At 42.5% G+C, this 64,132-nt stretch overlaps 1 protein-coding gene across 2 annotated transcripts; it reads left to right on the plus strand.

The window, feature by feature from the left end:
- The first annotated feature begins 4,261 nt into the window (after positions 1 to 4,261).
- ITGB1 (integrin subunit beta 1) lies at positions 4,262 to 56,597 on the plus strand. 2 transcript variants are annotated; one of them, XM_015428986.1, is made up of 17 exons: positions 4,262 to 4,691; positions 22,597 to 22,669; positions 24,245 to 24,330; positions 29,961 to 30,183; positions 32,518 to 32,688; positions 35,212 to 35,450; positions 36,990 to 37,148; positions 37,855 to 37,950; positions 40,856 to 40,945; positions 41,490 to 41,630; positions 41,763 to 41,959; positions 43,584 to 43,822; positions 44,861 to 45,083; positions 49,354 to 49,583; positions 51,894 to 52,060; positions 52,623 to 52,703; positions 55,465 to 56,597. In XM_015428986.1, exons 1-16 carry the CDS (start codon positions 4,686 to 4,688, stop codon positions 52,695 to 52,697), a joined length of 2,415 nt encoding a protein of 804 aa, XP_015284472.1. In that variant the 5' UTR covers positions 4,262 to 4,685; the 3' UTR covers positions 52,698 to 52,703; positions 55,465 to 56,597. The 2 variants fall into 2 exon arrangements, with proteins under 2 accessions (XP_015284472.1, XP_015284473.1); XM_015428987.1 differs by lacking the exon at positions 52,623 to 52,703.
- Positions 56,598 to 64,132: the final 7,535 nt, after the last annotated feature.

Raw genomic sequence — 64,132 nt, forward strand, 5'->3', positions numbered from 1 at the left:
TTCAAAAGTTTGTTTTCATTCCTTTCTTGGAAGTAGAACTGAAGATTTGGCATTAGTACATACTAAAATACCAAAGATACCAAATCACCATACCTAAGTGTACACAGAATATGTCTGCTATCATAACATAATTGACCAAATGTTACCTAATTCTTCAGAATGGGTTGAAAACTTTTCTGTGTCAAGATTTATGCCAAACCAACTTTTATCTTTTTGTTTTTCCTAGTATTTGTAGCATTTGCTCAACACTGGTGGTTCCACCACAATATTTCAAAAAATTAACAGCTCAGAAGAACAACTGTAAATCAAATTCAGTTTCCATTCAGTCAAGCATTTTGGCAACAGATTAAAAAAATGTTTTCATTATAAGGAAAGGCTAGATCAGTATATGAGGAATTTCTGAGAAATGTCTGTTTCCGCACAACAGTAGTGACAGTTACAGGCTTTGGAATTCCAACACTGGTCTTCCATTCCCTGCAGCCTCCCCAAACGTTCGACATCAAATAGTAAAATTATGATTGTATTCTGTCCTGTTTTTCAAAGCAGCACAAAATACCACAGGACTTCAACGATGCTAAGAAGCACTTGATGATGGCCCTTTTTAAAATATTTATATTTTTATTGGTTTTTGTAAATAGTGATAACATTGATACAACAAATGGTTACATAACTGCTTAAAAGTGAATATAACGCAATGTGTAAGCTATATCATTACAGCTCTTGTACATACAATACATGTTTTCATTTTTCAGGGATGTTTTCAATCTGTCCAATGTAACATAAGCATCAGTGAGAAATTCTCTGAATTTGAGTGGAGGTAGTAGCAAACTCAATGGCTTTTCTTAGAACATCACTATGCATCACTCCACCAGGCAGTCTGAAGGTCAGGTCCAAAAGTATGACCCCATTTGACCTGGAAGCCCTGCCTCCCTTTGATCACATTATAGGCACAATCTTATTTTGTGCTTAATATGAATTGATTCTTGACACTGAAACTGGATTGTAGGCTTACATCCTCTCTTAAATTAAGCCTGGCCACCAGTACGCTCTCTTGTTTTAGGGAACATTTTATTTTTAACTCTGTATATTGCACATGCACACTGAATTACACTGTGGTTCTGTCCTGTTTCACCTTTCCCACAACCTCCTTGAAGAAGGATAGACAGAGTATCTTGATCTGCTCCTTCGTCTTGCCCACTAAAGGAGGGCATTCAGTCATTAGTTTGTTGTTGTTCAGTCGCACAGTTGAGTCCGACTCTTCGCGACCCCATGGACCACATCATGCCAGGCCCTCCTGTCTTCAGTGTTTACTGAGTGGTTATTTCAGCCTAGCTATCTCACAGGATAACTGTGAGCATGAACTGATACAAGGATTCATAAAAAGATGTGTTTTGACCTATCTGAGCACTTGTGAGTGTAAAAATAAAGAAGTATAAATAAAGTGCAATGGTGATCTTGGAACTGTAGATTTATCTTTAAATTTTAAAGTTAATAAATACCAAAGTTCAATAGTAAAAGTTTGCTGTTTCCAGTACTTCTAGAACACAGGATCATTTTCACAACATTTTCAGAAACAAATTAAGTAGGGCCCCGGTCACACGGGCTGGATATTGCGGGTGGGGAGGCGTGGCTAATTACCCCGGTGCAGTTTGATCCGCGATTACGCGATCAGCGGCACACCACGGGTCCTTCCCTCGGCGCCGGCAGGTAAATAAGGGACCGGAGGGGAATGCCGCGTGCCGGCGCGATCACACCACTGGCGTCTGGACGCAGCCCGTGGCAAACGTTTACTAGTACCTTGAAGGTACTAGTTTTTTAACGCGCATTCTCTGCGGTAAGCCATGGGTGCGCTCCACTTCCCAGATGGGTGCGCTCCACTTCCCAGATCCGCCCACCATCCGTGCCTCTCCCGCGGCAATTTTGCTGTGTGACCAGGGCCTAAGAATGTTTTTTTGGTCTACAGCATTGAGGAATTAATCTCTAGAGATCATTTATTGTGGCTATTAATGTGCTGCAGGTTCATTGTTATTATAATGCATTTCATTCTCTTCTACAAAGGAGTCTCTAGATCCCAAAGACAAGACCACACACTCTTAACTACATTTGATATGTGGCAAAACCACTTTGCCACTTGGCAGGATAAGAAAAACGGCCAAGCAACCCTGGAAGTAAATACTTTACCATGTGGAATTTATAGACAGCGTCAATGTTCCCTCTAAGCTGTGGGGTCTTGTGAGCAAAAATTCTACTTCATGAGCTACTGGCATTAAAGTTGTGAGCCAGCGATTTGGCTCCTGCATAAATTAGTTGGCTCTGGAGCCATTCTTCCTGAACTAAGACAAAAATCTGTGAGCCGGAAGCTAAAAACCTGTGAGCTGGCTCACACTAACTCAGCTTAGAGGGAACACTGGACAGCGTACGTGTTTTTTATCAGGAAAGTCCTGCATCAGGAAAATGTGCTGATCTCTACAGAAGTGAAGTAGGATATGTTCAATAATATGGGCTGCATGATATTGTTCTGTATACTTTTAGGCATGTGCAGAGTGCCTTTCCTTTATGAAAGAAATGTTTTTAAAATATCTCCTCAGAAGATACATCTGGGACACAAGCTCTTTTCTCCTCTGACAGCAAGCAGCTGTTTTTGTTTTGTTTGAAAGAAATCATTATAGACATAATCCTACAGTCTTCTCTTGTCCCACTGTGAATGTACCATTTATTACTTTTTTAAAGAATGTCTTATAGAAATGTCTTTTGGCCCTGATCTGATTCTGACATTTCTCTAGGAGAATGAAATTCTTACCAACCAGCAATGCAAATCGGTGTGTATTGCAGACATGTCTTCGTTTAAATGTGACTAAGCAATTAAATATGCTATAACGTGTATGACAATAATACATGAATTAAATTCAGTGTTTTCACTCTTGCAAAGGTTAATTCTGTATCTAAAGATTCTGCTGCTCTTAGCGTGATTGTTTCTGTCCAAATCATATTCTTTTTCAACATTTTTGTTTATTCATCTTACTCTTTACCTTTCTGATAGCAAAAACTAAGGTACACATGTTATGTGAGCATAGGCTGCAGTAATATTCATCTCTCTATCTAGTACTGTGTATATTTGCAATTTTGCTTTTACAAACCTAAGGTACTTATAGTTTTAAATTTCATGAATATCAATGTCATATGCTAAAACTTTCTGTTGTTAAAGTAATAAGACCATGTTTGGATCGATAATAAAGCATTGCATAGATTTCAAGTTTTCCCTAAATTTCTATTCTCCCCCCACTATTTTTTTCTCCATGGCTTCAACGTTTATGGACATATTAAACTACTTTTGATGGAATACTGGGGAGCCAGACAGCAATTCAAGAGAAGTTAAAACTAGATTTTAAGGGATTGGGAAAACTAACAGGACAAAAAACTATGAGCTTCTCTCAGGGCAGTAATGTTAGTAAGTTATGAGAAATTAATTAAATAACTATAGGCTCCAGTATAAGTAACCATAGTGCCCAAATAACCACCAATAGTAGAAACTCCCTACTGCATTTCTACATGGTGCCTTTGGGCCTTGCTCTTCTTTCAGCCATTGTGTGGCTGGATGGATGATTTTCTGTTTCTGCCTCTGAATGGATCATTCAATCACTCTCTGTGCAAAAACCAGCAAAATGGTACCCCGCTCGCAGGAGGCTGTTTGTCGCATCTCGTCTATGAGTCAGTGTTCTGGGTTTGCTTGTTCCTTTATCATGAGAAGACTTATGCAACAACACCAAAAAGACAGAAAAAAATACTAAGTAAGGAAGTTTCACTACGGACGGGTAATCCTCTTACATAGTTCAAAAGGAAAACTTTTTGGGGTGTAAGAGCCAGTGTTCCCTCTAACCTGAGTTCGTGTGAGCTAGTTTTTTAGTCTCCGGCTCACACATTTTTGTCTTCGCTCAGGAAGGATGGGTCCAGAGTCCAGAACAAGCTAATTTACGCAGCAGCCGAATCGCTGGCTCACCACTTTAATGCCAGTAGCTCACAAAGTAGAATTTCTGCTCACAAGACTCCACAGCTTAGAGGGAGCACTGGTAAGAGCCAAGTGTGTCCTTCCAGTTTTAATTCGGGAAGAGGGGGGGAAGCGTGCCTCAGTTAACGTGGAGGGCCACTTCCTCTTTCGTGAACTTGTTCCTCACAGGGACTGGTGGAGACCTGAGACGGCGTCCGTCTAAGACAAAGAGGGCTCCCCCGTGCCTACCTGGGCCCCCGCCACCCTCACACGGAGGGGAAGGCAAGGCTCAGCAGCCCGAGGAGGACGCGGGTCCGCGCCTTTCATGCTCCGCCCAGGCTGACGGCAGCCGGGAGGAATGCGCTTCCGGAGGCGATGAGGGAGCCGCGGCGGCGCTTGCAGGCCTGGACCTTCCCTCCGCTTGGCTCTGCAGATGGTGCGGTGGGAAGGAGCGGCTCTGCGAGGCGAGGCGGGCGGGACGGCGCAGCCCTCACCCCCACGGCGGCGGCGGAGGCGCTGCTCTGAGTAAGGCCCGGCCAGGCCAGGCCCGCCCCGGAACGCCGCGAGGGGGGAAGCGGCGGCGGCGGCAGCACTGAGGAGGCGTCTCGCGGCCAGGGAGGAAGAGAACGGGATCCCGCCCCGCCGCCAACGTCGCCGAGCCCTCGAGGGAAGGGGGGCCCTTTATAGCAGAGCCTCGGCCATGGCAAAAAAAAAGGGGGGGGGAGTCTGAGGCGAAGAAGGGAGGCCGCCGCCGCCGCCGCCCGCCCCCATCCCACAGCTGAGGGCCTTTGGGTCTCCTTTTCGAAAAGCTTCTAGCGAAGGCTTTCCTTATAAGGGTATTTTGTGGGGTGTGCTTCGTGGTGGGGAAGAGTTGAAGTTGTCCTCGTGGAGAAGACATTGCACCGTCTGGGAAGCGGATGCAAACAATCCCCCACCCCGCCCAAGTCTGAAACAACCCTTTTTCGCTGGAGCTCTTTCCACCTCCACCTCCTTTTTTTGCAGCCTGGTAAAGTTGATGTGCAGGGTTGAAAGTAGAATATAGAACAAGGATGGCACGAGGCTAATGCATTTGGGGAGCGTCCAAGCGGTGGCAGAGTTGGGTGAGCACAACAGCCCCTTTTGGCTACCATCCCTGGCCAGATAGGCGGAGTGGGCTATTCAGGCCTACTGGGTGGAAAGTGTCATCGCTTGCTGCTTGCTTGGTGGGAAGACATCTCCTTCTCCCCACATACACACACATGCACACTTAAAGTCACCTTGCAGGCTTTTAAGGCTTTCATTTTAAATTCGTTGTGAATCGGCTGTGATTGATGGCTCATTTGCTTTGATTCTTGACGTTATGCTACTCTGGTGTGGGGTGACAGACGGAGAGAGGCGCCCTTCTCTGTTAACCTACCTTGGCAGAAGGAGAATGGGAAAACCAAGTGTGCTGCCTAGTAAGGAGAGGAGCAGGAAATAGCAGTTGTGTCACTCACAGAAAGACTGTTATAAAGCTTCAGTGTGGTGCCTGTGTGTTCGAAAGCAAGTTTTGTGAGCTTCAGTGGAACTTATTTCCAACTGTGTCTAGTGACTGTTGCCTAATATCATGGATCCTAATCTTAAAACCTATTTCCGGCCCCGATCACACCACAAAGTTGCTGTGGGAGAGACACAGATGGTGGGCGGATTATCTGGGCGCGATCACACCCCAACATCTGGGAAGTGGAGCGCACCTGTGGCTTACTGCCGACAATGTGCGTAAAAAACTAGTACCTCCTGAAAAATACTGGGATGTAAAGAACAATTTGATTTGCTTTGATAGTTACTAAAAATTAAATGATAATAGAATAAGGATAAATATATAAGAATATTAGTTGATATATAAGTTACCTATAGATTGTGAATAGCGAGAAAGGGAGGTATAAAGAAAATCTAAGATATGGGCTGGAGGTTGGAGCACTGTGGGAAGCCGGAAGGGAGTGGGGTGTAGTAGAAAAGGATGTACGATAACTAATTTGTTATATGTTTAACTTTTTATTATGTCCTAATAAATTGTTTTGGGAAAAGAAAAAGAAAAACTAGTACCTCCAAGGTACTAGTAAACGTTTGCCATGGGCTGCCTCCAGATGGCCGTGGTGTGATCACGCCAGCGCGTGCCGGCGCTAAGGGAAGGACCCGTGGTGTGCTGCCGGCGTGTCTGATCGCATAATTGCGGATCAAACTGCGCCGGGGCAATTAGCTACGCCTCCCCCCCCCCCACAATATCCGGCCCATGTGACCGGGGCCTCCATTGAGTTTCACAGGTTTTTCTTCAGATGAATGTTTCAGTTTCAGTTGACAAACTTAATCATGGCTGTGGTCACACAGCCAGGAAAATGCGGAGGGGAAGCGTAGCTGTTTGCCCCGGGGGAAACGAAAGCGCGGTTGGGCGATCAGACCTCCCATGGAGGTCCCGTGGAGATTCCATGGAGGTCCCGTGGTTAGGGAGAGGTGCGGATCACACAGAAGTGGGGCCTTGGGGCAAAGAAGCGGGGGCCGCGCACGAGGGAAGGCAAGGAGGGGGCTGCCAGAGACAGCTGGCCAAGCGGCGCTGGGGAGAGGAGGGGCCAGCTGGCGACTGGGTGGTGTGGCATCGTGTCGGGCTCGGCGTTTTCCCCACCAGTGAGGCAGGCAGGGGGTGGGCAGTAGTTCTGGAAGGGCAACAGTCCGGGGAGCCGGCTGGTGGGGCGCGCGAAGAGGGCAAAGCAGCATGGCTCAGCCCCCTCCGCCCTGACCGCCCCTTCCCCAAGGAGACTTCCTAATCTGCCACCGCGCCCCCCTCTTCTGGGCTTCATCTCAGCCGCTGTATCGGCTGCCTTGTCCCCTTTCCCCCTATCTATTTGTCGCTCGCCTCAAGCCGTGCGCTCTTTGTGGCTTTCTTGAGGCTGCTCTCCTCTTCTCTGCACGACGTAAGTTGTGTGGGTTGTTTTTTTTATTAAACTAACGTTTGCGCATGCTCTGTTGATTGCTTTTGTGCATCCATGGAGACTTGGGGGGGAAAAAAACACCTTCTAGCTAGGGGACATGGGCGGGTGCCGGAACTACCTCCGGAAATGCGATCAGACGCCCGCCCTTTGCCCCGCTGTTTCCGGAAACTAGTACCTCCGAGGTACTAGTTTTTTACTCCGCTGTTTTGGCGTTTAGGCACGGGTTAGCGACGGGAGCTCTACACTTGCCAGATGTTGCCATGTGATCGCGCCAGGAAACTCCGCCTCTCTTCCGTCTCTCTAGCGTGGCTTATGCTCCGTGTGACCGCAGCCCATATTAATGTTTGCTTGAAATAAGTTTGCTTGTTTCTTCCTGTTGTTGCAGCCACAGGCAATGCATTTGTGTTTTTTGTCTTACCAGGTTTCATTTCCATGACACCTTATGTGGTCACAGTTTCTCTGTACTTGCATACATGTTTTGGATATAATTAATTGCATTTTGCACTAGTATGGTCATGCATGTTGTCATTTAACATGACCTTGTAGGGATTTTTGGTTGCATACTGTTCTTCCTCTTTCTTGCCTTCTCTGTCCCTCTCCTTCTGAGCAACACTTAAAGTTATGTTTTCACTCTTAATCATTTTTATGTGGTTTCTCCTGTTTGTCACCTTAAAGTACTTAGTGTGTCTATATTGCAACAGTGCAAAAACCTTCCTTGGAGCTCAAAGGTGTAGTTTATCTTCAAAACAAATCTGAAGTGGGTTAGGCTCACAAAAGGTGAGTTAACCATGGCCATGCAATGAGCTTTGTGGCTTAAGTAGGTATTTGAGCATGGGTTTCCAATGCTATAGCTTCTGAATCAGTGGAACTGTCAGATGCTTTGCAAATCTCTATAAAGTCCCTGTCATTTTTGCTGCTTTTTGGCTGGGACCTGCTGTTAGTATGCATGTATACAGAGCAAGGTTACCATGCCGCCTGGCTATTTTTGTATGCAAGCTGAGAGGGACAGCAGTAGAGCAAGGCGAAATCACTGAAGATAATTCCTTTGTAGCATAGGCTGGTCAAGGAACTTTGACTCCTCCTTTTTCTGTCATGTGACTTTTGGTCACATGAGCAGTGGGTTCCATAGTGCAACTTTGGGGTTAAGTTGGGTTCTGGGTCTGGACAGATTTGAAGACCATAGATCTGCACCATGCTGCTAATGTTCCTTGTGGATTTGCCTCAACCTTCACTCTTGACATATACACCTTTCCAGTGTTTGGTGTTAAACTTACTAATGTTTGAATTCTCTGGTACTTATCTCCAAGCAAACATCTATGGAATTTGGTACTTCTGAGTAATGCTAGAGTTCTTAGTAATACTGGAGCTAGACTTCTGAGTAATGCTAGAGTTTAGAGCCGCTACTTCTGTCTTCTTGTACCTCAGTAATTGGCTGTAGAACCCTTATCCACTGCCACATCTTTTGTACTTCTAGTTTTATCCACTTGAAATCCCACATTAACTGTAGTGTAATCTGGGTGATTTTGAATTGATCTGTTGTATATGATTTCCTTCAGATTGTTTCCTTAATCTGCTAACTGCACTTTAGTACCCTCCTTGAATTTTTATATTGAAACATGGGTTAAATATTTGTTAATAAAATAATGTTTACTAGCCAATATGAAAGCAAGAAGTCCTAAGTGCTGGAAAGCTGTATTTGTGCTCATGTGGTGGGTGATCAAAAGTGCAGCTGATTTATGGAGACCTTGTAGGGTTTTCAAGGCAAGAGATGTTCAGAGGTGGTTTGTCATTGCCCACCTTTGCATTGCAACCTTGAACTTCCCTGGTGGTCTCCCATCCATATTCTTACCAGGGTCAACCCTGCTTAACTTCCAAGATCTGATGAGATCAGGCTGGCCTGGGCTATCCAGGTCAGGCCATTTGTGTTTATGGGAAGTAATTAACTTGAGAGCAATGTTGAAGTGTCCATATAAAAGAGAAGCAAAATATCAACAGAAGGTAATATAGGAATGTAACTGAATGGAGAAGGTACACAAATGCTGTTCCTCTGAAACGGTATAAATTCTGCAGTTTAATAACTGAGTAGCTTCTGCTCTTATGAAAAAAGAGTTTTGTAAAGATTGCATGCACACACGAGTCCTTTTTAGACATTACAACTACTCCTACTGGGAACCTACCAACAAAGAGCGGTGCTGCATTCAATATCCCCAGTGTGTCTGGTGTGCTAGAGCAGTATGCACATAAAAAATCTTTGAGTTGCCCATTTCACATGAAATGTTGGCCACGTGTATCATGAGTACTCTCTGTTGCACACGTTCCCATTGGTAGGCTCCCAATGGGCGTGTTAGTGACATCTGAAAACGACTGCAGTTACTTCCTCTCCTAAATCAGGATTCAAAATTATCTAGATAGGCTGGAACAGTGGGCTGAGACAAATAAAATGAATTTCAATAGCGATAAGTACAAAGTCTTACGCTTAAGTACAAAAAAAAATCAAAGGCACAGATATAGAATGGGAGGGACTTGGCTTGACAGCAGCACATGTAAAAGGAATCTAGGTGTTCCGGTTCATCACAAGCTAAACATGAGCCTGCAGTGTGATGTGGCTGCGAAGAAAGCTAATGCGTGTCCAGAAGAGGGCAACCAGAATGGTGAGAGGGTTTGAATCCAAGTCTTATGAGGAAAGGCTGAAAGAGTTGGGTATGTTTAGCCTGGGAAAGAGAAGGCTTAGAGGGGACATGATTGCAGTCTTCAAATATTTGAAGGGCTGTAATGTAGAAGATGTAGCGGATCTATTCTCTCTTGTTCCGGATTGCAAGACTAGATCTAATGGGTGGAAATTACAAGGGAGTCGTTACCAGCTAAATATCAGGAGAAACTTCCTAACTCTTAAGAGTGGTTGAGCAGTGGAACAGACTGCCTCGGTAGGTGGTGGATGCGCCTTCGCTGGACGTTTTCAAGCGGAGGCTGGACAACCATCTTTCGGGTATGTTGTAGGGCTATCTTTTGGCTGTGGTCCTGCAGAGTGCAGAGGGTTGGACTAGATGACCTGCAAGGTCCCTTCCTAACATTCGATGGCCCCGGTCACACATAAGGGTTTGGGCCGGGAGAGGGCCGGATCGGGGGCGCAGCAAACGGGCGCAATCGCACCGCAACATCTGGGAAGTGGTGCGTACCTGTTCCCAGTCCAGCCCTTCAGGCCGAAAACCCACTGCAAAAAAGAACCACCCCTAGAGGTGGATTTATCAGAAAGGCCACGGCAAGCGCGGCCGTGGGATCACCGGCGCGTCCTTCTGCCGGCGCATCCGAGGCTCCTGGCTGAACTGCGCATGCTCACACATGTGCAGTTCGGCAGCCTCCCTCTCTGTTTCGTGGCTTTCTCCCCGGTCTCCCCGGCATCTGATCGTGCCGGGGAGCAAGTGTGCGGCGGCTCACGGGATCTGTGTTATCCCGCCGCCGCGTGCCTAATTTGGTGCGGCTTTCAAAAGCAGCACTTTGCCCACACATCCCCCCCCCGTGTGGCAGGGACCGATGATTCTATGAAATCTGTTGTGACAGTTTACCATGGGTTTCCTTGTTGGAATTAGTGTGATATCTCAAAATAGCCAGAATTTGTTGCTGTGACCTAGTACAGTCATATCAGAGTTTTTACCATTTAATTGTAGGGTCTTGCATGAGGTCAGTATCCAGGCCCTGTACATTTCTTCCATTTCCCCCCTTAAAACATACTTGAAGGGGAAGGAAATACCTGAGGTGGTCAGCGTAGAAAGCCAGCAGGACAGGCAGGAGTGGGGCACACATGTGCCTGAAGATATAGGAGTATGGTGGGGGTGGCATGCTTTCTGGGCAATGCCCATTAACGGCGTTTTTCAGATCTTCAAGTGCCAGATAACAAAGTTTTCATACTAGTTTGATTTTATGTTATTTCCCTCTACACTTGCTTTTAAGTGTCTCTCAGTGTTCTAAGTGGAAAGATGGAGACTCATGCTGTGGTCTGTCTCCCTCAACACATGCCATGAACATTTGCAGGCACTTCCATGAAGATGGAGGGCAGCCAGGTTTGTTAAAATAACTATTTGCCAATTAATTCAATGGGGCGTGGTGTGCATTCAAGATTTTTTTTACATTAGTCTTTAGCATACCTATTAGATTGTTAAACTCTAACAGAGGAAGAGGTGGGGGAGATTTTATACCCTGCTCTTCACTACCTGAAGGAATCTCGGAGTGGCTTACAATCACCTTCCCTTCCTCTCCCCACAACACACACCCTGTGAGGTAGGTGGGGCTGAGAGAGTTCTGAGAAAACTGTGACTGGCCCAAGTTCACCCAGCTGGTTTGATGTGGAGAAGTGGGGAATCAAACCCAGTTCTCCAGATTACAATCTGCCACTCTTAACCACTGCACCAAGCTGGCTCTCTCTATGACTGTATTAGAGTACTAAAGACATAAAAAATCTTTGTGTCGCCCATTTTGCATGAAATGGTGACCACGTGTGCAGCGTAGGATACTCCTGATATGTGTATGAAGACGTAGCTATGTCGTGGTACAAGTGTTGTGGGATCTGTTTGGCCATCACTGGACTGTTCCATATGCTTAATATGGATGAAAGTTAATACAGTGTAGTGGTAGAGTGTTGGACTAGGGCTGCAAACTGCAGTCTCAGAATCCCTTCTGCCTGAAGCTTGCTGGGTGACTGTGGGTCAGCTGAACCTACCTTACATTGTTGTTATGAGGATAAAATAAAGGAGACATGAAGAGTGAGATGATTTTTTAAAAAATATATTAAGCACTAATTCATTGGAACAGCATACTTGTAGAAGAATGTTTATTTGATGACAATACTGTGAATTCCTAAACATAATTATATCCTAAACTCATTGAATTCAATGGATAACTTGATTTAGAATTGCATTGATTTCAGGATTGTAGAGTTTTCCAGGAACCTCATATATAAGTCCTTAAAGTAACTCTGTAATGGAGGTGGGGTATTACTATCCTAGTATTACATACTGAGATCAGAGTGTAAGAAACAGTGGCTTGTTTAAGGCCAGCTAAGGAATTAGATTGCTGAAAAGATACCTGATCTGAGAATCTCACACTTTCTTTGCTACTGTGCTACACATTGTAGTGTGCTGGTATGCAAATGATAATTCAGGTGTCCTTTATTTCTGGTATAAAAATTGGGTGGAAATTATGAAAAAAATATTTTATAAAAATAAATTTTATTTGGGATCTGGTGGGGCCACTGTGGCTCAGAGGTTAAGACTCTGAGTTGCAGACTGGAAGGTCAGTAGCTCAACAGTTTGAGACCCTACTACCGCATGACAGAGTGAGCTCCCATCTCTGGCCCCAGCTCTTGCCAACCTAGCAGTTTGAAAGCAAGAAATTGCAAGTAGATAAATAGGTACTGCTTCCGTGGGAAGGTAGCAGCATTCCGTGCGCCTTGGCGTTTAGTCATGCCAGCCACATGACCACAGAGAAGTCTTCGGACAATGCAGGCTCTTCGGCTTGGAAACCGAGATGAACACTGCCCCCTAGAGTCGGATTCGACTGACTTTCAAGCAAGGGAAACCTTTACCTTTACTAATATTGGATTAGATCCAGTGACTGAACAGTTTGACCTGTTTTTTGGTTGCAGAAATAATTTGTATTTTTGTTTTGTGTGTGTGTGTTTGCCTTAGCTTGCACTGGAATCTTTCTGTGCCTACAGCTGTTTGGATTAAAGCCATAATTTCTGTGTGCAAGAGTGAATAGTTGACTGTTCTTTCATAGCATTTAAGTAAATGCAAAGATGCTTAACCTTGAACATATTTAAAAAATGCTTCCTGATACAGGCGCAAACCATAAGCATCCACCCTAATTGTGATAAACCAGATGACTCATTCTTGTGTCACAAAAAAGTATCCGAAGGAAATGATTAAGCAGCATTATCCAAGAGAGCCCACGGTTATGCATTCAGAGCTATTGAGTGAGCAGTCAGCAATAAGATCTTTAAAGGATGACGAGTAAAATACTTTGAATTTTAATATGATAAAAAGGACTAAGCCACATAAAGAGAGAGAGTGAGAAAAGAATGGATTTATACCCCACCCTTCATTACACAAAGGAGTCTCAGAGTGGCTTACAATCTCCTTTCCCTTCCCCTCCTCACAACACACCCTATGAGGTAGGTGGGGCTGAGAGGGCTCTTTTGAGAACTGCTGTTTCCAGAACAGCTCTGAGAGAACTGTGACTGGCCCAAGGTCACACCAGGAGGAATGGGGACTCAAACCTGGTTTTCCCATATTGGAGCTCCTAAGAACATAAGAGATGCCAATGTTGGATCAGGCCAAAGGCCCATCCAGTCCAACACTCTGTATCACACAGTGGCCAGAAATACCAGTGCCATCAGGAGGTCCACCAGTGGGGCCAGGACATTAGAAGCCCTCCCACTGTTGACCTTCCCCCCCAAGCACCAAGATGACAGAGCATCACTTGCCCCAGAGCCCCTATCTATACCTTGTGGCTAATAGCCACTGATGGACCTCTGCTCCAAATGCTTATCTAATCCCTTTTTGACGCCGTCCATGCTTGTAGCCGCCACCACTTCCTGTGGCAGTGAATTCCAAGTGTTAATCACTCTTTGGGTGAAGAAGTACTTCCTCTTATCCGTTCTAACCCGTTTGAGAGAGATCTGTGGTTAACTAACCATTTCTAAAGATAGGCAGTTCAGTTTCTAGCTCCTAACCACTACACCAAACTGCCTCTTTATGGTTTGGGACCAGCACACCTGAAGGAGTGCCTTTTTCCAAGACCCTGCTTAAGGCTTGTCCACCTTCAAAGCAGGTAGCATCCTGGGAGGGGGCCTTCTTGACCCAAACACTGGCCTCTCTCCCCAGAGAGGCTTATCTGCCTCCTCCTTCAGTTGCCGTCTTCCACCAGGGGGCGAAAATTATTTTTTTACTCATTTGGCATTCCTTTATTGATCCTTCCTCCCTGCCCTATGTTTTCATTTTTTTAAAGTTGTTGTATTTGTTGTTTAGCTCTGGTTTGTTTTAATGATGTGTGTTTTGTTGGTTCTAATGGCCCTTATGGGACCAGAAAGGTGAGTATAAATTTTGTAAAATAAATAAAATATAGAGTAAGGAGTTCAAAGACAATCATTTAATGAAAAGTACTTTCTCTCCCCCCCCCCCCCCCGTATTTCAGCTGCTTTTTGGATGGGCACATGTGATGTCCTTGTGCTGATGTGATTTAGAGAGCGGTCTTATATTTAAGGGACTTTACCTCTTCTTGTGAAAGTTTCTAAATGTCTGTTACTTGACATTTCTGCTATAAAGCATTTGTTTAAAGTATATGTGACCAGGCTTAAGGCTTCTGTTAATGGTCTCTCTGCAAAATTTTTCAGTCCTTAGACTACTACATTTTCAGTCCTTAAGTGTAGTCTTTGAGCCCCAGCAATGCTGCCAGTGTATCAGGAGCTCACCTCAGTCCCTTGTCTGGAGAACTGGCCCTGTGTGCTGAGCAAACTGTCCTGACCTGGCACTGTTTGGCATGCATGCCAGCTGCTGCTTTCTTCACTCTAGATCAAGGTTACCCTCATTGTTTTCTGATAAGGATCACAACATATAACAACAGAGAACCGTGTAGCACTTTGATATTTGTTTGAGAGAGATCTGTGGTTAACTAACCATTTCTAAAGATAGGCAGTTCAGTTTCTGTTCTGGAAAGAAAGGCTTTTCTCATTGTATGAATTACTACATGTAGTTAATGTTGGCACTTGGTATTCCTGTATTGATATATGTGCTGCAAGACTGTAATACGTGTTCATATGAAATGTACAGAACAAATAAGTCTTTATTCATGTTTTAATGTAAAACCACTCTTGGACTGAATTGAAAATTTAATCATTTATGTTTAAACTACTTGTTCCTTCTGCTATGAACAGTTGGGCATGTAGTGCAGTCCTGTGCAAAGTGACTTCTGTCTTGGAGTAACACTGCATATGATTGCTACATGTTTGCTAATACTAGGGAAGGGCATGAACTGGCTCCAAATTTTGGGTGGTTCATAAAGTGAAGTTCGTGACAGGTCGACTGGCACCAACTGTTCATGAACTTTCCAGCGGTTCTGTCTGCCCTCAGTCTGAATGTGTACAAAACTTCAAATGAATTGGGGGGTGGAACTTGGAGGGCATGTAGAGGAGTATCCAGGGGAGGTCCCCTGTGATGTTGATATCTCTAGCTTGCACAGGATCCACTCTATACACTTCTGAAACCTGCACCTGTCAATGACAGGAGCAGATTCAGGTGTTGTCCATAGAAACTCGCAGGGGATCTCTGGCTGACTCTTTTCTACCCACCCTCCAAATTTGGTGAGAAGTGGATTTACAAGGTCTGAGTTACGGCCCCCCAAGAAGGTGCCCCCAGGAAAGTGCTTTCTGGGGGAATGACAGGCAGTTTGGTGTCTCTAGCACGCCGGGGGGGGGGGGGGGGTTTTGTGCCCTCATGAACCAAACCAGTTTTGTTCATTGGCTAAAAGTTTGTGACAGTGTATGGTTCACGAACTGGTTATACCACGAACAGAACCTCATTTTCCCATTTAGTGCCCGTCCTTAGCTACTACTGTGAAGTGATACAGCAATTCCGAAAAATTGTAGTTATGTTAGATTAGTTTATAAGGCTTACAAATAACGGCTGACCCGCCATTTGCCCATCTCTCCTGTATCTGTCACAGCTCTACAGTTTCCTTCTTTGAAAGCAGATCATGATGCTATCTCAGCTGCTTCTCTTATCTCTCTGCGGAGTCCGTACAGTGAGAAAAACAGCCACCGTCTGACCTTTAAAAGGCTGAAGGTTTATGATACCCAGCACCATGATGATGTTCGTGACCTACGTTGACAGCATGGTAGCACTTTTTCAGAGAAGACTTCATCTCTTAGCTCTATAGTGTGTTTCTGTTAGTTATGGGGAGAACCACCTGTGGTTGTCCCATGGAGCTGTCTTTTTTTTTTAAAGTGATCTCTTGATCGTCTTTGTGAATTTGCATTAGCTGGAAAGGCAGAGAAGATGGGCGAGAGGATCCTTGCTTGCCCTGGGACAGTATCTTGTCTTTCCAAATTCCAAACCATATTGATAGCCATCATTCCACATTTATTTATTTATTCTTCACATTTCTACCCCTCCCTCCCAGCCCGAAGCTGGCTGTTGTCCATGCAGCTCCCACAATCCCAAATATACCCATTTGGGTGGTCGAAGGGAACACTTTCCTCCCCTTTTTACCAGGGAAAAAACTGATTGGATTCAACTCTTGCATTTCTACTGAGAATTGATGAGACACTGCTGAAAATTCTGGGCACCACAATAAAATGGTGCCCCGGTGCCAGGGATTTGTTAATCCTGTTGTGTATGCTTGTTTATTGGAAGGTGAAGTTTTTGTCTTTTTTCTAGTCTGCTGTGGAATTGCAGCTTACGTGTAGTTGTGCTTGAATCTTTAGTGTTCCTTACACTCATGCTTACAGCCATTAATGTTTCATATAAAGAAAAATCATGAGCAACTGTGCTGAATTGTTTCTGTTTTGTTATTAGAGCTGGAAAGCTTTTAGAAGCAGTACACCAATGAGGCAGTCCCAGGTTTATATTTATGACTTCTTGTCATAGTTTATGTGAAGCTCCATATACATTTATAGTAATAAAAAGATGTGGCTACTTGCCTGTCAGTCCATGGCAGGCATAATTAATCAGAAAATAAACCTAGGAGCCTTAAAATTGGCCACCAAATTCAGGATGGTCAGGGGAACGGCAGTGCCAAAAACAAAGGGAATATCCCTGTTTTACTACTAGTGTTAAATAGTACTGTGATGGTTTCAAAAGGAATCCTCCGTCCAGCTGTGCATTCAGAAGGTGACAGGTTTAATCTATAAGAATGTGAAAATGGTTTTTAAAAAGATGTGTTTCTGACAGAGCATCTGAACTCTTTTGATACTCAGTGGGTAGAGGACACATTGTAATTTAGTGACATATTTGGGTGGAGACATCAGAAGCCAGAGTGCTGAAGGAAATGGCAAACTTCCTTTTTGTGAAGAGAGAAAATGCACTTTGCTTATAATGGGCAAACATTTCTCCCCCCCCCCTTACGCTTCTTTAGAACAGGTCCATAGTGACCCCTTGCCCCAAAGTCCCTGATCCCATTTACCTATCATTATATGGCTTAAATAGTGTTGTTGTCTTCTATAAATATCACTTTATCACAGAATAATCTGAATATTGTTTCCAAGTTTAATTTGTAAGAACAAAGTAGCTAAACTTGTCTGTTTAAACTCCGTTTATCCCCCCCCCCCACAACAAGAGTGTAATTGACTTTCTTGTATGGTTTCTTTTCATTTGAGACAAGGACAGCCTACTGTGTAATAAATACATGTAAACTGGAAAAAATACTTATACACTAAACAAAATAGATTTTGTGTGGCTAAATATGGGCTTAAAAATACATACTACTGAATACCTGTTCTTGGAGTGGCTGTGGATAGAAAGTATCTGTGGTGCACAGATTACTGTAGGCAACAAAGTTTTTGATAGAAACTGCAACAGGAGTTTTTGCTACTGAATTGCTGTAATGTGATTGTTTCAGAGGAAGATGCTCATTAGAAGTGGATAAATTAGATTATTGAATAACTGAGATCAACTAAACAGATAATAAATAAATGGGGTATAGAATTAACACATGTAACCTCCCACTACAGAACAAATTGAATTATGAAAATTGAATTACTACTACAAGTACTGATTTGAGGACTTGTAGCAGATGAATGAATCATTTCTTCAGCATTTGAAGAAGTAAGAGCTAGTCCACATTGATGTACATCATCTGATGACTCAGTGGAATCTCTGAGCTGCCTTGGTTGCAGAGCGTTTTTGATTATTGTTAAGTTCTGTGTTGTAATTGTGATAGTTCATTCATGTCACCATCCAATGCTGCAGTCAAGTGTTAAGTAAGCATTTGTGAACCTACTTGGAAAATAAACTAAACTATGTGAGGTGTTCATGAATTTAGTCATTTGAGAATTAGGGAAAGGCCTGCATCAACCCCAGATATTGTTAAAACTTTGATAATGGATTTCTTGGTTTCTTGGTTTGTTTTTTTCCTACAAGGGGTAGGGAGAAGTGTGGATGTTGTTCTGCGATTTTTTTTATAGGGCAAGATAAAAACATATTAGATGGATAAGGCTGATACTCATGTCCTTGATTTTGATTTGATTTATTTTTCTGGTTTCACCTGTGCCTAGTTCATCAGATACTGCTTGCTTTCTGTTGTCAGTGACCCTGTGTTAGTCCAAGACCCAAGCAACATGATGGGGCATATTATCTTTGATCCAGTTAGCCTCTTTAACTCCTCATTGCATTAGCACTCCTTTTTTCTTTTCTTCTGAAAAAAGTAACTCTTCCCACTGGTCACGTTTTCAGACATAGCTTGTGCATGCGACCTACGGAGCCTTGTTTGTTTGGGAAATGATGGTCACACAGCTGGTGATCTGAAGCTTTTTGTAGAGCTCTTTCAGATGTTACAATAATCCTGTAAGGCAGATCAATATTATCCTTGTATTGCAGGGAGTGAGAAAAGAGAATAGCTTGTTTCCGAGGCCACCTTGTGAGTTCATAGAAGAGGCAAGATTCAGGCTGTGGCCTTTGTGATTGTGCCACTTCTCTAGGTCACGTACCCAGTGAGTGCAGAATGATGTGATTCAAATGTACTGTAGTGGTTGGAGTGTTAGACTTGGGCTGGGGAAACCCAGTTTCAAATTCCCATTCAGCCATGAAGCTTATTGGGTGACCCTGGGCCTGTCTCAGTCTCTCAGCCTAACTCACATAACAGGGTTGTTACGAAGTAAAAAATGGGAGAACTAATTATGCTGCCCTGAGCTTCTTGGAGGATGAGTAGACTAAAAATGTGATGGAATATGTTTATAAGAAATAAGTTGGTGTGATGCAGACATTGAACATGTTGTGATGTGAGAGCTATATCGTATGAAGATTTTTCAGTACTGAAGGTTCAGATACAGGTTTTAGTGCAGGCAACAGCCCTTGCTAGCTAAGGATAGTCAGTTTACGTCACTTGGCTTCTTATCTCTGTTCTCAGATGACATTTTCTCAGGTCTAACATACCATGGAGGTGAAATAATATAAACACTTCTAATAATGATGCTCTGTAGAAACATTTCCTTTTACACCATACTAGGAACATTGTTTTCTTATTGATATGTTTTATCTTTTCATGTAAGCTGCCCTGAGCCGGCCTCGGCTGAAAGGGCGGGATATAAATCTGATTAATAAAATAAAATAAAAATAAACTGTTATAATTCATATTGCTAGCCAGTGAGGTGCTTTGAAAGTTTTTAATAGGTTATGTTCAATGAAAGCCACTTAAAATAGTGTTGGTCTAAACCAGGGGTGTCGAACTCAATTGTTTCGAGGGCTGGATCTGACATAAATGGGACTTTGTGGGGCCGAGTCATGTGTGTCATAAAATGTAATGCCATGTACCAGAGATATAAACTTTATAAAGAACACAAACCAACACAATGAAAGACATTATTTTTACTTAAAACACAAACATGCCTAAAACATTAATAATTAATGAACAATAATGAAAACATTAACAATAATTAGCATCTTGCAATATTTTATTTAACAGTCTTTGATGACTGCCACCTCTTGCTCTGAATTATTGCATCAAAATCTGGAGACAATATCTGTGCTGTAGCAATCTTGAGTATGCCTAAACCTGCAATCATACTCCCCATGTGTATATTTATATGCCACTTCATCTCATTCTTGAGCTGGCACACAAATTGAAAAACAGTATAAACTCAGAAACCGAAAACTAAACACAATTGAAATACTATAACAAGAAACAATAGAGAGGCTGAAGAGCTAATTAACATGTAACATGATGAAGCCAGCTTTATTCAAAGAGGGGTTTTTTGGGGGGTGGGGGGATTTTGCTAGCAGCTCATATCCAAATTGCTATCAGGCAAAGCATCCATAACTCTCCAGAAAACTTATAATGCAGATTCACCAGAATATAACAGCAAAAGTACTGTATTCAAAGAGGTTTTTTTTTTAAATTGACTCTGACTTCTCAAATTGCTACCAGGCAAATAATCCTTAACAAACATGCAACTTTACTACAATATAATAATGGGGGGGGGGGAACCTTACTCATCCCACGTCTGAGCCTGCAGCAGGAAATTGTGCCTCTTCCAGTTTGCAGCTTTCGTAAACAAAACACAGCAGGGAGCTTCAAATTGCAAAGGATATCCCAAAAACAAGTTGCAGAACACCCTGAGGCTCTTGAAGTCTTTGTGAACAAGCACATGAGGTACTTTGCGCGGCAACAACAGAGGGAGAGGAAACAGCTAATCGCAGCCACCAGAAAAGCTAGTCACGTGGAGCTGCCATCACACTGAGCTTCAACAGCTGATCTCAGTCCCCGAAAAAGCCAGTTTCAGGGAGCTGCCGATCAACCCCAACAGGCAGCAGTAAATCTTTACCAGCAGGGGGCGGCGGTCTACTCATGGGCCGGATTAGAGACCTGGTTGGGCAGGTTCCGGCCCGCGGGCCGTATCTTTGACACCCCTTGTCTAAACTATGGCATAAATGAGAAATTATCATTTGAGAAATAAGATTTTTGCATTTGGAAAGAACAATTAAGGCAATACTTGACAAATCCTAGGCACTAGGTCAATGTACTAACATTGTTATATCAAATGTTAGGCATTCTTTTTAGTTTCATAACAACATCGTGCTATATAGATCTTTGAATACTCTTTAGCTTGAATGTAAATACTCTTAAGTTTATTTGGGGGCATCTTCTAAATCATACATGCAGTCTTATGGGATCCCTCTGGTCTTTGTACCTGTGTATTTGGTACCAGGCAAGTGCAAAGCATTGTACAGTATATAGAAATTTTCACATCTGGGGGTCTATAGGTGGACAAGAACAGGGTGAGGTTGAAGTTAAGGTTTGAGAAGTAGTTTTTAGGATGCGATGGGTAGAAGTTATGGTAGTGCCACACTTCATTAAATAAAACAGGTACTTTTGAATAGTTTCACTAAATTTATTCTTTGAGAAGGAATTTAGGACTTGTTTATATATAATCTGATTATTATTTGTAAATTAAACAATTCAGAAAAAAGCTTTACAAATTAACTTCCAATTCTTTTTATAATTTAATATTTGTTTATAACCTGATTTAACACTTGCAGGTAATATGACTCCTATTGAAAAGCATAATGTTTGACTAGAATTAATGGTGAGGGTTTATTCATACAGGCAAGTTACCACTTGAGCCTAATTGGATATGTTATTGCTAATTGTTCATTTGTTTTTACAGGCCATTGTAAAACAAAATCTTTACTGCAGGAGAGGAGTAAAGCAACAGGCGGCTTTTTAAGACCTTGTGTGCTTATATTCCTTTTTATTACTCGATTGATGAGACCAAAAATGTAGAAAGATATATTGGGATAATTTTAACCTGTTGATTATTTCTTACTGGACTGTATGACTGTTTTGTAACTAGAGTTCTGCTTTGCTCACTTCACTTGCCAGCCCCGTAGGTAACTGCTCTAAGGACAACTTTTGCTTCCACTGCAAATAGCACAGTAGGGCTTTCTACAGATAATCTGGGCCACCATGCTTCTGATTCCCTTCATTTTGGGGAGAAGATTGGGAGGGAGGTAATTGGAAAATCCTAGCTTTATTTTCTGAGGAATTATGAGTGCTCCAGACAGACACCTCCTTTTATTATTATAGATTACAGCTGCCGAAACTGGTTTGCAAGTGCCATATTCTTAAAAGTATCATTCCATCTTGACACTGGCTCATGTTTTCTGCCATTTTTCACATGCACACACACACACACACACACACACACACTTATAATCTTATCTTGAAGGTGAGAGCATGACGAAGAAATTGCAAAAGTGGCTGTTCCTAAGAAGCAATAAAAGAGGGAGACTGGCTTCCTGTTCTTTTTATGCTTCTGACTCTTGTGTGAAGGGAAGGTAAATATTCCTCCTTGGAGAGATGCGTGTTTCTCCAAATAGGAACGGAACACTTGTGGTGAGTGTCCATCTCCCTGTGTTGGATGAGAGCTATGAAACTGCAGGAAAAGAAATGTAAATAGTTTGTTTCCTGTCTGATTGCTGCTTTACAATATTCCAGGTGGTTCTATGTTTTCTAAAAGCATGTTATTGTCTCAAGTGGGAGCCCCCGCCCCTGGTATCAACTCAAGATACACCATTCAAAATGTATTCAGAGTTGTATTCCTATGCATGGTCATCCATATAAAGTAGTTAGACACAGTGTAAACTGGTCCTTTTGTGTGTATGCAATGTTATGCCGTATTTCTTAGATCTATCGCAGATTTTGCTCTCAACAGAATTCTAAAAAACAGAATGAGCATTGAGTTAATAAGGTATTACAAAAGTCATTCTGTTCATACTGTCAGTTTTTACAAGTCCATTATAAAAACAATTACATGATTTTTACAGCACGGTTGGGAGAGCTGTGTGGTCACAGTGTCGTCTGAACTGCATTTGTGAGCCCACATTTACTATAGCTTTGGTGCTTATGAGAAAAGAAGAGGAGACATAACCGATTTGTTTGATTAATTTCGCATTTATTTTCCAGGCAAATTTCAAGTTGTTCATCTGGTTTGGCTTATTAAACTGCTTTATCGTCTGTGGATTTGCCCAGCAAGGTAAGTTCAGGAGTTTCGAATTTGTGATGTTCTGTTGCTGTGGGTTTGTGGATTATTGCATTGTACAGACCTTGGATTGCTGTGCTGGTATTGAATGATTCATGCCAAAAGATGGGGTGCTGCACTGATGTGCATTGTTCTTGCCCTGCATTGCCATAGCATTGACACTGGTGTGGGAGCCTCTCAAAGAGGAGAGAGCAAGAGGAGGAGTTAGTGCTCAGAAGGGTTTGAGTTGAACCTTATACGGTAATGCTAGTTTTCCTGACTTGAACGCCAACTGGAGGACACTAAAATGCTACTACACCTTGAATCTGTAGCTCTCTTCAGTGTGGAGTGACGTGAAATGCATTGCATCTCCTACGCTTCCAAGCAAGAAAGAGAGCAAAGCTGTGTGCAGAGCTATGTGGCATGGTGGCTGCGCTTCCTACCAGAGGGGTGTGTACAGAAGTGTGCAGTCAGTCACTCATGGCTACTAAGATTCAGCTTTGGGGCTTTTATGTATGTGGTATTGTAGTCCAGTCCAGAAATTGTACTATTTGAAGTAGCCTTAATACCTGGATTCATTATGAGCAAGAAAAAAAGAAGCCAGTGTTAGTGCAACATGCTTGCACAAATGCTTCTAGCTTGGATAAGTGAGACTTTGCAAGCTCCTTATCAGCATTACTACATTTATAACTCTTCATATAACGGATTAGCAGGGATGATGGGATTCCTGCAGTTTAGTCTGTTCTTGGTTTGCTTGTTCTCTACTCCTGGGGGAACTGAAGACTGAATCTTGATGGAAGAGAAGCCCAAGAGTGGAGAGGGAAAAGTCCGTCCCTCACCACAAATTTTTCCCCATTTTCCCCCAGTGCTGGGGAAGATTTTTCTACAGCTATAGGAGCACACGTGTGCAACCGTGTATTTCAAGGAGCTTGCTAAGTGTGCTCACATGGTTTCCATAAGGTTCCCCAACGTTAGGGAAGTCAAATGGAATGCAGTTACCAAGGTCTCTAAATTGTGAGATTTCTTATTCTCAAAGTGTTATTAGCTCCATGCACTGATTTTGCCACTTACAGGAGGTCCTCTTAAGTGTCAGAATTCCTGCTAGGAGTGGAAGTCTGTACTTCTGGCAGTGATGCTACAAAAGCTGGCTCCCAGGAAAAACCCTGGCACTTAAAGAAGGTATACTTCTGAGAGCAGTGCTCTAGAGCAAAAGAAGCCATTCTGATATGTACAGAACATTTCCTAAGTGTTATGGGTAAGCACTTGTGAGATCCTCACTTGCTGGATCACACAAGTGCACTGCAGTAATGCTTAGGGGGGAACAGTTTCTTGGTGTCCACCATCTCTGCAAACATAGAGTAAGGTAAGGCTTTTTTTAAAAAAATACAAATTTTGCTGAACTACTCATTAAAAGTCTCTCGGAACCCGTGAGCAGTCTGAGAAATGGAGGACCTTGGTTCAGTTGTGAATTTGCGATTTAATTGGATTTTGCAAGCACCCACTGTGGCTATTTTAGCTTAATTGACATTTACTAAGCTCAAATAAGCTATGTATGACTATTAAAATTATCTTTTATGTACTTTCTTACAGGTGGGAGCAATTGTATAAAAGTTAATGCAAAATCATGTGCTGACTGCATTCAAGCTGGACCAAACTGTGGATGGTGCAAAAATATAGTATGTATTTTCTTCTAAATGTTTTATGTTGCTATTTTCTGTTACGTTATATATGTAGTCATGCCTGTTTAGGCAAAGATTTGGTTTAGTACTTTTCCTTACACTGATAAATTAGCTGTAACTGTAAACAGAAGCCGTAGGGCTCTTTGACATGAAATGTTGAAGTGGATCTGAGCTACGATTTTGACAAGGTGGTTTAAAATCAGCCGAAATCAATTTCAGATCTAATTTTTACTACAACCTGCTCTGTTGCCAGTCAGTGGAACATCCCACACCCCTTGAGTTAGAGCCTAAATTAATTTCTCAGGGAGTCTGCATAGGGACAGAAAGAAGATAAAGCTCGTAGGCAGTACCTTTGCTGGGTAGCTCCTTGGTGCCTGCGGACTTATGTTTTGTATCGGTATTGGAGTAGTTCTTCCCTCCTGTCCCTAGACTGCACTTAAGATTAAAAGTAGTGGTAAGTAAGATCAAAATCTAGAAACAATTGCCAGTCTGCTGCTTGCATTGCAAACAAGATCAGCTGTGGGGAAAAAGCTAATGGAGCAGAAATGAGGGAACAGGGAACAGTAAGAATCAGGATGGCGTTGTTGCTTTTTGTACAGTGATTGGGGATTGGTTAGGGCATCTGATAAGCAAGGAGGGGCCCTTAAATTTCACCTGACCATTTTTTGTGGAATCCACCTGTCCCCTGACCACAAGCAGAGAAGTGGAGGTTGGTCTCACACCGGGCTGAGGCACGCTCAAAAGTGAAAAAATGGATGCTCGCTATTTCTGAATGCTTCCCTTTCCAAGTGAGGTGAAAAGATCATGCCTTCCCTCCCGGAGTTCAAAGAATCTTCCATTCCATTTTGGGCAGAGAGGCATGCAGAAATAGGGAGATATTTTCACTTCTGCTGAGCACCTTCCAGCTTAGTGCAAGACATGTGAATGACCACGTCCTTCCAAAGGAGCAGAGAGAATGAAAAGCACTCTAGTGAGACAGGGATGAGATAGCACCGATCCTTTCTCTTAGAACAGATAGGATCATTAACTTGCTGGCTGGCTAGGGCACATTCTGAAGCAGTGAGGAATTTCCTTGGTATTTCTGAGCTTGTGCCAGTCCAACACAAAACTATAGACTGGCTCTACTCCCCTTTCCTCTCCCTCCCCCAAGTCCTTTGTGCAATGTAAATGCACTGGAGTCCAGTCTGGGAGTTTTCCTTTTACCCAGGCAAATAAGAGTTCTCTCCCCTCAGAATTGGAGGAGAATATCTTAGAATAATTCTCAACTATGAAAGGAGGTTGCTACAAGGTATAGCTAGGAACTCTCGGTCTGGGGCAAGTGATGTTCTGTATTCTTGGTGCTTGGGGGGCGGCATCAGTGGGAGGGCTTCTAGTGTCATGGCCCCACTGCTGGACCTCCTGATGGCACCTGATATTTCTGGCCACTGTGTGACAGAGTGTTGGACTGGATGGGCCATTGGCCAGATCCAACATTGGCTTCTCTTATGTTCCTCACCCTGGAAGACTAGAGAGCGTACTTGTTAATAAGGTATTTTAACTAATGGTACAAGCCCATTGTGCACGACCCAGATGTCGATATACCTGAGCAAGTTTAACATCCAGATTGATACATTTCCTCATCCTCTGGTTGTTAAACCCATTTGCAGGCAGAAATGTGCGTCTCCCTCCCACGGAGTCAGTCATCATTTCTTTCTTCACATCTAGCTCATCCACAGAAGTTCCGTTGACTTTTTCTGCAAGGCTACTAAAGAGTGTGCTGGCACAGCACTTCAGTTACTCTCTTGCTTCCCCTCCCTTTTACTGTTTCCAGCTGGAAACAATTGGAAGTGCCTGTTGGCTGTTGCAGGCTGCATCCATATATAGTCAGATTCACACTGCGGTTCGTCACGTGATTCCATATCCAGGGGCCGTGTTAACACAACCAGTAGCCTGTTCACGTGTGTAAAATGGCCCACAATCACTGTGAGTGGCGTACCTAAGAACGCATGGGCTATGAGGACTGTTCTCTGTACTGACATCATTAGGATCATGAGACAGACATTAAAAGCCGCTGCCCCAAGCTTCCCAGAAGCAACTGTTTGTCGTAATCAGTGAAGTAGGCCAATGGCTAAATATCATATTAAAAATCAAGGCTTATTTAGGAGGATGACGAATTACCTGTACAATTAAACTCCTTAGATTCAGTTTGCTTCCTTTGTCAATAATCAAGGCTCTAGGATTGCGTGTCTCTTGTTCCCTCTCTCGCACCCTGTGTTCTGTCATAGTTATTTAAAAACCATTCCACTCTGGAGTCTGTCTGGATTTAATTATATTCTCCGGTGACATTAGAAGGGCAGTAACTTTAGATGCAGACAAAGCAGGTGGGGCAGGAAAGCAGTGAAGTTTATGTGCATGTTAAATCCAATTCAAATTCTAAAATGTCTTGGTTTCAATATTTAGTTCTTGGATCTAGTTTTCACTAAGTGGTGAAACGGCATTAGGAGCTACAATTTCAAACTGTAGGTGGAGCCTCACGTGATCGAATGTTCTTTCATTAAAAAAAAAATCCCATTCATAGAAAGCTGGGATTTTGAGCATCTAGCCTCAAAATCTGTTCCCCAGTGTTCCCTCTAAGCTGAGTTAATGTGAGCTAACTCACAGTTTTTTAGTCTCCGGCTCACACATTTTTGTCTTAGCTCAGGAAAGATGGCTCCAGAGCAAAGTAATGTATGCAGTAGCCAAATCGCTTGCTCACAACTTTAATATCAGTAGCTCACAAAGTAGATTTTTTGCTCACAAGACTCCACAGCTTAGAGGGAACACTGCGTGACAACTATATTTCTGTTTGGAGGAGAGGTCAACCAAGTGAACACTACCTGCAGTCTGAAATAGGGGTGTGCATTCAGCGGGGCAGCCGGAGAAGGGAAGGCAGAGAGCCCAAGCACGCTTGCCTCCCTTCCCTTCCCTACCTGAGCCTCCCCACTGCTGCAGGGAGACTCAGGGAGGGAAAGCAGGGAGAGCAAGGCAGGTTTAAATGCCTTTATTTATTTATTTATTATTTTTGGGATTTATATCCCGCCCCATCCAATATACAGCTCAGGGCGGCTAACAAACGGCCATGCCGAAGTTAAAATATGCATACAAACAACAGCATAATAAAAACACTATATCTTGACATAAAATTTGGTGCTTTCTTTCCCTCTCCAAACTCAGGGAGGGAAAGAAGGGCATTTAAACATGCCTTGGTGCTCTGCCTCGTCCAGGCAGCTGGGGAAGGGAAGGCAGGGAGAGGAGAGGAGGCCTCCACTCGTCAGTTTCACTCTCATCTACCTGTCAGCTGTTAGGTTTAGGCTATTTAAATGTAACAGCTGACTGGCAGGGAGTGAAACTGAGCAGTGGAAGTAGTGAAACTTGGGGAGGGAAGGAAGGCATTTTAACATGCCTCCCTTCCCTCCCCAGTCCTATAATTGTCAAACTCGGAACCTCGTTTGCCATGAATTCTGTGTGTTTCATCTTCACTACCTGTAACCACATCATTTGGATTCTGGATTTGGGGCATTGGGGGGGATGGTAAGAGTGTGTGGGGGGGACTGCTTTGCTTAGCTGCTTTGCAATTGTTTTCTTAAGGGGCCTCCCAAAGCAGGAAGTATGTGAAATGACCTTGAATGCCTGTCTCTGCTGCCAGCCTGTTATAGATAATGTAACTGTAGGTTCGCAGGTGGGGGAAGAGAGCTAACAGAGTGCGCTAGGTTTAGGCAGGCTGAATGGATGGATTGATTGGACAGGTCACCCGGGGTGGGGGGGCTTGTTTGAATCATATATAATTCCAGACCTGGCGCCAACCAAGTCAGTTCTGACACAAGATGGTCTTAGCTTGATACATCCTCATCTCTCAATAAACAAATCACTGCCAAGAGAGTGTTGTTGCAAGTAAGTTTGTTCAAGAGTCTGACAATAATAGACCCAAATATTTCCCCAGCCCCAATACTTTACCAGTATTGGACTGTGGGAATTCTGTATTAGTATTTTCAAGTCCGTTATACCTGAATTTGGATTTTCTTGCACACCCCTTGTCTGAAACAGTAAAGCCTAGGCATGGGTTTATAACTCATCAAGAGCTAGATCATAGACGAAAATCATTCTTACTTTGTACTAGTAAGCTATCATATATGTATGGGGGGGGGCGCAAAGCTTCACTTGTCCATATAGTTTTTGTTTCTTGTTAATACCAGCCGCTCTTTTCCCCTTGTCCTTGCAAACAAAAAAAGAGGACTGGTTTACATGACATGTATCTGAACCGACAAACTGATTTGTATTTTCCCTGCAAACAAAAAAAGTCCAAAGTTGAAATAAGCTACTTTTTGGAATGTTAGGTTGCAAAGAAAGTACAAAGCATAGTTTGGTTGTTTGGGCATAATAGCAGTTAAACTTGTGAGTGGGTCACACATAACTGGGGGAAGACGTGGAATCCCGAGTATCTCCTAGTGTCATTATCATAGCTGCAAACCATGGCTTGTTATTTCTGAACCAACTGAAGTGTGAACTGACCTATCTCACAGATACAGCCACAGGCAGCACCTGTTGTCTTTGTTGCAATTTTTCAGCAATTGCAGCCATCTCTATTAGTATGAAAGAAATTATGTTTGGAGGTTTTTATGCTATGGCTGCTTTTTGGACTTTACACACACAGTGCCAGATACTGACTATGATACTCTGGTCATTAAAACCAGACTGACTTACTGTTCCCTTCAAAATCAAGATTTAAAAAACCTTTATTACATGGTTCTTCTCTCCCTGAAATTCTAAAGATGTAGTATTCCCCAGCTTGTCAAATGTATGAAATCTTAACAGAATTCCAAATAAAACATTATGGGCTTAGCTGATGCTTGTTAGAGAAGGCTGTTTTCAAGTTACTTTCTGTTTTATAAGACTTAATGTTTCTTTTTCACTTATATGCTGCTTTTCATTTAGCAGTTTTCAAAGTGTTTAATAATTAGAAATAACAACCTGACAACATCTTTAAACAGTGAAGTAGTTTGGTGATCGGTATTGTACAGGACTAGTGTACACTACACTAGTAAAATATCAATTTACTGAAATAGGTTTTTTCAGTTCAGCATGAAATCCAGTACTACATATATTTTAAAAGCTAATATATATATAAATGTATTTTAAAATAGGGCAAGTATGGCTTTTTAGGCTATCGTACTGCTTTTTATAGGAGCTGCGGTGGCTCAAGTGGTTAAGACGCTGAACTGCAGGCTGTGGAAGGTCGGTAGTTCAGCAGTTCAAGACCCGAGTGTGCCGCATGACGGAGTGAGCTCCCGTCTCTAGTTCCAGCTCCTGCCAACCTAGCAGTTCGAAAGCAAGAAATTGCAAGTAGATAAATAGGTACCACTACGGTGGGAAGGTAACAGCATTCCGTGCGCCTTGGTGTTTAGTCATGCCGGCCACATGACCACGGAAACATCTTCGGACAGCACTGGCTCTTCGGCTTTGAAACGGAGATGAGCACCGCAACCCTAGAGTCGGCCTCGACTGGCTTCCGAGCAAGGGAAACCTTTACCTTTTACCTTACTGCTTTTTATGGTCAATTATGTTGGATATGAATGAACAGCCTTGAACCACTCCTTGTTCATTTTTATTAGAGCTTCCTTCAAGATGGAGAATCTACTTCAGCGCGATGTGATGACTTAGACGTTTTAAAAAGTAAGGGCTGCCCTCAAGAGGAAATAGAAAATCCCAGAGGCTCTCAAGAGATGCTCAAAAATAAGGAGGTAACAAATCGTGCCAAAGGATCTGCTGAAAGTCTCAAAGAGGAAAACATCACTCAGATACAACCGCAGCAAGTGGCCTTAAAGCTACGAATAGGTAAGGGTGAAAGTTATGGTGTGTTTTTTTTGGGGGGGGGGTGTCGTACCTGAAGATTTTTTTTTGTTTCCTCTTTTGCTTTAAAGCATTGGCTCAAACCAATAGTAAAACAGCAGAATTTTATTTTATTTCCGCTAATAAAAAGTGACTGCTTTCAAGATCTCTTAAAATAAAGTACAGGTGGAGTGAAGGAAGAATCTGTACAACAGTGGGCTTGTAAGTCTGTAAATCCTTTTCTGTCAAGTTTCTGTGATCGTTATGACGTCTCTGTTGGCTTGATGCTGTGCCTTGGGGGTTTCGGCTTGCATTTCAATCTCTTTTGTACATTCCCTTTTACAAAGGCAACTCAGTTGGCTTGTAAATAAATAGGCATATTAAAAATCAAAAGACCAAACTTCATGTAATGTGCTATGGGAATTCTTGGAATGCTGGGATCTTCTGGTATAAGTTTCAAACTAAAGATTACTTAGGGGTTGAACAGGCAAATATATTGTAAATATATTGACTTCAATATATCAAAAGTGAGGTTCATCTCGGATGCAGATTGTGAGACAGGAGATGGAAATAGAGGGTTGCCTGAAGGCTGTAGAGCCATGTTTGGCCATGGGGAAGTGTTTAAACTTTCAGAAGGTGTTTAAACTTTCAGAGTGGCTTTTGTATGGAAGAGGATTCATAAATCTGATTCACATGCTTTTGTGCATGAGTTGTGTAGAACTTTCACTAGAGTTTTTGCAGCCTTGGTGCTGTGATTTCAAGGGCAACAAAGCATAGCTGAACTGTACTGTTGTGATTTAAGCTACCAGACAAGTTTCTAAATTAACAAAGTCTAGTGAAGGGAAACACTTTGGGAGCTAGTGTGTACAGAGAGGCAGAAGAAGCAATGCTGACTAAAATGTGTTTTGAACTCCAGGTCCAGAGTTTAAATCCACTTCCCAATTTATTCTGTGCTGCGGCTTCCTTACAAGAAAGGAAAGTTGCAACAGTCCCAGAAGAGTTTTATGATGTTGCTCTGAACAAGTTTTAAATATTCTCCATGTGATTTGATGGCTTTCTTTCTTGCTGTGCCACAATTAACTTGCAAGAAGTGAGCAGTAACTCACAAAAACACATACCCCGCCACAATTTCTGTTAGTCTTTAAGGTGCTACTGGACTCTTGCTCTCTTCTACTGATACAGTCTTAACACGGCTACCCATCTTGATCTAACTTTCAAGAGAAAGTGAATGTTTGAGGGTCTTCTTTTAGCAGTGCATTATCTGCTTGTAGATTTTTCATTTGTACTGTTGTGCCTTAAGATTACTGGAATTTGCAGCTATGAAAAATTAGCAAGTGAAGGCTGTCTCAGATGAAGATAGTGAGATAGGAGATGGAAATAGAAGGCTGTAGAGCCAGAGGCAGACTTGAAGCTTTACTACTGAAAGCAGTGTGCTAAGAGATCTCTGAGTTCAACTTAAAATAGTTAAGAAACACAGCTAAATCTTATTAAGAGCTACAGCTGCTGGAGTTTTTGCTCAAATGAAAAGTGGGGAAATGTAACTTTACTCATCCAATGATCACAGTTATTGATTTCAGTGTGGCAAGTGGATGGTACACTTTGGCTGGGATGTGGCAGTATAATCATGAATGCATTGCCAGTCTTGAATCCTTTCAGTGCAGTTCTTCACATAGTTGAATTTAACTCTGTAACTTCTGAAAGTATAGATACGGTTGCCTGAAAGCTCATTTTTCTGTTCCGCACAGTCCTTGCCTTTAGGGGGTTTAGAATATGGAAGTAGACCCTCAATGAATTTTGCAAAATACCAAGATGATCAGGATAAGAACACCTACAAGCCTAATCCACGATATGACACCTGTGAAGAGCAAAATTAGAAATGCAAATTATTCATTTGTGCCTTTTGTGCTTTTTGGGGCAATCCTGAGAAGATTCAGTCAGCAAAAGATAGGGAAGGAGAGAAGTTTAAGAAAAGAAGATATTTTGAAAGTTTTTAGTAGAGTTTGTATTATTGAAGTCAAAAGAAAATCATGCTAGTAACTGATGAATTGGACAGACAAACATCCTACATTCTGTGCCTGCAGAATATAATGGAGTGTGTTTAGTTAAAGCCCCCTAGTTTATTGATAGCTTAAGTTTGTGCCTTTATGTCTCTGTGAATGGTCACTGCTGGTCAGCCTTTCAGAAGTACAATTTCAACAGAAATCTGAGACTATTTTAATTTTTTTTACTTCATGCGTTTAAAACTCCTAATTTGTGTGCGGAGGGCTGTCATATTCTGTCCATGTATAGTTTTAGCTTCTTTACTGAATTGTTTGAAATCTTTATTTTGTCTGGAATTAGGGGAACCACAGACCTTTTCATTAAAATTTAAGAGAGCAGAAGATTACCCTATTGATCTGTATTACCTTATGGATCTCTCCTACTCCATGAAAGATGACTTGGAGAATGTAAAAAGTCTTGGAACTTCTCTGATGAGTAAAATGAAGAATATCACTTCAGATTTTCGAATTGGTAAGGATCTTATTTGTATACATGAGAAAGCAAGAGACCAATATGTGTCAAAAACACTAGTTTCCCGGTATATTGTGTTGCTTGTAAAAGAACAGAATAATGTTCTAGAACTAAGTTTGAGTCCAGTGGCACCTTTAAAACCAACAAAGTTTAATTCTAGGTTTAAGCTTTTGTGGGCACGCAAATGAAAGCTTATACCCAGAATTAAACTTTGATAGTCTTACAGGTGCCACTAGACTCAAATTTTGTTCTATTGCTTCAGACCAACACAGCTACCCACCTGAATATAGAATAATGTTCTGAAAGAGAATTCGTAGTTTTCATGGCAGATACTCATCCTTAAAATGTTCCAGTCAGGAAATAGAATTGGATGTTACAAATATATTATTGTTGATGCTATTATATCAGTAAGTGAATCTTGAGCAAGGATTATCATTGGTAGTTCTTCGTGGTCTTTGACAAGAGCTATATATGGGGTCTATGCAAAAGCATCTTCAGAACATTTTAGTCTTACCAAGGAACTTGAGAGAAAAGTTGCAACCTTTGTGCCTGCCTCAAACAGAGGGGCAGACAGCTTGCTATAAAATCTTTCAGTTCTGAATTCTAGTGAGTACCTTATAAGCTGTGGTTGTGTGTATATGTTGTGAAGGTGCAAAATTCTGAGGATCTCTTGTTCAATGCAAGGGGAAAAGCAAATGTGTAAAGGTGGTAAACTTGGATAAAAATTTGAGTGGAATTTTTTTAAAAAAGATTGGACTGGCTACTTCTTTGACTTACAGCATTTCCTTTTCATGTACAAATACAGAAAGACAAATTATTACACAGGGCAGTTTAAAGTGAGATTAATCATGGTCCTGGAATATGAAGGGGGGGGGGAATTGGCAGAATACTGGCAACAGGTACATCAATAAGTTGAGTCTGAAATACAAAATCCCCCTTACATCTTTGTTAAAAGAAGAGAAGGAATGTTATCAGCTTCATGGCAGAGTGTGATTGGTGAAAAACAGGATTCAGTTAGTTCATAGATTTTAGAGGCTTCCTTGGCAAGTCAAAATTAGGATGCACTTGACACGGCCAGCTTCTTTAGGTGGTCCATAAATACCTTCAGACTGACATCATCTGTTAGAATTGGGGCAGCTGATTCTTGTCCCCATACATAGAGGCTGTTATGAGTCTGAGAAGGGTTCACTTTAGACAAGAGAAACCGTGCCTGACAGCCCCCGTGCTCCGTGTTAATGTAACGTGGCCTGGGGAACCTTGTCGTTCCCTTGTCTGCAGGATTTCCTGGGCATCATCCAGAGGAGTCTGCAGTAAGTGCTTGAAGTTCTCATATTCAGGCATATCTTGATAGCCAGTTTTGCACCACTGGGCAATAGTCTCACCAAGGTAAATGACAATCTGGAAGAAGGTATCCATCAGCAGTATGTGGTCAGCAAGAATGCCGCTGCTATCCAAGAGCACAGGCTCTGGTGGTCCATAGAATGAATAGGAATAGAGTATAGGCTGTATCATGATAGGGGACTGAATCAGGTCCTGCCTGGCAGAGTGGTGGCAATAATAGGAAGACTCATCTGGGCAGTTACTGAACACTTGAAGGAATGGAGAGCGTCATAAATGGAACATGGACTGAGGATACAGAGAGAATGAATCAGACATTCAGAATGAATTTGGATCATCCTTGTCGTATTGTCCAGATTTCTGGCAGAGTCTGATGAGTTGCCTGTCCAGCTGTCACAAAGCATCCGGCCCTTCCTCCAATTCAGCTCTGTAGATTTCCAGGTGAACCATCAAGCCTACAGCGGCTTCAATATGCTATAGCTGACTCTGTGCGTCTGCCCAGCTTCTAACAACTGTAGTCACACGAATGTGATTCTGCATGCTGGAATGCTGATAGTGTGTGACAAACTGCACAGCGCCTCTGCCACCGTGAGGAATTGGAGCGTTGTGCTGATTCAGTACTACAAAATAAATGCCAAGAGTCACGATAGGATCCTTTGGCACATTCCACTAATCCCAAGTTCATTTTCTGAAACACACGGCCCTTTGGCATTCAGGGATACGCATGGCTCAGTAGCTCCAGCAATCTTCAGTTCTCTGGAGGTCTTCACTTCTAAAGTGGCCCCAAAAGCCATTCTGAATTCCTGACTGAGATCTTTGCAAAACACCCTCTGGAATGTCTGCTTGAACAGAGAGGTGTTTTCATGTAACATTTTGTTCTTTGCTTAGGGATAAGTAAAACAGACATCTTCACAGTTGCCAAAGTAAAGTGTCTGGTCTTTGAAAAAAAATAGCTGATAGATAGAAGAGTTCTGAAGCAACCCTTTTTTTAGATGACCCCTGTATTTTATGACATTTCTCCTTGTGCCCCACTTCTTGCCTGGTAGTAAAAAAATGTCCCATATTTTCTAGGTAAAGGGGGAAATATCTCTGGGAAGAATTCTCCTGGAACCTTAGGATGCCCTAGTGCCTTGAGTAACATGTAACACAATAGCTCCCTTCACCATTTTCTTTTCTTTCTCTTAGGTTTCGGTTCTTTTGTGGAAAAAACTGTAATGCCTTACATTAGTACCACACCAGCCAAACTCAAGAACCCATGCACAGGTGATCTTAACTGTACAAGTCCTTTTAGCTACAAAAATGTGCTCAGTCTTACTGGCAATGGAACCCTATTCAATAAACTTGTAGGCAAACAGCACATTTCTGGCAATTTGGATTCTCCTGAAGGTGGATTTGATGCAATAATGCAAGTTGCTGTTTGTGGTGTAAGTACATTTCAGTTTCTTTTATATGTTACTGAAAGTATATTTGGCATGTGTCCCTCTGTCGTTCAGTTTATATATCTGGAACATGTCATGTTGCCATAGAAGAACTGTTAGTTTGACACCAAGAGTATAAATTCCAAGGGGGGGAAATGTCAGGGGGGCGGTGTCTAAGACCTTCTGCATACATTCCACCCAGAGGTTGATCCTAAAGGGGAAAAGGTTTGGGAAGTGGAGAAGTTCACTACCCTATGCATCCGTTTTCATTGTTCTTGAAGATATGAGTGAGATTTGATTAAATTAACCTTTTTGTAATATGCACGTATATAAGTCTGACTGAGCTTTGTTACACGGAAGAGGGCTGCCAAGTTACAACTTTCTGATTTTTTTTCTACTTAGTTTCACATTGTTTTGGGACTCGGTACTTATTTTCTGTTTAGTTCCCATTGGCTTTAGCAAAACCCACCTTTTCACATGATTTCAAGTTCTGCCAGCAGTACACTTCCTGTCTGGCTTTTGTTTTCTCATGCTCCAAACACAGCACAGTTTGGTAAAGGTACTGAGCAACACTCTGGAAAGAGTCTGACCTTAGTATCATGATGGCTGATACCAGAATAAAATCTGCAGATAACATTAGACAGTGAAGTAGAATGTACAAGAGGATCCTCACACCCACCTCACCTTCTTATTTTAAGGTCTTTTTAGCTGAAGTGTCCAGCTGCAAAGGTCCCAAAGTCATGCCCGTGTGTTCCCTGACCTTGTTCAGTCATGCTGGCAATAGCTGCCTCCTAGTACCAAAAGAAGCCCCGGCACAGAATGCTTGCAAACTGACTTTTGGAACTGCTTCCCACATTAACATTCTAGGCCTTAAAAAAAATACTGTTTCATCTCTCTAGCACTAAAGAGGTGGTGATGAGAGAAGACCATCTGTGTGTAAAAGAAAGAAAAATTATATTTAATTCTCAATACGGCACTAAAATGCAGATGAAAAAATCCACAGAATAGGGCCATGTACAGAAAAGGGATATCTTGAAAATGGGGGGGGGTGACTTAGGAGTCCTTGACTTACTGGAAGAAAACCAGTCGTGATGCTGTGTTTTGAAAATGTTGTTTATCAACCCCATAAATAGGTGATTGGCTGCAGGAAATGGAGGAGGAGGTGCTGCTAGATCAGCTAGTAAGGCAAGGAAGGAAATAGATGGCATGGCGAGCCAGGTGGCGGGGAGGGCAAGAGGGGCGTGCCTTTGAGGGAGCAGCTGTCAAGGCAGTGAGAAAGGATGCAGCACGAGCAAGTAAGTCAGAGAACAGTGGTGGCAGAGGCAGAGGGGAAGGACAGATGGCGGGAGGAGTAGGAGGTGGTGGCAGAATGAAGCTGTAGGAAGAAGTAGGGACCAGAGGGATCATTCGTTCTTTGCTGATCCCTGCATGTGGGAGGATATGAACAAACACACGCATGCTGATAATTTCATTTTCAGTTTTGTCTGCTGCTTTGAGCATCTGTATACTGAGCCTTTTAAAATCTTTACAAAAATTCGTCTTAAGGAAAAAATTGGATGGCGAAAGGATGTCACTCGATTGTTGGTGTTTTCCACGGATGCTGGATTCCATTTTGCTGGAGATGGGAAACTTGGAGGAATTGTTTTGCCAAACGATGGACAATGTCATTTAGATAACAACATGTACACGATGAGCCATTATTACGTAAGCATGTTTAACGGTGCTTTTGTTGGTTGGTTTGTACAAGTATATGGCCTAAAAGTGTATAATAAATAAGGATGGGGTTAGGTGGAACAGAAGTAGCTGTTTGGGCCCATTTCAGTATAACGCTTTACGTATATGGAAGAAAGCTGAGAGAGGAAGAAAGAAATGTATATAAGATCTTTGAAGGGTAAGGTTGGTGAGCCATTGAGTGCCAGCCCGTTAGCAAAGCTGATCTTTGATCTGGAGATATTTGGTTTCAAGTTATTTGTTAGCCATTAGTTTCACTTTTCTTAAGAGTATACTACTCTATTTTAAGGTAGGGGCAGCAAAACACACACACATACGAAGGTGCCTTATACTGATCCATACCATTAGGTCCATCAGGGTCAGTATTGTCTACTCAGACTGGCAGCAGCTCTCCAGGATCTCAGGCAGAGGTCTTTCACATCACCTACTACCTGGTCCTTTTTTTCACTGAAGATGCTGGGTATTGAACCTGGGATTCCCTGCGTGCCAAGCAGATGCTCTGCCACTGGGCCAAGTCCCTTCCTCGAAGAAAAACTGGGTTGCTTAGTTTTAGGTCACTTTTGATATACTTCTATATAGACAGTTAAAGGGGGAAATTGTGAGAGATGTTAAATAGGTAATGTGACCTAGCATAAGAATACAATTGTTTGCTTAATATTATCTAAACCTCATTCTGCAGGATTATCCCTCCATTGCTCATCTTGTTCAGAAACTAAGTGACAATAATATACAGATAATTTTTGCTGTGACACAAGAATTTCAGCCAGTTTACAAGGTAAAGATTTGTATTTATATATCCGTATATGTATTTCTCAAGTGTAGGTAGATCTGCAGATATCTATGTACATGGATCAGGCCTATACTGAGAGAAAAGAGATTTTTTCTCCAAACTTGGGGGACTCTCCAGATTTGCAGAAAAATCTTAAAACTTTGACAAATACATTGGGGGGGGGGTTAAATCCCTCCCAAAGAGAAGTATTGTCTGTGCCTGCGTAGCTCTCCTCCTGAGGCAGTGGAGATGCAGGTGAGTGGGGGAAGAACTGCTGTTGAGGAGGCAAAGAGGTGAGCTGCTGAGAGAAGATGAGGGGCTGCCGGGTGGGGGGTCGCCATGGCAGGAGAGAGGCTGAATGAACAGCCAGAAGAGCTGCCGAGTTGGTGAAGCTGGCAGAGGTGGGCATGCAAGTTGCAGCCACAACAACAGTAAACAGGCTGAGTGAGCAGTCAGGTGAGCGTCAGAGGTGGTGAGGACGCCAGGCGAGGAGCCAGCAGAGCTGCCAAGGTGGTGAAGCTGGAGGGGGAGGTGAGCGGCAGCCGTCGTGGCAGGGAAGAGGCCAGGAGGGGGCCAGCAGAGCCACCGAGGCATGGAAGCTGGCAGGGGAGGAAAGAGGCGAGCGGCAGGAACCATGGCAGGGAAAATACCCAGAGGCCAGGCAAGCTGCCCAGGTGGCAAAGCTGCCGGGGGGGGGTGCTGAGGTAGCTGCTGCTAATGCCAGTGAGGCTGGGGGGAGGGCGAGCAAGCTGCAGCCACTTGAGCAGGGAAGAGGCCGAGCAGGCAGGCAGAAAGAGAGAGAGAAATAATGATGGGGTGAGGAGGCAGAAAGAGGAGGAGTGATAGCAGACACATGGGAGAGAGACGGGAAGTAAGGGGCGGGAAGAGAGAGACAGTGCGAGAGGTGGAGGTGGAGAGGAGGAGTAAAGATGGAATAGGATGGCCACTCCCACAAGTTTCTTGTGGATCTCCACTTGTATATGCCTATATATTTATTTACACCCTGCATTTCTCTGCAGTGGGAACCCAAATGGTAGACATTGTCTCCTCACCTCCATTTAATTTTTTTACAAAATTTATACCCCACCTCTCTGCCCTCATCAGGACCACAAAGATGGCTCACAGATTAAAAACATCCATAATAAAAATACATATTAAGGACCATTAAAAGTAAACAAAACACATAATTAATACAATGCACGTCAGAGCTAAAATACACATACAAAAATATAAAAACAAAACATTGGGCAAGAGGGAATCACTGAGAGGAAGCCATACAAAACAAAAAGTCTTTGCCCACTGGTGGAAGACAGCAGTAGAAGAACAGACACTTCTCCCTGGGGAGAGAGTTCCAGCGTTTTGGTGTTACGACCAAGAAAGCTCTCTCCAAGGTTGCCACCTGCCTAATTTGAAGGTGGTGGCACCCAAGCAGGGCCTCAGAAGAGGACTGGTTGGGTAGGTTTCTAAGGGCATAGATGGCCCTTCAGGTATGCTGATCCCAAGCCATATAGGGCTTTAAAGGTCAACCAACCCCAGCACTTTGAATTGTACCTGGGGAGAAATTTAGAGCCAGTGTTGGTTAGCGAAGACCACAGTGATGTGGTCACTACAACCAAGGTTCCCTCTAAGCTGTGGAGTCTTGTGAGCAAAAATTCTACTTTGTGAGTGACTGGTGTAAAAGTTCTGAGCGAGCGATTTGACTACTGCATGCATTAGCTTGCTCTGGAGCCCTCCTTCCTGAGCTAAGACAAAAATGTGTGAGCCTGAGGCTAAAAAGCTGTGAACTCAGCTTAGAGGGAACAATGACTACAACCCACTCAAGTCAACCTCCTGGCTGCAGCATTCTGCATCAGCTGAAGTTTCTAAACACTTTTTAAGGGCCCCACATAGAGTATATTGCAGTAATCTAATATACATGTAACCAGGGCACGCATCTTTTCTGCCTGGGAAAGCTCAAAGCTGGTAAAAAGCATTCTTAAGCACCATTGCCACCTGCTCATCCAGCAGTAGGTCTGGGTCCAAAATCATCCCCAGGCTACAGACCTGTTCCAAAATGAGTGATGCATCTCCCAGGTCAGACCTTCCACTCACGAGTAGCACTTCCATCGTGTCAGAATTAAGCTTCCGTTTATTAGCCCATGTCTACATCAGAATTGCCTCCCAGCACTGGTGCAGGATTTCCAAAGCCAGAAGCGCCAGATAGAGCAGATTGTCATCCATATATTAGTGACAATCAGTCCGAAATGTTATCCTCTTAACAACTGTCTGAGGCAGGGTAGGCAGTGAGTATATCGTAGAATCATAGAGTTGGAAGGAACCTCCAGGATCATCTAGTCCAACCCTCTGCACAATGCTGGAAATTCACAAATACCTCCCCACCCCCAGTGACCCCTGCTGAATGCCCAGAAAAGGGGGGGGGCCCTCCAGGATCCCTGGCCAAACTGGCCTGGAGAACAATTGCTTCCTGAACCCATAATGGCGATCAGCATTTCCCTGAGCGTGTAAGAAAGGGCCACAAGAACTAAGCACTGAGGCAGCCCTTCCTGCCCTCCCTTCTCGTGATCTGCCTGGTAGGCCCAAGGTCACCAGCAAGCTTCCATAGTGGAGCAAGGACTTATACCTGGATTTCCCTCATCTTAGTCTGCACTTTACAGACTAGTAAAGTTGTAATCTTGGAACTATTTCATAAGAGAGTCTTTGCATTTACAGTAGAAAACCGCTATATGTGCCAAACGTCTTGTTGTCTAGATTCACTGCTTCCCCAATATGGGCCCATCTATTTGAATACCTGTCTGAATTATTTAGCACTCCAGCCAAAACCAGATATAATTGAGATTATCCTATAGCCACCCAAATAACAAATAATACTCAAATTTCAATTTAATTTTTAAACTTTTATTGATACTTACAGGAGCTGAAGAATTTGATTCCAAAATCTGCTGTGGGAACGCTGTCTTCAAACTCCAGTAATGTGATTCAACTGATTATCGATGCGTACAATGTAAGTCTATTCTAGTGAGTAGCTTTCATTTTCCCCTCAAGCTAACACAAGTTTACAAAGAGGGAAATCTGTATCTCATTGCCACTAACAGAGCTGGATTACTGCTGTTTACGAGGCTGAGATCATGGGCTGGAAATGGAATAGAACATGGCATGAGATACAGTGAGTGCAAGGTGCTTTGTGCAGCACTCTCTCTTGCAGAGCTAATATTGAATCCTTGGGGGGGTCTGGTAAGGAGGAGCAGCGTTCTGAGACAGGGACCTTGTTTGTTGGAATCTCTGCAGAGAAACGTGAAGGCTCTCATTGTGCCTGTGCAGAGGTATCAAGCAGCAAAACCATGGGTCTGGGGTAGTGCCCGGAGGTCTCTTCGCAGGCATGCCAAGCATGTGCTTCAGCTGGATGATTGACTGTTGTGCCATCACTGAACCATTTGTGTTTTGTATAGGTTTTGTTGAAACCTTTTAACAGCATACTGTATGATTAATTATACTGTATGGTATAAATATAGTGTATGGTATAACTAAATGACTCACTTTTATTTTAGTCATTGTCTTCAGAAGTTATTTTGGAAAACAGCAAATTACCAAAAGAAGTGACAATTGAATATAAATCTTTTTGCAAGAACGGAGTGAATGGTACAGGAGATGAAGGAAGGAAGTGCTCGAACATTTCAATTGGAGATGAGGTAATTTCTGGAGCATCGAATGAAGCCTGGATTTTTGGGTGGCTCAGAAGTGTGCAGTGCGCATGGTGTTCTTATGAAACGTTTTGACTACTATTCCTCTGTATACCAGTAATCCATTTACTGTGTTTACAGGTTAAGTTTGAGATTAAAGTTACAGCCACCCAGTGTCCAGAAAAAGGGCAGAGTGAACCCATTAGAATCAAACCACTGGGTTTCACTGAAGAGGTAGAAATTAAGCTGGAGTTCATCTGTGAATGCGAATGTCACAAGGAAGGAATTGCAGACAGCCCACTGTGCCATAATGGAACATTTGAGTGTGGTGCTTGCAGGTACATAATTATTAACTTGACTGTTTTTCCTCAAAAAAAAAGTTTGTAATAGAGAATAAAATGTTTTCCTTGTAAAAATAACAAAAATCCCTTTGCCCGTCATGGGTACCAAGCTGATAGAATCAAAACTAGCTTTGTGGACATCTCCCAAGTTTTCAGCAATGAAAGAGAAAAATGTGGTTGTAACTGATCATCTTAAATCTCACTGAAAACAACACTACCTTGATTTTAGAACCCTTTCTCCCAGTCCTTGATATTGAGGACTCAGTCTTGAGATGGATCTTTCATTGTTTGAGATGAGCTCTGACACTCAGTAAGACTTGCTACTTTCTCTCTGGTCCCCTTTTGCTGCCACATCCTTTCTCTTCATCTGTTATCTCTCTTGCCCTCCCATTTTCAAGGATAAATCTTCTCTCCTTCCTCCCCTCATCCTTCTCTCTTTCACTGCTGGATTGCATAGTCCTACTACATTCTCAGTTTCCTTGTATCTTTCATCATCAATCTTCTGTGCAGGTCTTTACAGCTAAAAGTCTCCAAGGGGTGCTGCACACTGGAGCCAGAAGATTGGCGATGAAAACAAAGTTGCACTTACCTGTAACTATTCTTCATCGAGTATCTTCTGTGCGGGCACACATACCCTCCCTCCTGCCCTGCTGCGTGCTCTGGCTTTGGCAGCGCTAGAGGTACTGCGGGTGGAGGTGCTGCTGCACAGGAGCATGTGGTCCTTGGACAGGAACAAGCTTCTGACTCTAGTGCACAGCACCCCCTGGAGGCTTTTTGCTGTAAAGACCTATCTGATGGCAGGCCTGCTCATGCGCAGTCCTCATGTGTGCCTGCACAGAAGATAATAGTTACAGGTAAGGCCAGCTTTGTTTTCTAGTTGGCTTTTTTCTGTCCCACCTCCCCATTCACTTCCCCACACCCCTTTATTCCTCCTCTTTCCCGTGCTGCTGCTTTTTTTCCCTTTGTCTTCCACCATCTCCTCCTTTCCTTCTCCTGTACCAACCTATTTTTAACCCGGAGAGAATTTGGCTGACCTTTCCCCCTCACATGGTGAAATCCAGCAAAAGGGGGGGGGGAATGAGGGAGAATCCAAATGAGCCTCCCAGTTCTAAAGGGAAAACTGAATTAAATGACTGTCACTGCTGCATTGGTACAGTTATACGTTTTGACCCTTGTCACCACCAACCCCCAAATCTACTCAGATTTGCCTAAAATACTGGCTGATAACAGGACCTTAAATACCCTTCTAAATGTTTGGCTGATCTTGTGTTTTTTTTGGGGGGGGGTTTCCATGGTGGAGGCGTCAAAAACCCAGGGAGTATCTGTGAGGGGCACTAAAAATAAAGTGCAACTGCAGTGGACTTTGCACTGTGCCAGATCCCAGTTGCTGTTGTCCTCAGTGAGCAGGCTTCTGGGTTATTACACTGGTGCAGACAGAAGAAAGTCATTCAAGTTTTTGTTCATGCATTTTGGAACATCTAGTGATAGGTCGATCCTTTCGTCTTTTCCATACAACCTTTTGCAGGTTGCTTTGTTTTGAATAAAAGTAAGAAGAAATGCTTACATAAGGCTGACATTTCACAATTCAGGCATGCAATGGACACTTTTGTTTTCCTTTCAGGTGTAAATCAGGGCGTATTGGGAAAAACTGTGAATGCAGCATGGATGAAGTTAACAGTGAAGATATGTCAGGCACCTGTAGAGCACAAAACAGTACAGAAATATGTAGCAACAATGGAGAATGCATTTGTGGACAGTGCGTGTGCAAGATAAGAGATAACCCAAATGAAATATACTCTGGCCAGTTTTGCCACTGTGATAACTTCAACTGTGATCGATCTGATGGCTTGATTTGTGGAGGTAACTAGTTTCTTTTGAGTGAATTTTCAAAATGCTGAGATGACAAGTGTGAAACTACCATGAGAAAGTAGGAGGAGAATCTGGTAGATGACAGAAAAGATGTTCACTTCAGGCTCTTGGAGAGTCACATTCATGATTGCCATCAATCAGAGAAGCCACATAACTACTTTATAGCCTATGCATCAGTCGTTCAAGCACACATCTGCAAACGTAAGATAGATGACTAACCTTTTTCATTACCAGAGTACCTCTGAGCGTGTAGGGCTCTCTCTCCTGAACATGTAGCCCTTGGGTATCTGGAGTGAGGGGAAAGGGCTTCCTTGCAGCTTTACCCGTCCTCCATTCCCTGCAGCCACAGCCATTTCAAGGTGAGAACCATGTACTAGCCACCAACCCTACAGGGCAGTGGCCTTGCATTTTCCAGGGGCAAACAAGGCTGCAGAGGCAGGGCAGTTGCCTTCCTCTGGTGTGACTCCAACTCGAAGAATTAAGCACTGGTCCTCAGTTAGGTCTGACCGATCTGTTCCACTAGTAGTGGTGTTTTGCATCAGGGGAAGGTTCCATATGTTGGTGGGGTGGGGAGCGTCTGATAGCAGAACAGATCCACAGGATCTAATCCCTTATTCTCCACAGGAACTCATACTTATTCCTTATTCACTGTGTTGGTTTATGATGGTTTGCATTCTATACTTGTTAGAGAGATTAGCAAGGTTATGCAAATGTTTATATATACTGTGGTTCATCAGACTAGCCCAGTATGCTGGAGAACATATATTATTCAAAATATTTGGTTCTTGCTCTAGAAAGGCCTTTCAGATGACACAGGCTAGGGAAATGGAGGAGAGGGAACACTTGTCTAAAAAGAAGAAAACATCCTTCCTGTGGACTTTTCACCAGCTTTTAAGCAGAGGACCTAAATTGGCACTATATATATATATTAATATATATATAATATATAGTATATATATTAATACTGCATTGAAGCTTGGTACTACGCAATCTCCTCTTTATCTCCCTCCCCACCTTTTATTTCTGTAGGGCATGGTGAATGTAAATGTCGAGAATGCGAGTGCTGGCAAAACTACACGGGCTCTGCTTGCGAGTGTCCCCTGGATACAACCCCATGTGAAGCTGCTAATGGGCAAATCTGCAATGGCAGAGGGACCTGTGAGTGCGGGGTCTGCAACTGCACGGATTCCAAATTCCAGGGACCTACGTGCGAGTTGTGTCAGACCTGTGTTGGAGTCTGTGCGGAGCACAAGTAAAACTTCTTGAAGAGTATAATCTTTATTATTGTTACTTTATTACACAAACACAATGAACAAGGGGGGGGAACTCAAAATGACAAATGCAAGACAAAGGAATTCAGATGGGGGGGGTCAAATAAAACGCTTTCTGTATATATTTTGTTTTTAAGGATGTGTACAGTTAGGGACTTTGAAGCACTCAGTATTTGTACACCGAGCTGCTTGTTGGATAGACACAAACTGTCAAGCTGGCGCCCAGAGGATCTTGCTCTGTTAAACTTCATGTATAATTTGCCTGTCTGTTTCTGTTAGAGCATGGACATTATGCAGAGGTGACCTGGTGGGTGCTTCTGTGGATATTCTCAAATTAACCTGGGAGTACTATGACCATTCTTCTGTAGTGCCCTGGGGTCATTATGGAATGTCTTGCTTTAGGGATATATCTTGAATTTGAGTATGATTCATATGAATGGGAGGTCATAATATCATAGTAGCTTTCCCTGTAATTAGAAGAGCATCTGAGCTGGCCGAATTGTATGTGTTTCACAAAAACTCCACCTTCATTTCAAAGACGAATGCGTTTTTCCATAGGAGCCAGAATTTAATTTCTTCTTCTGTTTAAAGCACACTTGCCCTCAAAACTTGGCATGACCCTCTAAAGGTTTTTACCTCAGTTTAATATTCCTAAGAAGCTCTAGTCTATTTGTATCCTTTCACCCATCTTCCATGGAAAGAATGATCAGCAAACACCAACTGTGAAAGGGGGAGAAAAGTCTGCCTATATCTGGCTTGTGAGATTCTACTCATTACCATCTGGGGGTCACTCTGGAAAAGGAGCAACAGCTAGCGGTTTTCACCACCAGTGCCCACCCAGAAGAGATCTGTAGATGTCTTTGGCAGGGCAGTTCTTCAGCATGTCCTCTCACAATAGTTCCTAGGTGAAGACTCCCTCACTTCCACCAATGCAGAATGAAATGTTAGACTTATTTTATGAGTTCCTTTTCATCAGTAGAATGGAGGACATTCTTAGCAGTAACTATTGGGGACACAATAAGAGGACATGTCAGTTCCCAGGGCTGCTATTCAGCTGTAGTTTCCCCCCAGGAACTTATTTTTTTATTCATGGTTAAGTTCCTACCTTTCCTTCAGTTGCTAGCAATGCTCCCTCTAAGCTGTGGAGTCTTGTGAACTAAAATTCTTCTTTGTGAGCTACCGGCATTAAAGTTGTAAGCAAGCGATTTGGCTACTGCATAAATTAGTTTGCTCTGGAGCCATCCTTCCTGAGCTAAGACAAAAATGTGTGAGCCAGAAGCTTAAAAAGTATGAGATAGCTCACACTAACTCAGCTTAGAGGGAACACAGTTTGCTGGGAACAGCATTTAAAAGCAGCCATGGACAAGGGGATCTTTTCACACAAGAATTGGAAAGATTATAGCCCTGCTTATGGAGCAAGATGGAACTTAAGTCTGCCAAGCATACCCTCCATTCCACCAGTGAGAAGAAACACAGTAATTCCAGTGTTTCAGTCTCTGTCACATTGAACTTTGGAGGAGGTAGAAGCTGCATAAGAGGCTAGTACTGTTTCTGCCTGCTCCAGGGCCATGTGTGAACACTCTTAAATCCCGTAAAACTACTAGCATTGTGCAGAGGATTTGAGGGAGATGGTGAGCAGTGTTCCCTCTAAGCTGAGTTAGTGTGAGTTAGCTCAGTTTTGTAGCCTCCAGCTCACACATTTTTTGTTTCAGCTCAGGAAGGAGGGCTCCAGAGCAAGCTAATGTATGCAGTAGCCAAATCGCTCGCTCACAATTTGAATGCCAGTAGCTCGCGATGTAGAATTCTTGCTCACAGGACTCCACAGCTTAGAGGGAACATTGGTGGTGAGCCAGTGAGAATTAGAAATAGTGGCTGGCTGTTGAATCAAGCTGAAGTAGTGGGACCCCCTGATTTTCACAGCAGTCTTCAATTTGAATTGAGATGGCCTGTCCCCACAGTGTAATGGATCCACCTGGGTTTCAGATGGCATCGGGGATTTTCTTGCTGATAGGGCTGGTGCTCCTGCTGATGCCCTTGTTGACATCTGAAATGAGGCAATTCCCCCAGGCAGTAGACACAATTGCTCTTAGGTACCCTTCTGTCTCCGATGTGAAAACCTGGGCAGCCCCTGGGTTTACTGAGGGGCTGCAGATGATGAAAAGGGAAACTGCTAGGGCAACGGTGGAGACTTGGGACAACATACAGGGCAGAGCTCATTTTAAAGCCTACTCTATGGCTGTAATGTTGGCTATGAAACAATATTTCTCTGCCCTGATTGCCTCCACACAGTGCAGACCTGTGGGACTCTTCTGGGTGGTCAGGGGCCTATTGGGTTCCAGCGTACAGGAGGAGGAGGACTGCTCTGCTGCCTGCTGCAATAAATTTCCTCAACACTTTGCAGTTAGAATATCTCACATACGTTCTGACTTGGACTCTACAATAGCTGTGACAGGATCAGATAGTCCCAAGGTGCTGATTTGGCCAGTTGTGTAGGATACCTTTCAGCTTGTCCAGTCTGAGGATGTGGACAGGATTCTGGGAAGTTTAAGACCTACTGCCTGCTTGCATGACCCTTGCCTCTTCTGGCTGCTTGAATCTGTTGGGGGAGGAGCTGGCAGGCTGGGTTCAGGAGACGAGTAAATGCCTCCCTGAGAGAAGGGGTGGGCACCCCTGCCTTGGGGGGTGAGCAGTGGTGCATCCACTCCCAAAGAAACCTCTGGAATCAGTAAAGTTGAATAGCTTCCATGCAATCTCAAATGTACTATTCTTGATAAAGGTGATTGAACTAGTGGTGGCTCAGCAACTTCCGGGATTCCAGAATGAAGTGGATTCTTTCAATCTGTTCCAGTCTAGTTTCAGGCATGGTTATGGGACTGAAACAGCTGTGGGTACCCGGTGGAGGACCTGCACTAGTAAATGGAAAGAGGGTGTGACCCTGTTAATTCTCCTGGAGCTCCTGGCGGTTTTTGATACCATCAGTCATGGTATCCTTCTGGACTGCCTTTCAGGATTGGGACTGAGAGTCAGTGACTGTAGTACAATAGTTTTGGTCCTACCTTGAAAGTATGTTTCAGAGTATGGTGCTGTTGTGCTCCTTGTCTTCTGGTCTGTGGGACCTTACAAGGTTCCATCCTGCCCCATGTTTTTAACACCTCCGTAAATCCACTCAGCCTTCTAGAGATTTGGGATGAGCTGGCATCAGTATGCAGATGACAGCACTATCTCGTGATCCCAGCAGATCCCAAAGAGGCTGTGGAAGTTGTGAATTTGGAGGCACTTTTGGAATGGATGAGGGCTAACAAGCTGAAACTTAACCCTGACCAAATAGAGGTGCTACTGGTGGTGGCTGTTTGACCCACAGGAATGGATATCTCATGTTCAGGATGGGGTTGCCCTTTCCTAAAGGAGCAGAGTAGTCCTGTTGTATAAACAGATGGTAGTGGTGGCTGGGTGCCTTTCACCAACTTTGGCGGGTGAGTCAGCTGCAGCCCTTCCTGAGAAAGAAGTCTCTTGCCACTGTGGTGCGTGCCTTGGTAAGATTACTGCAATGCACTCTATATGGGGCTGCCCTTGAAGAATGTCCAGAAGTACAGTTGTTACAGAATGCTGTGGCCAGAATGTTGACTGGAGTGGGTCATAGGGATCATATTCAGTCTTATTCCATCTACCTCGCTCCAAGTTTGTTTCTGGGCTTAGTTCAAGGTGCTGGTATTGACCTTTAAAGCTCTATATGGCTTGGGGACAGCATACCTGAAAGACCACTTTCTCTCATGTGAACCCACCCACTCCAGTCATCTTCAGCAGCCCTGCTTAGGGTGCCTCCACCACCTGAGGCTAGACTGGTGGCAACCTGAGAAAGGGCCTTCTCAGTTGTGGGGCTAACCCCCCGCACCCCCCCACCAGGGATATTAATCTGTCTTCCCACCTGCAGGTCAAGACTTCATTTGGTGTACCCCCAATAACTGTTGGTGGCCCTCCTTCATGGTTGTATTATGTGTGTGTATATGTGTTTATGTTTTTATAGAATTGTTTTATTTTAAATACTGTTTTTTAAATTATCCATGCTGGGGGGGGAAATAAGGCAGATGCATCCTAGGGAAATGCGACAATATTTCCAAATACGGTGCTTTTATGATTAAAACTAAGCTTCAGTTTAACTTGGTGTGGTGTTCAAATTTTTCTGAAATTTCATCTTGAAATGGCGAATAATGCTTTTCTAATATGTGTTGTTTTGTGTCTGAACATCAACAGGGACTGTGTCCAGTGCAGAGCTTTTGGCAAAGGGGAAAAGAAAGATAAATGTCAAGAAGAATGTTCACATTTTAACATGACACTGGTAGACCATAGGGACAAGCTGCCACAGCCTGGTGACTTTGATGCACAGACTCATTGCAAAGAGAAGGATATTGATGACTGCTGGTTTTACTTCACCTACTCAGTGGAATCAAACAAACCCATTGTCCATGTGGTGAAAACACCAGGTATTACTCTTACTCTTCATATGGGAACAGCGCTTTAGGTTTAAAACTTCATGTAACACAAGTACTGGTCTGTCATGTTCCAAGCCTTTTCAATTATTTTAACCATGGGCTCTTCATAAGTCATTTAACCCTTATGTGTCATTGCCATGGGTTGCAGCTTTCTAATTATGTGAAAAGAAAACACAAAACAACACACCTGAGTTGAATATTGTATATTTAGGAAGCCATGTTGGATCAGGCCAGTGGCCCATTCAGTCCAACACTCTGTGTCATACAGTGGCCAAAACCCAGGGGTCCCCTAGAGGTCCACCAGTGGGGCCAGAACTCCAGAAGCCCTCCCACTGTTGCCCCCCCAAGCACTAAGAATACAGATCATCACTGCCCAAGATGTAGCGTTCCGTCTGTACTTTGTGGCTAATAGCCACTGATGGACCTTTGCTCCATAAATTTATCCAATCCCCTCTTGAAGCTGTCTATGCTTGTAGCCGCCACCACTTCTTGCAGCAGTGAATTCCATGTGTTAATGACTCTGTGTGTGCAGAAGTACTTCCTTTTATCTGTTCTAAGCTTACTGCATTAATTTCATTGAATGCCCATGAGTTCTTGTATTATGAGAAAAGTACTTCTTTCTCTGCCTTCTCTATCCCATGTATAATTTTTGTAAACCTCTATTATGTCACTCCTCAATCATCATTTCTCCAAGCTAAACAGCCCTAACCTCTTTAACCTTTCTTCATAGGGAAGGTATTCCATTCCCTTAATCATTTTAGTTGCTTTTTTCTGCACCTTTTCTGATGCTGTAATTTTTTTTGAGGTGCAGTGACCAGTATTGTACACAGTATTCCAAATGAGGCCACACCACAGATTTATACAGGGGCATTATGATACTGGCTGATTTGTTTTCAGTTCCCTTCCTAATAATCCCAAGCATAGCATTGGCTTTTTTATTGCTTTTACACACTGAGTCGACATTCTCAGTGAGTTATTTACCATGACTCCAAGATCTCTCTCCTGGTCAGTTACATATATAGTTAGGATTTTTTGGTCCAATGTGCATTACTTTGCACTTACCCACGTTGAACATCATTTGCCATGTTGACACCCACTAACCCAGCCTCAACAGATCCCTCTAGAGCACCTCTAAGTCCTCCCTGATTCTCACAGTCCTGAACACCTTAGTGTCATCCACAAACTTAGCCACTTAACTGCTTACTTCCAACTCCAAATCATTAATGAACAAGTTAAAAAGCACCAGACGCAGTACTGAGCTCTCCAGTACCCCACTGCTTACCGCCTTCCACTATGAAAACTGCCCGTTTATACCCACTCTCTGGTTCCTGTTAATTAAATGTTTTTTAATCTACAAGAGGACTTGTCCTCTTTTCCTATGATTGCTGAGTTTACTCAGGAGCCTTTGATGAGGAACTTTATATTTTCATGGTTACTATTCCAGACAAGAAAACAATCTGAGGTTTGAAGAAGCTTTAATTATAATGGTCCTTATTATTCCAAAGAGGCTTTGGCTGTATATGAAATGCAAAGGAATGGTTGGCACTATAGGTGTGCCAAAAAAAAATATTTTTTTTCCCCACTTCGAGTCTGTTGGACCATCTATGGGGACCATCCCCAAAGGGTATAATGGAGAATCAATCCAGGGGTATTTGGGACACTGAGGGGGCTATTTTTTGAGGCAGAGGCACCAAATTTGCCGCATAGCTAATGCTGCCTCTCCTAAAAAAAACACACCCCAAGTTTTAAAAAGATTGGACCCCCAAAGAAGGTGCCTCCATCCTCCATTGAAACCAATAGAGGGGGAAAAGACATTTAGAGACACCATGGTCTCTCTAAATGCTTGTTGAGTGCACTCCGAAGGGATTTAAACTTTAAAGGTGGCAGGTTGATAAGTGTTTCACTGAATTTTCAGCATTTTTCCACTTCCTGAAAATGGCAGAATTTAATTCAGTCAAGTGGCAAATAGCTTGCTGTTGCCAGTGCCGCCACAATATGACTTCTCACCACCTCTTTTTTATCATACTTCCTCCATTCTCTTCTTTAGCACAGGGTACCAAAATAGAGGCTGAATTGAGGAGGGGCTAGATGTGAAGATGAGAGGCCATTCACAGTAGTTGCTGGTCAGAAAGTTACATTAAGCTAGTGTTTCATCTATAACTTAAGCTCAGAAGGGAAGCAGAAAATTACTCAGACTTTTTTTTGTAAATGTTTAATTCCAGAATCCACAGTTGATGTTGTGTTTCCATAGCATTTCTTTCACGTTGTGTTGAAACTGTGCTTCAATCATTTGCTTCCTAGAATGTCCAACTGGCCCTGACATCATTCCCATTGTTGCTGGTGTGGTTGCTGGAATTGTTCTGATTGGTCTTGCCTTATTGCTGATTTGGAAACTGCTCATGATAATTCATGACAGAAGAGAATTTGCAAAATTTGAGAAGGAAAAAATGAATGCAAAGTGGGATGCGGTGAGTACGGATCTTAAGTTCAGTACGGCAGATTTTTTTGTTGCTCTTCAGATGTTTTAATAATGTACTCCCATAGGCTAAAGAAAGCAAGTTTGGATTCGATTTTCACTAGGGTTATTACCCAACAATCCATGCAAAGCTAAATTATTTTTAGACTTGATGGCTTGGACATACACGTATTTATCTTATGACTAGCTCTAAGCCTGTTTGACCTGAGACTTCTTCTAGTATACATAATTCATTTGAGCAAAGCCCAATTGGAAGTATCCATCTTTTAGCCCCAGTGTATACAGATTCCATTAATTGATGCTTCAGTAACTGCTGAAAATGCAGCTACCTGGAAATTATTCAGTATGCAAACACACTTAGTGTAGAAGCCTCTTTTTTGTACCTCTTTAGTAAAGTTTGGGGTTTTTTAAAGTTTCTGTTAAGCACAGAATGCAACCATAGACTAAGATTAGACTAATAATTTTATATCGATATAGCACAACTACTTTGATTCTGCCTTTGCATATATTCCAGTCTCTTCTGTATCCCGCACTAACCATTTTTCTGCCTTCAGCAAGAAAATCCAATATACAAGAGTCCTATTAATAATTTCAAGAATCCAAACTATGGACGTAAAGCTGGTCTCTAAGTCTCCGTTCGTATTTTCATTTCTGTTTCTTTCTCTATGCATGTCACTTCTTTCACACTACCTGTATGCACCATTAACTAACTACCGCTTGAGTCTTGCATATTTTACCAACTGTTATTTCAGACATTATAATTATAGAGTGGTATTTGGGTGAAGCTGGAGAACTGGTTAGGGTCCAGAACAAACTTACGGTTTTATCAAACTGTGGGGTTTAGTAAGGTTTGATTTATTCACCTCTGTGCACATGTGCACACACTATGTCAGTACAAGGACTTAGTTGCCTTCAGTGGGGGGGCCCGTAACCTCTAAGAGGCTGGGCAATAGCCACTGCCAATCTTCTCCAGTGCTCTCTGCAAAGGGCAGCAGCACCCTTGAAGCACTATAAAATGCCCTGTGTTGCATAAATAGAGGTAGTAATATACTACACATAAAATCAAAGGGCAGTATTCTCCAAATAAGGTATGGGAATGGTTCATCCAATGCTAAGAACCTTTTAAGTCTAATTATTTTCAGTGGAAGAGTTAAAAATACTTTTAGAACTGTTGCACTGAAATCAGTAAGATGAAAGTGCTTAGCTGGGTTATGCTCTGTTATTTTAGGAAAACGGCATAACTTTGGGTTGGTAGTGTAGGGGTATAAGGGGAAAATGGTGTTGACTGTTACATATGCATTTTTTTTCTTTCCCCTCTTTTTTCCTTCTGCTGTTGGCAATATCACACTCTCTTCTGTTTGAGACTTCATGTTTTTTCCCCTTTAAAAATATTGGAGGAGGGGATTACTTAAGAGGGAGTGACTCAAACTTCCAGGATAATGTGTGAAGTATGAACTTGCACATCATCTACATGTAGGCATGCCTAGGCTTTCTCTATGATGTGGGTGCCCTGACCTGCACGGCCCAGACCAGCCTGATCCCATCACATCTTGGAAGCTCAGCAGGGTCAGTTCTGGTTAGTATTTGGATGGGTGACCACCAAGGAAGTCCAGGGTTGCCACACAGACAGGCAGTGGCAAACCACCTCTGAACGTCTCTTGCCTTGAAAGCCCAAAATGGTTGCCGTATGTCTGCTGCAACATGACGGCCCTTTAAACACATAGTATGGGCACTTCCATCTTCTGTTTGTAGAGTGAGACTCAAAGTGCCAAAAGAGCAAGCATAAGTTGTTTACTGTCGTTTGATGCATCTTTTTTATATGACGCATTCCTGAAGCTGCTGATTTTGTTCCTTTCCACCTGTGCAGTTGTTGTTTACCACCTGAATATCAGGTGCAGGTTGGCAACAGGGTAATGACTGGGTAAGAGGTCCAGTTGCTTTGGAATTTTATTCAAAAAATCAGCAGTATCTTTTCCCTCTTGGTGTAGATTTTCAGTTGGCAGAAAGCCATTGCCAGACCCATGTCATTCCTGCACCACCACCATCAGAGGTGGTCTTCATGCTTCTCTATTCTTTGCTACTGTCTGAGTATTTCAGGTAGCAAACCAGGAGCTTGGCTGTAACTTCCATTTTGCTTTTTTCATAGCTGCTGTTCAAATTCAAACATGATATTTAGAAGCAAAGCAAATAAGTCTAAGAACGGCCCTCTTGTGAAGTAAAATGTTTAGTGAGAGTGTTCAGTGAAAGCACACGTTTTTACTTTAATATGCTTTCTCACTGCCTAGCTTAAAGCATTATTAGTGTCTCTTAATGTGTGCCTTGAAGCCTTGCATGGTTTTGATATGAGATATGGAGACAAACTGACCATTGCAAAATTAGAGGGTTTATGCTTCGAATAGGCATTCTCTAATGTGTTCAAACGGTATCTGTGGCACCTCAGATGCTGGAAACAGTGCTAAACAGATGTGTTTTCATCCAATGTGGGAGCACTTAATTCTTCCACACAGTCCAACCTCAGACTTCTGGAAGTCAGTTGAGCAGTACATTGATGTGGATAGGTAGCTCAGTGCAAAATCTGGTAGTATTTGTTGAAACAAAACTCATCGTATCCATATACTTGTGGAGGTAGGTTTTTTACAGTGTATGTCCACTTTTTGTTGTATACAGCTTGTTCATGCAGGATTTGTGTGCCTGAGCAATAAACCCTCAATTCTGTCTGCTTTGGTGTTTGCTAGCTCTGCAGGGGAATAGCTAAGGATGGGAATGGCTGTGTTCCCCCTTCCAACTAATTTGTGTGTGGCAGAATAAGATGTGTGTATGAATAAATATGTAGCAATTCTTGGATGTTGACCATAGGTGGAATATGACAAGAACAGATTCTCTATACTGAATTTTGAAGCCTGCATCTTGGCCTTGTGCGTAATGATATTGGCAGTCTATTTACTCTTGCAGCTGATGTTTTATAAAGTCAGTATTTATTTTGCACTTGCAAAAATGCTCTTCATACTATTTGTATAACTCTACATGCAAATTTTTGAGAGAAGTAGAGAAAACCTATAAAGGCAGTAAAGTAGCCTATTCATAAAATGTGAACTACTAGCGTTTATAGTCCCATTATTCCTTAGCAGATTGAAGTGTTGGAATCTAAGATGTTCACCTGTCAATATTAGCAATTTAAATACCCTTTTTTGCATATTTTTGAATCCAAAATAGGCCTGAATCTTAACTGAGTCTTAAAAGATGTACTAGCTTGCTTGAATCCAGAGATCCTGTGCAGGAAGTGAAGGCCCACACTTGCACATGGCACTCTGGATATTTGTTTGTGTGTGCGTGTGCCAGTATTGCAATCACAACTTTTGCAACCTTGGATATTAATAAACTGTGTTTTTCTTCTAGGGTGAAAATCCTATATATAAGAGTGCCGTGACAACTGTGGTCAATCCGAAATACGAGGGAAAATGAAAAAAACTGCTTTGGAACTTCACAACACTGTATGCAATGTAGCAATTTTGTAGTCACAGTAACTTAGCTTTAGGGCAATACTGCAATGAATTTACTAATTCATTACATGAGGTTTGTTTTCTATGCAGATTTTTAAAATGTACAGTACAATTTTATTTTTTTGTGAAGGTTTTTGTTTTCTTTTATGTGTGAAATCAGTGCCAGGGGACTGACAGAAAACTTGAGACTGCATAGCCCATTCTGCTTAAGGTCACATGGTGCCTTTTCAACCTTTCCCTCCTGTGACAGGAGTGAAATGGCTGAAGCAATCAGTATGAGGGGCTCTGCCTAGCCATTAAGTATTAATATTAGACCAGTTTTAGCTTTACAGGTACATCAGGGCTGCGGCTTGCATAGTTTATACAAGCCAGGTAAACGTAAAAAGTTCTATTTAGATTGTGAATAATGGAGTGTCTGCCTCAAGACTTACCTTATTGGATACAGTAAGCTGAATGAGATGGAAATGTGATGAAAAAGACAATTTAATAAGCTCTTAAGCATTTTAAGTTGTCAAGAGGTTATAAAGAGAGTAGAAGGACTAATAGGTCTGAAACTATAGCTTTAATCATGCCATATTTTTATGCCATGGCTGTACAGTAACCTAAAGTTTTTACTCTGTAAATTCATGTTGTGGGTTTTGGTACTGTGAAGTACCAGGACATCATCTAAATGCATAACGGCCTTAATTTCATTAGGTATGTGCTTTTTGCTTTTTTAAAAAACCCTTTCTTGGTTTAAAGCCTGGTGCTTTGTCACCTTTTTGTGTAATTGGTTGCATTTTGGACAAGATTACTGTCAAAACAACTTGATTTTTCCCCTCCAGTTTTGGCTGTAAATTTGCCTTTACCGTGTAGCTAAGATTGCTTAACTGTCTTAACATGACTCGGTCAGAAGATATGTATATTTGCCTCTGACCATTCTGTCCAATCATATCACGTTCTTATTTTAAGTGCCTTTGATTTTAACAAATGTTCACTTTTTACAGTGCTATTATGGAAGTTATTTATTAAATAAAAAATTAAATCAGATCTGGTTTCTCTCTCTCCATTTGGTAGTGTATTTGAAGCACTCTGTAAATATCTATTTATCTAAGCAAAATTAATAATGTATACTTTCTAGCAACTCAAAAGATTTGTGGAAAAGCAGATGTTTGGGATGGAATCAAAATATGTATTTCATACAAGTACCTAAACATCTACGTACTCAACATGTTTATACAGGGTTGGATCCAAGGTTTCTATTCTGCTAACAATGGAGTCTTCCTGCAGGGCTAATAATATTCTATCAATATAACTTGCCTCTTCTGCTAGAGAAAAACTCCTTGTGCCGGAAGGAGGGTTCCCCATTAATGGAACAGAACCTCTGAGTCTTACCATAGTTTCTGAAGTAACACATGAAACAGCCTTTATCTGACATTACTTAGGTAGATAACAAAAGAAAAACAGGGGTTGCACTTACCTGTAACCTTTGTTCATCGAGTGGGCTTCTGTGCAGGCACACATCCCTTCCTCCTTCCCCACTGTACTCCTAAATGGTGGCTATGGAGAACTGAGGGAAGAGTGCTGGCTCCTCCCAGGTCACGTAACTTTGGGGTGGAAAGTTGCTACCCTGGGTAGGAGCCAAGCACTCTTGGGAAGAAAATTTTGTCTTATGAGCTTGCTAGTTCCTCCCAGTGGCTGGCCTGCGGTATCGCAGTGCCATGTGGGACTGCGCAGAAGCTATGGCAATGAACTGGTGTTCGGAAGCTTTGAAACGTTAACGTTAAGCAACCCAAGGCATATTTACTAGGAACTATGTTACATTGGACTCAGTGGGACTTGGAACTAATTCTCACTGAGTGGTAAACCTATGTCTGGGTTTCCATGTCAAATTACAGCAGTCACTCTTCAAATTACAGGAGTGTGCCATCATTGTAGAAAAAATTCTTTGCACATAGACAGTCTTAATTAAAAGTGTGAACTTAAGTGTCTTCTTTGTGGAATGACACTCGAAAGCCACATCCTATGAGCTATGTGGGGCTACTGGTACATTACAAAACTGGCCATCCCTTTTCCACGTATAGTGTAGAGACGTTTTGTATGTACACATAAGAGTCAGTGGATCATGGCCCCTTACCTAATAGTTTGAATAACTCTGAAAGAACATCGTAAGGAAACAGCTAGCTTTCCCCCCTGCAACTTGAAGGCCAGTTGGAGCCTAAGGAGATGCCAGATATTTCACCTCCATTTAACCAGAACTCAGGCATCATTTCTTTTGGCTCCAGTACAAACACGAAGCATGAAGCCCCTCTGGAATCCCATGCAATCAATCTCATGAGTCATGAAAAAAACCCGTATTTCTGTGTCATAAAATAGACCAATTACAATGGCAATAGGCTTGCAGCTCAGAGTAGGGGTTGTTCTACCTCCGTCCTCCTGCTTTAAAAACATTATTTCACTACCTGTGAAATGGGCCCATAACTGTGTGTGTGAAATTGAGACTAAGCAGTACTGATTTTATTCCTACAAGGAAAAGTGAAATGCTTTGGTAAAAACATCAATACAGAGCTGATTAATTCTGTCTGTCTGTGCTATGGGACTTCTACCATGAGGTAAAAGCATGCCAACCTAGCAGTTCGAAAGCAAGAAATTGCAAGTAGATAAATAGGTACCACTTCGGTGGGAAGGTAACAGCGTTCCGTGCGCCTTGGTGCTTAGTCATGCCGGCCACATGACCACGGAAACGTCTTCGGACAGCGCTGGCTCTTCGGCTTTGAAACGGAGATGAGCACCACAGCCCTAGAGTCGGACTCGACTGGCTTTCGAGCAAGGGAACCTTTACCTTTACCTTTAAAAGCATGATTAGAACAAGGATTTGCATTGACTCAGACATTTGGCTGGTATTGTCATAGCTGAAAGAAAAAACGTAATTGTGCATCAGAACAAATACAGCTGTGCTCTGTTTAACCAATAAATGTTTACTACTTGCATGTTGGTGTTTCAAGTTTCATATATATTTAACAACGATTCAGGTGCCATTTTCTACTTCCACAGTTGTCAGAACAGATTCTTCCAATAATGTACGTTTCTTTTTGACAATTCAGTGATTAATTTTGTAAGGCAAGTACATCACTGAATTCATAAAAATAGAATGAGATTAGTTGTTTCTTAGCTGTGATGTGACGAGCTAAGTCCATGTCTTGATCCCCTGTATCCCTTTCCACAAATAAGCATTGAATCCTAGAAATGAAATACCGATATTCTAACATCCAGTTTTAATTAAAATACATAAAACACATTTAAGATTATCAGATGCCTGCTGCCATTTCAAGTGGTTCAGAAGCAGTATAACCCATTTGCTCAGTCCCAAGAGACTGTTCTAACCATACGTGAATATTTTTATTTATTTTGTAGGACATGGGGAATGAAGGTTTCAGGTTTTGCCAGTAATTTAAGTAACCAGTCTTGGGCCTACTTAAAGCAGATTACTAAAAAAACAAGCTTAATTTGGCTCATACTGAATGGATTGCCTTTCCGTAAACAAAATCTTGGGAATACTGAGTAATGAAGGGTAGAGTGGCTTATGTGGCCAGTGGGTGGGGCCAGTCAATAGGCTTGTATAATTTATGATGTGGAACTGGCATAATTGGAAGTACTTGTCTGCATATGTAGTGCATTCGCGCAATAATACTGAAATAAGCACCTGCTGATTAGTTGTGTTGAAAGAAGAAGAGAAGAGATTGGATTTATACCCCGCCCTTCACTACCCAAAAGAGTCTCAGAGCGACTTACAAACTCTTTCCCCCTTCCCCTCCCCACAACAGACACCCTGTGAGGTAGGTGGGGCTGAGAGAACTGTCCTTGAGAGAACAGCTCTGACAGAACTATGGCTTGCCCAAGGTCATCCAGCAGCTGCAAGTGGAGGAGGGGGGACAGAGTTACTTCAGCAAAACTAGTTTGAAAACTACTGCTGGGGTGGGCCATGGTGAGGTTAGCAAACAAATCATGTGTTTATAATTTCTGAGTAAACTATATCAGAGGTGGTTGTTAGGATAAAATGAAAGAGGCAAGAACTATATTATGAACAACTTTGGGTGCCCATTGAAGAGGAAAAGTAGGGTATGTCTAAATAAATCTTACTGAAACACCTCTGCACAAACAAATGTATCAACAGTCCAGAAACTTTACAAAATCTTTATTACTTTGGAACAATTCTTCCACAGCTAGATTCGAGTCCAGATACCTGACTCTTGAAGAGAGCTTTGACTCTCAAAAGCTTATACCCCAAAAATCTTGTCAGCTTCTAATGTGCTACTGGACTAGCTCTTCTACTGCAGACCCACACAGCTATCCTCTGAAGCCGGTTCTTCCAGTGTTACCTAAATAAGGTACTTTTCCATTGTTTCTTCCCTTTAAACCCACAATTTACGACCACAACTACAGATATCTGCATATCTGTCAAAATACTGCCATTTGCTTCAAAATCTGTCAAAATAGCTGACAAATATCTAATCTTATAGATACCCAATATCGTATCTTGAAAATCTGTCAAAGTACTGTGTTGTTCACTTGTTAGAAGCACTGAAAATTGTGATCCTCTTCACAAAACAGATGAGCAGCTCTATTTAATTAGCAACACAAACACACTAACATTGAGTGCTTCTATGGTAATAGTGTTTCCAAAGACTACCCATTGCATCTGAAATACCAAGTAGGTGGGCAGAAATACATGAATAAGATGATGATACAGCACTTCTTAAATCACATTTTAAAAGTGGCACTTTTAAAGCCAAGTTCAGGGGCTGGGGGGAGACAAACTGGACAGAAGCTAAAAAAGTGTATGCTTTAGTAAAGATGAAAAATAATAATACTAAGAGTTCACTATTTATCTAGTACATTTTATCCCACCGTTTCTTGGAGGAGCTCAGAGCAGGGTACCTCCTCTCCATTTTATCCTCACAGTAACACTAGGAAAGTTAGGATAAGAGAATGACTGGCCCAACAACACACTGTGAGCTTCGTGGCAGAGGAGGGATTTGAGCCTACATCTCCCAGTTCCTAGTGCAATGCTGTAATCACTTTACTACACTGGTGGTTACGATGGTCATCTTCCATACAGGATTTTCAACGAAGAGTAAGGATCTTGTTACCTGAGAAGCCCTTAACACGACAACTTTAAGAAAATAGCTAATACCCCTCAAATGCATAATTCTTATTTTCTTACGGCATATATTGCTTAAGATAGCAACTATAATATAGGCAAGTGTTCAGCTTTATACAGTAATCTATATTTACCATTTTCTCATCTGTTGCTGCAGATTTTGGTGCCTGAACAGTAGGCGCTGGAGAAATATCCAATAATCCTATAACACAAAATACATTGCTTCATTTGAAAGCCTACCTGTATTTCTTCATTTTATTTATACACTAATGTATAACATTGTTAAATTTTAATATAATAATTAAACTGACTTGTTAGAATATATGTCAATAGAAATATTTTTACATTATGCCATTTTAATGCCAACCTATTTGAAATTTCACTAAAAATGCTACCACTTGCTTTTGTTCATCATCTCCCCTTCCCTGCCAGTGAACTGTCAAGAACGGACCCACAGATGGATGGTAGCAAAGAATGTTTTTTCAGCAGCTACTGTAGCTTTCAGAGTCCAAAGGAGTTGTAAATATGAGTTGGCTTACATTGTAAGAGAGAGGGTATAGATACAGGGCAATTCCCTTATGCACTAACCATGCAGGAGACTAGGCTATTTCCATACCCAGCTGTTCACTTGGGATAAGTCAAATCTCTAGTAGAAGAAAGACAGTTTAGCACATCTATCCCAAAAGAGGATATAAACTGTTAATCCCTGAAGGAATCTGCCTGACTATCCTGAAGTCTCCCGAGTTTGGCAGATCTCAGATTCAGAGACGATGGACCAGAAGAATCGTGTAAGTGGAATCAGCCTACTCATGCGAACTCAGTAATTCAGAAATGCAGTGAAGAGTATAGTGCACCAGCTTGCCTAAAGAAGTGGTATGTTTTTTCCTGAATAATTGGTATGTATAATGAAGTGGAAAATGGCATTGTGTGTGCCTGTGCTGAGAATGGGGTGGATAATTAAGAGAAGAAGAGATTGGATTTATGCCCTGCCCTTCACTACCCAAAGGAGTCTCAGAGTGGCTTACAAACTCCTTTCCCTTCCCCTCCCCACAATAGACACCCTGTGAGCAATGTTCCCTCTAAGCTGTGGAGTCCTGTGAGCACAAATTCTGCTTTGTGAGCTACTGGCTTTAAAGTTGTGAGCAAGCAATTTGGCTACTGCATAAATTAGTTTGCTCTGGAGCCATCCTTCCTGAGCTAGGACAAAAATGTGTGAGCCGGAGGCTAAAAAAACTGTGAGGTAGCTCACACTAACTCAGCTTAGAGGGAACACTACCTGTGAGGTAGGTGGAGCTGAGAGAACTCTTGACAGAAACTGCTCTTTTTCAAGAACAGCTCTGACAGAACTATGGCTTGCCCAAGGTCATCCAGCAGGTGCAAGTGGAGGAGTGGGGAATCAAACCCAGTTCTCCCAGATTAGAGTCCGCGCACTTAACCACTACACCAAACTGGTTTTTAAAAAGTGAATGATGGACAAGGAAGGGGTTTTTCATGGAAGATACTGGTCATGCTGATCCCTAGGAGAAAAAAATTGTAATTTTAAAATTTATTGGGAAAATGTTTATATTGTCTCACCAGAGATCTGCTTAAACTGGTTCACAAAATAAAAGATAGGATTGTTCAGAGGAAAAAGCAGAAGAGGGGACAGCAATGTGAGCCACTTTAGTTCCCCACTGGGTTGAAAAGAGTATAAATGAAAAAATAAAAAGAAATACAATAATTAAAACAATATAAAATTACCAACAGTGAGAAGTCATAAAACCAAGCCAAAGGCATAAAAACAACATTCAACAGCCTAAAATGATATTCACAAAATAGTGTCCAGGCTAGAAGACCATTAGAACTTGAAACCCTCAGTTAAAAGTCTGGGTAAAAAGAAAAGTTTTGGTCTGACACTTAAAGGGCAGTAAGAGAGTTTCGGGGGGAGAGGACATTCCAAAGGCAAGGTTCTACAACTAAAAATGCCTTGGTTTGCTCGCCACCTTCCCGAGATCTGCAGGTGAGGGCTTGGTTGGGAAAGCAAGGCTTGGGAAGAGGACATTAACAGGCTACGCAGTGTGAGAGGATGTAGTCCTTCAAGTACTGATGCCCCAAGACATTTAGGAACAAAGTAAGAACCAGTACTCTAAACTCTGCCCAGATACAGACAGGCAGTGTAGATCTTTCAGCACAGGGTTATAGAATCCCTGTGTTCAGTTTTCCCTAATAGCCTGACTGATGCATTTTTGCCCTCTTCTCCCGCCCTCAGCACAGTCCCCTGACCTGCATGGTTGCTAGTCCTCATGAGCCCACAAAACCCTGAGAATCAACTATACTGGGGTCAGAAGGGACTGCTGGATGGTGGGGAACATGGGAAAGATCTGCACTCATTGATCACAGGACCTACCCCCTTCACACTGCTTCCAGATATTATATTCACCATCTGCACAGATTTTGAAGAAAAGATAAAACAGTGTGTCATCCACATATTGGTGACACTGTGCTCAAAATTTCTGGATGATCTCTCAAGTAGCATGGAGAATAAGGTGGAACAAAGCCAATGTAGAACATGCCCAAACTGGCCAGACAGCCCAGAAGGATACAATGAGTGATGGTATTAAATGCTGCTGTGAGAGTTCCAGAAGAACCAGCAAGAACAAACTCATCCTGTCAGTAAACAAGCAAAGATCCTCCCACAGGGAGACCAAGGCAGTTTCCATACCATAATCAGTTTGGATTGTAAATTCTAATTAGTTCCATCCAAGAATACTTGGGAGATATTTAGCCATCATTCTGTTTATTCTTTTGTAATCTACATATCTGCCAGTAGTTGTTCAAATCAGTTTCATATAGGTCTGACATCTTTGAAAGGGATTCTATGACTACATCTTTCAAAGACAGAAAGAGTAGACCTTCCAAAAGAGAGCTGCCGTCTACTGAGCTAATTCCCTTTTTGCAGATTTCACCAGCCCCAAAGGGCATGGACAAAGGTGGGTAGGCTGCTCTTCCCCAAATATCTTGTCCACATCCTAAGGCTGCAATAAGGTGTGGATATGAACATGGCAGATCGAAACCGCAGGAGCATTCAGTATGAATGTACCTAATGAGGAACCAAGTTGGGCAAAATACATCTACCAAACATTTTACAGACTGATTTGTAGAAGGATCAAGTTCCTCCAAATGTAAGAACCCTAACATAACAGGTGTCTCGCTACCCTATATTGCACCACTAGATACAATGGCAGAGAAGGACTATTTCTTCACCACCACAGTGTAGACTCTAAAACTGTTCAAAGTGTCAACCTTCCTCCACCCTCACTCTAGCCAGCATCCCTCTCACTTCAAAGGTGCCATCTCTTCTGCACACCATGGTGAAAAGCTATGTGGGAGTGTGTCCTTGGGAACAATCATCTCTATTGCACAAGATTTTTTTCCCCGTTCCAGA

The sequence above is a fragment of the Gekko japonicus genome, unplaced genomic scaffold (assembly GCF_001447785.1).
Source record: "Gekko japonicus isolate JY-2015 unplaced genomic scaffold, Gekko_japonicus_V1.1 scaffold1330, whole genome shotgun sequence".
Taxonomy (NCBI): domain Eukaryota; kingdom Metazoa; phylum Chordata; class Lepidosauria; order Squamata; family Gekkonidae; genus Gekko; species Gekko japonicus.

What these genes read in the sequence shown, in the direction of transcription:
- ITGB1 (XM_015428986.1), top strand. An exon ending in CTGTGGATTTGCCCAGCAAG is followed by an intron (nt 22,670 to 24,244) that starts GTAAGTTCAGGA and finishes ACTTTCTTACAG; the next exon opens with GTGGGAGCAATTGTATAAAA. An exon ending in CACTTCAGATTTTCGAATTG is followed by an intron (nt 32,689 to 35,211) that starts GTAAGGATCTTA and finishes TCTTTCTCTTAG; the next exon opens with GTTTCGGTTCTTTTGTGGAA.